At 42.9% G+C, this 60,948-nt stretch overlaps 2 protein-coding genes across 2 annotated transcripts; one reads left to right on the top strand and one right to left on the bottom strand.

The window, feature by feature from the left end:
* Nucleotides 1-24,914: 24,914 nt before the first annotated feature.
* On the bottom strand, nt 24,915-38,430 carry DNASE2B (deoxyribonuclease 2 beta). The gene is given in 6 exon segments (XM_044432240.1): nt 24,915-25,279; nt 27,097-27,297; nt 27,550-27,711; nt 28,788-28,869; nt 31,645-31,825; nt 38,321-38,430. Coding segments are annotated over 6 exon segments (1,101 nt in total).
* Nucleotides 38,431-44,196: 5,766 nt separating this feature from the next.
* On the top strand, nt 44,197-58,817 carry LOC123024487 (uricase-like). The gene is made up of 8 exons (XM_044432239.1): nt 44,197-44,259; nt 44,773-44,991; nt 46,972-47,088; nt 47,587-47,665; nt 49,487-49,676; nt 50,763-50,886; nt 52,910-52,993; nt 58,665-58,817. The coding sequence occupies exons 1-8, from the start codon at nt 44,197-44,199 to the stop codon at nt 58,815-58,817; spliced, it is 1,029 nt and encodes a 342-aa protein (XP_044288174.1).
* The last annotated feature ends 2,131 nt before the right edge of the window (nt 58,818-60,948 follow it).

The raw sequence follows: 60,948 nt of genomic DNA, 5'->3' as shown, positions 1-60,948 counted from the left end.
AACATCATCCATCTGTAATTCTCCCATCACTTTCTCCATCTTTTTGCTTGCCACAGAAAATCAGCCAAGGGGAAAAGATGGAATATCTGCAGAATCTATCTGGACTTGTAGTGTTGGAAGGTTTCCATCAGGAAGCACCAAGAAAGAGAGGGAGAGGGAGAGGGAGAGAATGAGTATATGTTATTTCTAGGGTGTCTGTCTGTCTACCATGATCATGAAGGCTAGGCAGCTGAAAGTTGGAAGGTACATTAAGGGTATCCTGGGAACATGTACATCAGTGCTCTTTCATTTTTAAAATGCATTAATTTACTGTTAATATGCCCATGTGGTTGCAGCTTGCAGTAGCATCTTCAGTCAGCAGGGGCAGACTTCTTTAACTAACCTGTAGCTTTAGAGTCTCTACAGTCTGACACCAGGGGAGATTAGAAAACAGGCACACAGTTGTGCAGCTGTCCCCTTTCCCACGTTTAGGAAACTGCTGTTTCAGGGGAATGCAATGGATAGACTGTCCCCCCTCAAGAGATCACACGAATTGTGCCTTGGAGTGCCAACAGGTATAGCTTTGATCAGATGCACCTGGCACAATGCTTCCAGTTCTGACAGCCGTGTAAATTTACTTGAAAGCTTCCCTATATCAAACAAAGAGCTATCCCAACCTGTGCAAAGGCAATTCTGTTTTCTCGAGCAAAATAAAAGAAATAAGAAAGAACCCCCGGATCAAAGGTTCCTAGATTTCTGGTGACTCAGGTGCACGTCACCCTTCTATCTAGTAAGCTTAACATATAAAACAGGAGTGGGCAGCTCATGGCCCTTCATGCTCTGGTGTACAATTCCCATCATCCCGCACAATTGGCTATGTTGGCTCAGGCTGATGGGAGTGATAGCCAAACTGCTCGGAGGGCCACAAGTTGCTCAGTCCTGATGTAGAGCCCAGGGCCAGTGCTGAAGGCTGAAATGGCTAGTGAAGTACCGTGGGCCCATGTCCCAGCAGAAGTTCAGAGGCAAGAGCTCCATGGCCTTGTTCCACTTTATCACTGAAAGCTTGCGCACTGGCCTGCACAGTGGCAGTGGTGAGCAGAAGGAGCAGTAGGCGGTATCACTGCTTACGTGCTCACCAACGCCCTCCCTGTCAACAGAGCAGTGGTAGCAATGCTGAGAAGAAGGCTGAGGAGCAAGAGCAGCTGGTGGCGAAGGTGCATTCATGGAAGTATTTCTGATGTACCCTCAGAAGCTGGAACCAGGCTTGGAAGGGCCTAAACCCAACTGCTTTCCCTTTTTCCCTTCACAACGTTTAGCAGAACTCATTCCCTAACACCATCCCATTCTGCGCGCTTACGGAGGACAGGAGCAGGGACACACCGTCATTCCCAGAACTTCAGAATCAGCCCCAGAAGCATGTTTTTTGCATACACGGTTGTTCCCTATTCAGAGTTTCAAGTTTTGAATCCAGTGCTTTGGGACATTTTGAATGTTCTACTTAGGGCCTTGACGTCAAAGACAGAGTTGAGTGATTAGTGGACACAGCAATCCTTTCATTTAATTCTTTTTTCAGGTAATTACCTATTAAAATAGGTTACCCAACTGGGATAGCTTTGCTTTTCTTAGGCCACACTTATTTCTGTCTTCTTTCCTTGTGATGAAGATCCTTTTGTCCATCCATTCATGTGTCATCAAATTATGTCCAAGAGATTGCAGTGCTTTCACATGAGTGGTTTCATGTGTTTCTTGAACAAAGATTAAGACTGAAAATTAATAGCAGATCCTTAGGGGTTTGTCAAAAGGTATCACCCAAGCCCACAACCTAGTACATTCAAGAGAGATCTCAGTTTGACACAGTACATGCTCTGTACAAATTTCTTCTCTGCAAGGAACCACAAACAGGGATTAGTTTCTGTTGTTGTTGTTTCATTTTTTGTTTTTTTTACTTTTCATAAGATGGCATTTGGAAGGATTTATAGATATTGGTACTGAAGTTAAATTCAAGAACTTATGCCTCATATGTATCAGAAACAGTGCAAAGTAGATCTGGATTCACTCATAGGTCTCTGGGTGATTTGCAGTAGATCAACAAGGATCTCTGATTCCCAATTGTTCAACTGAAACATTGAGTCTAGTTGCTTCCAAGGGTAGATCTAGATCTACTGGTAAATCTGTGAAGAATCTGCAATAGGTCAACAAAGACAGAAGTAACAGAATGACTCCCACTGTTTCCCACCTTAAATTATAGGGCTGATATGAGGAACTGGTGTAACCAAGGCAGGATGAGTATATGCTTGTGTGGAAAGAGTACAACTTCTGTTCAGCTACAGTACAAAATATAAATCCTCAGTTCGGAATCCTTTAACTGATGTGTGTGTGTGTTGTGCACCAGGCTCCTGTTGGTGGATCTCAGGTTTCCGAGTAAGACAAAGAGGATCCCACAAACCTGATGCCTGCCCTCCTCTTGTGTGTACTAACTGCAATCTTTACATAGCCAAAGAGTACCATCTGTGCACAAGAGGAAGATAGCAGAGTTGGTGGATCTCCAGAATGTGAAAAATGCAAGACTTCTTTAAGAAAATCCTTGGGGGACTGCCCAAAAGCCCAAATATTACATTGCATTTATATCTTACCTTTCTTCCTTTTGTGAGGAACCCAAGGCAGCTTACATTGCTCTAGCTTATCCACGCAAGAACAGTCCTGTAAGGTAGGTTAGGCTAAGAGTGAGGGACTAGCTCAAGGTCACCCAGCGAGCTTCATGGAACCTGCATCTCCCAGGTCCCCAGGCCAACACACACCACACAGACTCATCAGTGATTGTGCTCTATTTGCAGAATAGTGAGAGAGTACTGGGGGTGGAGGAATGGACAATCATAGATTCATAGAAGAGTAGGGTTGGCAGGGGCTAAGTAGACCATCAGGTCCAACCCCCTGCTGGTGCAGGATATCAAGTTATAGCATCTCAGATGACTGTCTGGTTCTGCCTTGAATATCTCTAATGTGGGAGAGCCCACAACTTCTCTAGGCAACTGGTTCCACTGCCATATTGCTCTGACAGTGAGGAAGTTTTTCCTGGTGTCCAGCCTGAATCTGGTGTGCTGTACTATAAGTTTGTTATTCTGTATCTTTTCCTTCCTCTTTGTGACAGCCTTTGAGGTCCTTGTAGAAAGCTATCTCAGTCTTCTCTTCTCAAGGCTGAACATGCCTAGTTCTTTCAATCTCTCATCATAGGATTTAGCTTCCAGACCCTGGATCATCTTTGTTGCCTCCTCTGAACCGTTCTAGTTTTTCTGCATCATTTTAAAACTTGGGTGCCCAGAACCAAACACAGTATTCTAGGTGAGTTCTGACTAGTGCAGAGTATAGAGGATCTAGTACCTCTCTTGTTCAATCATAAACAAGGGGGAGTAGCATGGAATATCTGGAATTTAAAATAGGATTAGACAGATTCATGGAGGAAAAGGTTGGTTACTAGTAACTAGATATTGCTAGCAGCATGAGAGGCATTACATCTCTATATATCAACTGCTGGGGGTTCATAAACAGAAGAGCATAACTCATGACAAGCTTGTAGGCTTCCTGTGGGAATCTGATAGTGAACAGCACATTGGAGTAGATGTGGCCTCTGGTCTGATCAAAGACAGTTGCTCTTGTGTGTTATTTTCCTAATTATGAGAAGAAAACCTTGCATCTTGCAAGCAATTTAGCTCTTTTTATCTGGCTTAGAAGTGCAGAGGTCAGGTTGGCTTAGAATGCACTTGCACAACTGTATCCAGCCGTTCCGCTACCATCTGCCTGACTAGTGTGAGCCAACAGGGGTTTGGAAGTGGCAAACTGTGCAGCCTGTCACTTCTCAGTTCCATCATAAGGGCACCTCCCTCTTTGTCCCTGCCATCCTAACCAGAGAAGCAGGGGGTTCGAGTAAAACATTAATCAATGCATTGAGTCTGTTGAAGAGAAGTGGCACATTTCTAGGCTTCTTTGGGGAAGGAATAAAATGTGAGTTGGCTTTTACTAACTACCCAAAAAGTTCTTTGTACAAAGGTGTTACAAAACTTACCTAGATGAATGCTTTGGATAATTGTGCTTTGCAGTGCTTCCATATTGTGAATAGAATCTCTGGGCCTTACTCCGACATACAGAGAATCATGCTTTTCTCTTTTAAAGAAGATGAAAGAATCAAAGCAGGTAAAAATGAAAGCATTTGAGTCATGACTGAGAAAGGCTTGGATCTGAGACACTTGTGGGTTTTCCAACAGGGAGGCTTACCGATCACCGTGGCCACTTAGCAGACCTTCCATTCCTTCTTCATCATAGCCTCCACTCCCTATTTCTTTGTATGCCTGTTGTCTCCTGCATGCCTGAACTCCATCTCAACCACTCCCAGGCTCAGGTGGGAACTACTCTCCTTCCCAGGGTGGATGAACATGTAATGTTCAAGCACCCTAAGGTTCTCCAAATTCTTCCTTGAAGCTCATTTCATCTTGTGTTTCTGAATGTGAACATCTTTTTTTAAGTTGGAAAAATGTGCATCTTTAAGAGTGCGATTTTTTCCAACTGCACATTTTCATCACCCAAAATATGCATTCCCTCCATTGGCCAAAGTGAAAAAATATGGACTGGGGAAGAACTAATCAACTGTAGCAGAATAGTTGTAGAGCTGGAAGGGACCTCTGAGGCCATGAAGTCCAGCCCCGTGCTCTGCTTCCACATGTGATCATCCATCCAGCTACAGGCCTGTGCCTTTCCAGCTTAGCAAGGGTGACTGGACATGCAATGTATTTTGCACAAGCATACCCTCTGAATGCAAAAGCACATTTGAGGAACTGTGTTCTTGTTTGCGTGCGGGGTTGCGAATGGGATCCTGGGTTTGTATGATTTGCACGCAACTACTGGATTCCAGCGCATCCTTCCTTGTACTCTGTTCCCTCTTCTGAGGGTTTGCAGGGTTGGGAGAAGAGAAGGGATCTCACTAATGGAGCCGGGTGCAGAAGTTTGGAAGGGAACAGGATTCAAGGGGTATTGCAACTCAGGAGGAAAGAGTTTGTGCACCCTTCCCACATACTGCAGCAGGCCCTCTCCCAAATTTTTCCTTACATGACGATCAAGCTTAGAAAAAACATTTCCCGTGAATCTGCAGTCAAATTAATTGAAATTGATTTCAATTCAAATTAATTGAATAGTTGATTTTGAGATAATTTGGAAGAAAAATTTATAGTTGTCTTTTCCTCCAGTGAATTTACAGAAATCCTATTTCTCAGTTCTAAATGTACATAGATAAATATCATTGTGCATATGCAGATTTTATTCAGATTTGTGTCCTGTGGGCTTGGGCTGCTGATCTTTTTCACTGCCTAATAAGACCCCTGACCAGCTATGATATCTAGTGACATTTATCTCTCTTCTGGCATTGTCTCACTGTAAATTTCCCCATTGGCTGGCTGGTGCCATGAATTCTGCAGTGTGATGATAACATAAGTTATAGACCGCAGGCCTTGGCAGCGGGTGCAGTGCACAAGGGCTCAGCTTTCATTTTTTATCACTATCGCTCTGCTTATCATTGCATCTAGTCCTGGCTTCCTGAGAATTGCATCCCTTTGAACTCACTGGGAATCCCTTCCAAACAAATGCATAGGAAACTGGGCCTTAAGGCTGCAGTCCCAGATAACATGTGCCAGGAAGCAAGATACACTGATATTAGAAGAACTTAATTCCAAAGAATTATGCTCAGATGAAATGTGCCTAATTGGAAAAGCAAGTTTGCAGTGCCCTGTGTTAATTTGTAAAGCTGGAATCTGTGTGGCCAGCCTGGAAGCTGCAGCATGCCCTCGAGGCCCTGATGAGCTATTAACAGTTCGCTGTGCTGAGCTAATGGGTGTAGCATAGTAATCTTGCCCGCAATGTGTGCGTGCTTGTGCGTGTGTGTGCGCGCCCGTGCGCGTGCACAAACTGGTCTCACAGGATTAGGAGAGCTGTGCTAAGAAAGTAGTAGTTATCACATGAAATTGACGCCAGACTCCTAATTATTTCTTTTAAATGCAACCACAGAACAGCATTGCTAAGGTGTTTTTTTTTTCTAATCTATACAGTAGGCGTTTCTAGCTAAGCCTGCCACATATAAAGGAAACAATGTTCTTCTCCTAATGGAATGGCAGAAATAAGCATTGATTTAATGGAAGACATTTTTGCCTGATTCCCCACCACCACCCTGCTTCCTAACCTTTCTGCCTTTGTTTGCCTTGCTAATTTATCTTGCTATTTATCTTGTATTTATCTTGCTAATACTCCATTCTGCATTTATCTTCTGTTGTATTTATCTTCTGTTTATGAGAGGGTGTTGGCTTAGATATAATGTGACCGGTGATGTGGTGGAACTGCTTTTTGACCCGCATGCAAACAGAAGAAGACCCAAATCCCCACAGTGCCTCCCACAGCCATCCCTGCTTTACCTGCACAAGTCAAGGCCGAGAGGCCAGCAACCATCCTGGGGAGTCCCTGCTGCAAGGGCGAGCTGGCCAATCAGCACAGCTCCTCCTCACTACCTGGCCATCCTCCTCTGAGTCCCCATGACTGATGCAGGAGCTCTGCTCTGTGCCTGCTACTGGGTGACCAGAAGGTCCTACTTTACCAAGGATGGTCCTCTGATTTAGAAAGCTGGCAGAGGCCAGTGCTCTATCTGAAGGTGTCTTGCTTTTAATGGTCTGTGCCGTCCATGGCTGGTTCGAAACCAAAGAACAAAAGGGAGGGAGTGACTGGAGGGGCTTTGAACTTGTCCATTCATAGTTCACACCTGGGTAGGCAACAGCAATGCAGGCCACCCTGTCAGGCCTTCCACTACAAGGAGATGCCTCGTATTTGTTTAAACAAGGTTTGATCATTTGAATATGCACACACAAATGTTTGCACATTTGAATATGCATGCACAAACATATGAGGGGTCTTCATTTCTGCAGTCCTTCTCTGACCTTCTGCGCTCACCATGCATCCCAGCTACCTCTGCAAGCAAATTCCCCTCCTTCAGTGGCTTGTTCCCTATCGACCTCAGCTGCCTTCTTTTGGTGGGTCTGCTGAACTCCTGAGGCAGATTCTTCTCTTTCTCCTCCTGATTGTACCTCCCTCTCTTTACTGCTTCCTAGCCAATCCAGCCCCCCAAAGGGGGGGGTACTTCTTTTTCTGTGCATTTACCTTTATCCCCATTGCAGAAAGTAAACAGCTTGACAGACACAGAGCTCAGCCAATAGGAACAAAGTGAAGGGTGATATGTGTTGCTAGAAAGCTGTGGGAAGTAGAGATCGAGACCTAGGGAAGCCCCCTCCGTTGCTGGTCTTCCTACAGGATTCTATGGTGCTTTATCACCACAAATGGAAAAATGGAGCGACAACACAAGAAGCTGTGCTGAAGCATTGAAAGCATAAAACAGACTTTTTTCTCTCTGTGGTTTCCAGAAATGAAACATACTGTGTTGAAACTCTGGGACTGTGTTTGTATGAAATGACAGGCTAACAAGGGTAAAAAGCCACCATGGCTTTTCGTGGTGGCTCACCTGGTCAGTGTAAAGTGCTTTCCCATGTTTCTATTAAAGTCTGGAAATTTTCCAAACATTTTAGTAATGGAATAATGATTTTAAATTGTATATTAATTTATTGATGGTTTTACTTACTATATCTGTTAATATTTAATTGAGCTATATTTTAATTGTTCATTGCCCAGAGAATCTTATTTAGGATGATTGGTATGGTTTATAAATCGAATGAATGAACAGAATAGGATAGAATATCTGTGACAATTGTGGAATGTCACTCTAAACCTGCCACATACCTTTCATTGTCATTCCTGGCTCCCATCTGCTTAGCTTCTTTGCCCCATGTTTTGCAAAAGAGAATCTGAAATTCAGTTCTGCAAAAGTGGAAGTGGGAAAGAGTTCCAGACACAGTTGTGCCTGCGTTCACCATTCCGTATGGGCTCTCCAGGCTTCCTAGCAACGCAGAAGGTCTTGGGTTCAATTACTGGCATCTTTACCTTTGTCCGAAATTCAGGTGAGGCACTGCCAGTGAGTTCACAGCACCCTTCCCAGATGAGTTGGTCTGTAGCTCCTATCATCTCCACCCAGCAGGGCCTGTGGTGATGGTGGCTGTGATCCATCACATCCAAGGACACCATGTTTCCACTATCCCAGTATGCAACACAGCTCAACATAATCCAGCATCATTCACTACATTTGGGTCTTTTTCATTCCAGGATCCACCTTTAGATCAGCCATGTACTTCTACCTTTTATTTGTATTGTGATGAGTTTGAGATTATGACGTTTTTGCAGTTCCTTACAACTCAGACTCTGGCTGTAAGAAGATTCAGGATCCCTTCCAACTCTGTAATTTTTACTGTAAGTTTTCTGTAACTTGAGCTATCAGTGGGGGTGCTTGAAGAGAACACCCCTCAAGATCTGATAAAGGCTGGTCAAGAGCAGATAACATTCTGGTGAGGTGTTTCAGTGGGTGCTAGGATACCCCCAAAAGACATAGGCGATGAGTAGCAATGACTTATCTTTCATACCCATTCCAGGCCAGAGGAAGAGTTAAGTGTGTATAAGAGGAAGTTACACTGTGCTGGAACTAGATGTGAGTAGGTGACAGAAGGCTGACTCCAGTGATGCTATTGGGTCCTTAGAAATCTGATGGAAAACAGAGATCTGTTGGCTTGCTAATGCTGTCAACCATCATTTTATCCTCAGCCTGAATAAATGGGGAAACAAGCCTTCTGTCACAGAAACCCCATTGAAGTCTCCAGTGAAGTTCTTTTAAGGAAACTGAGCCTTGGATAAGGAACCCCTGTAGCTTCTCACCCTACTCTAGGCAGTGGGGTACATGGACCTAATAGTTTAGTGGTGGTGTTAGTGTAGGACACGTTGCAACTGGGAATTAAGTCCAGTTAAAAGTCAATGCACTAAAGCATCAAACTAAGCAGAAAGTCTTTGGTTTTACTGGGAAGGGAGGCATAGATCGTGAATTTAAGCGGGGAGTGAAACACAGTGCTGAAACTGGCTGCTCCGGATCCGGATCCATACACACACTATCAGCTGTCTGCAGGTAATTTGTTTCCACTGGGACCACAGAGAGCAGCATTCCTGAAAGGCAAGCATTATATATTTCTGTACTCATGACCGTATTCAGTGTGCCCCTCCAAAATTGTGTGGCAGCACTTTCTTAATGGAGCATCTGATAAAATGCGCAGCTGCCTCTCCTCGGTTTGTGATAAATATTCAGTCCAAAAGAAATCTGCTGCATGATGGAATCAACCTACAGTCAATGGATACTGGTTCCCAGAACTATGTACATCTTGTCCAGATCATTGACTTCCTCCCCAAAGATATTTTCAACACAAATAGTAGCCACCAGGATCAGTGCACAGCACATTTTAAAAATACCACTCCAGAGACATTTTGATTACTGACTTAGATTACAACCAATTAATAGAAGTGGCATTTGCTTTTAAACTGAATCTGTGAATTGAGTTTTTGCAGCAGGAGCCTCAGTCTTTAGGCCTGTGGGTCAAATCCAGCACACCTGGGATTCCAAGGTGGCTGACAGGGATTCCTTTGGCCTCACTGCCTTCTTCCAAGAGCCAGTCCATGTTCTCCCCCACCTGTATTCCAAATGGTTGCAATGCTTCTCCTGGCCTTAGCTGCTGGGCAACTAGGGATTTAAGATAAAAAAAGAGAAAGTTTATTTATTTATTTCATTTCTATACCACCTGATAGCTGAGGCTCTCTAGGTAGTTAACAAAAGTTTAAAAGGCACACATGCAGCAATTAAGTTAGAAGAGCAAAACTCTTAGTATTATTCAGCACAGAAGCATTGCAGAAATAAAATGGGATACATAAAAACGAAGTTTAAAAGTTAGATGGTTAAAATACTAGAAAAAGAAAAAGAAAAAGGTCTTCACTTTTGTACAAAAAGAGTGCAGAGTAGGTGCCAGGCACACCTCTTTGGGGGGCTCATTGCACAACTAGTGTGCTGCAACTGAAAATACCTTCCTCCTAGTACCTACTCACCTCACTTCCTTTGGAAGGGGCTCCTGGAGAAGGACCCCTAAAGATGATCCCAGGTTCCAGGTAGGTATACATGGAAGGAGGCAATTCTTCAGAGAAACCCTCCCCCCACATCCCTGGAATGCAACACCTGAGAGCTTCTTTGCAATTGAATTTGACTCTTAGGCCAAATTCTAGGGGAATCACAAAAATACACAGATAAATAGATGTTTGCCAGTGCAAATTTATTTCATTTTTAATCAGTGGAGTCAGAGATGGCTGGCCACAACCATTCCCACCACCAAAAAGGTAGCCATTTTAAAGCAGCTAACAATTTTTTCCAAGTAAATTGGGTTCACAGCCTTATTCACACTTATTCTGGAGTAAGTTTCATGGAGCCCAATGGGGCTTAGTTCTGAGTAAACCTGCAGATTTTCGCTGTTATTGTGTGTTGGGGGGGTGGGCGGGCGGGCTGGGTGTGTTAGTTGGTTGGTTTTTACGCTCCCTGAAAGGTGAGGCTAGCGACACCAAACCAAACCAAACCAAACCAAACCAAACCACGAGAGAGAGGGTGGGGAGGGTAAAGCTAATATTACAGCCTCTCAAACTTCTAAAACTGAGGGAAATCCTGTACTTGGTTATAATCCTTTCTTATAATTAAGGACATAGCTGTATCCTTTTTTTTTTTTTTTTGGTAAGGCAAGCTCTGGGAATACATTTACTGGAAACAGTAGCTCAACTGGAAAAGAAATACAGGAATCTCTGGTTTAGTCAGCTGTATTTTTTTCCATTTCACTGTGCCATAGAGGGTTGAACACAGCACAAATGGATGCAGCATTCCTAGGCAAAGTACCTGTTCATGCCAGGTTGTTTGCTTGAGTACGGAAATGAAATGGAATAGGCTGCTATTCCAAAGGAACTTTATGGTATGGTATAGTTTTCCTTAGGAATCCTTTCTCTCTTCAAAATATTTATGATTCTTACAAAAACCAAGGTGTAATTCATGAAAAATGTCCCTGAAAACCCACCAGGAACACAGTCCTATTCACAGCTTGCTGAATGGCGCTGACACCCACATTGTAGCCTAAAGCCATTAAAAAGCAAATCAAAGGCAAATCAGCTGCTCCTGCGCTGTCAAAGCCCTGTCCACACAGATGGTTATTTCAAGTCTTATGGAAGACCATCAGGGGAAAAGTACCAATTAATCTCATGGTCCCAAATGAAAGGGTCCTCCTTCTGTCCATAGCAGTTTAATGTTGTCTTCCACGGCAGACAGAATTCAGAACTAACCCCTTCCTGCCAGAGCCAGCCAAGCCGTTTTGCTGCCTGAGGCAAAGAACAAGGGCACACCACCTCTCGACTTTCCAGGTACAGAAGACAGCAAGGGAAGCGTCCTGCACTGCAGTTGATGGTAGCATTGGCTGAGGGGTTGCAGGTCAGGTAACACGGCACACACAGCTTTGTCCTTCAATATCCAGTAAGAGCAACAACCAACCAAATGGCTGCTAATGATGGAAAGGTGCCAAGGCATTCTGATACCTGAAAAAAAGCAAGAAAGATGATGAAAGCCTGCAATAAGTAGACCAGAGCAGGATTGCAAACTAGCTGCTGCGATACTTGGCCTAGCCAATAAAGCTATTTTCTGGCTCCAAACCAGTCTTTGGATTTGGAAAGTCAGCAAACATCAGTGCCAGTTTGAGAAAGTTGTTGTGTTGCACTGCAGGGGGCCTCAGTCTTTTTGAGTTCATTGGCACACTTGGAATTTTGAGAGACTGATATGGGCATTCTGACAAAATAGCTGCCATAGGAGGGGGTTGGCCATTCCAAAAAGGCTACTTGGTGGACATGGCCCACAGCAAAGCATCCATTCGGGAAGGGAAGGGAAGGGAAGGGAAGGGAAGGGAAGGGAAGGGAAGGGAAGGTTACCCAAGGAGCAATATGAGGCAGAGGAGAGGTCTGAGCTCCAAAACATAAAACCACTTTTTTGAACCCCCAGTGTTCTGTAGCAAAATGTGGATAGGTAACTTGATCAAAAATGTTACATGGTGCCCCAAAGCAGTCCTGAAAAAAAGATAGAGCTGGTGGCCAGTGCCTTGTTTGTAGCAGGTCAGCTCCTCAGCTAAAACTAAATTTGATTGACAAGAAAAAAACACCTCCCCTCTCCCCTCCCCTCCCCTTCCCTCCCCCTGTCCCCTCAGCAGGAGGAGCTTGGCAGGTGCCAAGGGAGAGAGATGCGCGCAGGCATGGTGCTGCCCGTGGGTCCTGTGCTGAGAACCCCGTTCTACTGGGTGCTTTTGAGGCCTTCATTGCTCGACTGCTGTGCCTCGTTCGTGGAACGTTTCAGGGAGAGGTCAGGAAAATCTTGCCATATACTTGCAATCCTCATGTTTTCCAGTCCCCCCTTCTGCATTTTTCCATACCCCTGAATCTCCATTAAGAAGGAACACAGTGAACAGATGTATAATGTACTTTGCTGTCAGTGCTAGGATTCCTTCATCTGGAAGCACCCAGTTACACAGCTTTATTATAAACAAGACAGATGTCAAAAGTGCCTAGAAAAATGTTCACGAAGATTATTTATCAATCACAAGTGGGACCTGAAACAAAAAGTAGCAATAGAGGCACCTGTTGTTCCAGCCATGTCCTTCTCCAGGATGCTCCATTCCATTCCCCCTCCTACCCAATTTCCTGTTTTCCCAACTTCTCCAAACTCAATCACCATTCCATGCCCACTAAACATGCTCGGTCCTCATTGGGCAGTTTTTTGGGTGCTCCCCACCCTTTTTTCCCATTTTGTTTCAGGAACACCATTTCCTCCAAGCCTGCTGATGCTTCCTTACTGTGGATGAATGTTCTGGCCACACAAATGCAGAAATGAATTTTCTGTTAGCATATATAATAGCTTTTAATCCCACATTAATTAGCCTGGAAGCCTTAAAGTGAACTGTTCTATCTTTGAAACTCTCTTGAAAGAATTTAATGATAATGCCTATATTGCAGGAAAAAGTATTCCACTAGAGGCTGGTAGTTGTAACACAAAGGTCCGGAGTATTTCCATTATGAAGGTTAAAAAAAAAAGAACATGCATATAGAAACTCCAGTTGCATCATAATTTTTTTAATGAAAATGGCTTCATTATCCCAATGGAGACATGCCAATATATTATAAAGCCAATTAAAAAAACCTGAGTATGTTCTTTTAACCTTTTATTGCACATGTTTTGGTCAGCAAAGCTATACTCCATTGCAATTTTAATGGTGAAATTAGGTAGGCCGATGGCAAGCCTGGTTGCCAGGTTAGTCTCCCTCTCATTTTACCTCCTCCACTCCACTTTCCTTTTGCTTTTAGAGTTATAATGCAACACCATTTAATTTACACAAAATGCCCGACCACATGCCTTTCAAGACATTGTTATGCAACTCAAGAACTTTGTCTGTGTTAGCATAAAGCTTAGCATAAAGTGTCAAGGTATCTTCAGGTAATACTCTCAGAACTGATTTGCTCTTCCTTGACTGCTGCACATAAACTTGGTATTGATCTCGCAGGAATGGATGTTACCAGGGTGCTGGGAAGGGGAAGGCATCCAGGGCAGAGCAGATTCTGCTGGCTGCTTACTGCTCAGTATATGATAAAAACCAAAATAAGTTTACTTTCTAGAAAGCCTTCAAAAGTGGGTTGAGAGAGAACAGGGACAGTCAACTTGAAAACACACTGGGGAATACACAAAATAGTTCCACTGTGCCCACAACAGGAACTCATAGTGCTTTCACTGGGTACCACCATGTTACTAAAATGTTGCACTAACTGGAACACAGTCTAACTCAGAGATACTTAGCTGGCAGCTAGATTGCAGGACAAATCCCATCCCCAAAATATTTTATCTGAGCCCTAGTGGTGTAAAGGTGTTCCATAGCTGCACTTATAAGGGAAGATTCAAAGTTTTGAATCTCTCTCTGCTGTGATTTTCATCTAAATCATACTAAGTTATGATTTAATGTTCGGGAGCAAACTGTAGTGATTATCTGGCATGCACTGTCCCCCTCCCTCCACCAGCATGGCTCTAAGGAAATTTTCATAGGCTAACGTTTTAAACTAACCATAGTTTAGCATAGCATCTGTATCCTAGCCCTGGTGGTTGATCTTAACAGTGGCTAATGAAAACAAGTTCAGTAAACTATGATTTTAAGTTGGCGTGGTTCCACTAACTATAATGAAGACTAACCACAGTTTGTCTGGGTTCAAAATCATGACTAGCTGCCATTGCTTTAAATGGAAGCCAAGCCTTCTCTGGGCTGTGCTTGAGGAGAAGAGAGAGGTGGCTCTGAAGCAGCTTGCAGCTCCTATTGCTAACACCAAAGCAGGAGTGTTAAATATATTTTGGCCTACAGACAGAAATCCATTTTGGAGAGGCTCATGAGGGTCCTGTTCTCCTAGGGCTGGGCTGAAGGCAAACAGTGCAGGCCAAAGGTAAAGCTGCTGGCCCAAACACAGAAAGTGCAAGGATATTTTCATTTCATTTTTCATTTATTAGTTACTAAGCCACAGGAAAGCTATTGTACCCTATTATTATTTATTTATTATTTATTTATTAATTAAAACATTTCTATGCCTCCCCTTGCTGTAGCCTCGGGGTGGCTCACAACATAATAAAATACACAATAAATTAAAACAATAACAATTAAAATATATACATTGGAATAAAATAAGCCGCCCTGGCCAAATAAAATTCAATGATATTAACATTTAAAATGCTGCTTAATTAAAAAGGTCTTCGCCTGGCGCCGAAAAACAAATAACGACGGCGCCAGGCGGACCTCTCTGGGGAGCGCATTCCATAACTTAGGCGCCACCGCTGAGAAAGCCCTCCTCCGAGTAACCACCCTCCTAATTTCCTTCACTGAGGGCTCCCGGAGGAGGGCCTCTCCCGCTGATCTCAGGGGGCGACTGGGCATATATGGACGTAAGCGCTCCTTCAGGTAACCAGGACCCAAGCCATTTAGGGCTTTATAGGTCATCACCAACACCTTGAATTGGGCCCGGACTTCAATGGGGAGCCAGTGAAGCTGACGGAGAACTGGAGTCATGCGAACATAACGTCCAGTCCCCGTCAGCAGCTTGGCAGCTCTATTTTGAACCAGTTGAAGTATCCGGACCATCTTCAAGGGTAGCCCCACGTAGAGCGCGTTACAGAAGTCAAGACGGGAAGTCACCAGTGCATGAGTCACTGTTGCGAGGCAGTCGCACTCCAGATAGGGGCGCAGCTGATGAATTAGCCGAAGCTGAAGGAAAGCGCTCCTCGCCGCTGCTGTTACCTGAGCTTCAAGTGAAAGCCCCGGGTCGAGGAGCACTCCCAGGCTGCGAACCTTATCCCTAGGAGGGAGTGCAACCCCGTTCAGGACAAGGTTCAATTCACCTTCTCCGAAGCCTGAACCGCCTACCAACAGGACCTCCGTCTTGTCTGGATTGAGCTTCAGTTTATTGGCCCTCATCCAGCCCATTACCTCGGCCAGGCACCAGTTCAGTACAGCCACTGCCTCACCTGGATTGGTGGAAAACGAGAGGTAGAGCTGGGTATCGTCAGCGTACTGATGATTCCGCAGCCCACACCTCCTGATGACCTCTCCCAGCAGTTTCATGTAATGTTGAACAGCAAGGGGACAAAATGGACCCCTGTGGTACTCCATGGCATAGCTGCCATGGCGCAGAGCCATAGTCCCCCAGCACCACCTTCTGGAACCGGCCGTTGAGATAGGAGCGGAACCACTGCAAAGCAGTGCCTCCGACCCCCAGTCCCGCAAGCCTATCCAGAAGGATACCATGGTCGATGGTATCGAAAGCCGCTGAGAGGTCCAGGAGAACCAACAGGGACGCACTCCCCCTGTCCTTCTCCCTGCACAGGTCATCGTACAGGGCGACCAAGGCAGATTCAGTACTGTACCCGGGTCTGAAGCCGGACTGAAATGGGTCCAGATAATCAGTTTCATCCAAGAGTGCTTGGAGTTGTCCCGCCACCACTCGCTCTAACATCTTGCCCAGAAACGGGATGTTGGCCGCTGGTCTATAATTAGTGGCCATCACTATTATGGGGGGGAAAGACACATAAACCAGGAAACCAACAAATTATTTGTTGTTGGGGGAAAGGGGTGGGTATGCCTGGAGGGAGGAGAGGTGGCCTTATGGGGAAACCTGGCAGCCTGGATGTGGCCCCTTGGCCTGAGGTGAGGTGTTACACCCCTGTGGTAAACCATGGTTTGACATCACATTGAACACAGCTCATTTCCCGCTCCCTCCCTCCTCTCTCTCTCTCTCTTTCTGAGAGTCTACATACTTAAATATAATACCTTTTTGGATTTTCTACATAAGATGATGTCTCTTGCTCCATCTAATAACCCTTTCCTGCTTCCTCACTGCCCCTCATGCCCCCCCCCCCCCAGAATACCTGAAGGGTGTTGACTCTCTTCTTCCCTTCAGATCCTTTCTCAAAGCCCATCTTTTCCATGGAAACTTCAGTACCCCTTTTAGCCCCAATATCCTACAGTAACGAAGCCCAAAAAGGCCAGCAAGTGAAACAAATTCAAGTTCTTTTCCTTTTTAGCCCTGTTTTCACCCCCTCCCTCCCTCCCTCCCTTTCCTTTGTGGCATTTGTGAAATTTCAGATTGTAAGCTTGTCAGGGCAGGGACTTCTTGTATAGCTTGTAAAGCACCATGCACATGGACAGCAGAATAATAATTTCAGACTGCACATGCTGCATTACTGCAGATAATCCCCCCTTTGCTAGTTTTTTAATGGAGTCTAGCCACTTGCAAGGAGGTAATTGATGATGCAAAATACACTTCCAAGATGTGAGCCACTGTGGAGAGAAGTGGGTCACTCCGGTACTATTAAAATTGGCCACCCAGGTCTAGGGGTCTTCTGCCAGTCTATGTTAAATTAGTATTGCACCTTTGGTATTATTTTTATAAGAGAGTGTTTTCTCTTTGCAATCCCATTACCATTAGCACTGATGGTGAACATCCTTTGTTTTAACTATGAGCAGGACTGATCCCTTTGCCTCTTCCCTTTATTATTGCCCTTCATTAACACTTGTGCCTAAGGCAGAAAAAAATGCAGTGCTATTGAATAGTGTAAATAATGCACTATTTATGTCTGCCAGGCCAATCCCTCAATCGCTGCTCCACCTTACACATTAAGAAGATGACACCTTTTTATAAGGCAGCAGCAGCAGCAACTGCTACAGCTGGCAGTCATTGTGAGTCGCAGTTGCTTTTCTGTGCCATCTTCAGGAGGGGAAGAAAATGCAGAGACCTTTAGAGCAGCACCTTACTGTAAGTCTGAACTCATACAAATGTTTTACTTGGAGAAGTGGGAGGGATGAGTGCTTATACTAGAAATCCAGAGGTGTTTTTCTCTTATTCCAAAAAAGAATGCTGTTCTAGGCAGGTTTTCCAGTCAGTGCTTGGCTGAGTATGCATGTATGTATGTCAAAGTGTGTGCTTAAGGCACTGTACAAGATGCACACTTAAAATTCTATATAAAGATGCTACTACTTCATGTGACTGAAGTTTAAAATATATGTGGCATCAAACTTAAAGAATCACTGGTGATATTTTTTTTTTTCAGTGGAACAAGACATTCTCTAGAGCAGATAGAGTTTCCAGTTTAGGTCAATTTTACCTGTTTCATATTCTGTCCCATTAACCACCATTAAAAAACATGCATTTAAACATATTTTCTCACAAAATACAGGTTTCTAAATGTGCTGAATTTTTTTGTCTCCCTGTTTTAGAGTTTGGCTGTTTTGTTTTTGCCAAGTATGTATTTTTGCAGTTTTTTAAAATCAGAAAATACGCATTGTTATATGCATTTGGGTGTGCATTTTTTATTGAGAAGGGCAAATCTGAATAAGAGCATAGAAGTCCAGGTATTGCTGTTTAAATCAGATCACAGTTCACTTCAAAATATGGACCAAATGAAGCTCTTGATCATATGAATTCCTTGTAGCATATGAAACGAATCCCTTTTGCCTTCTGAAATAAAAGTTGTGAGTCTGGTTTGAAGACATTGGGATGGACACATTTGCTGTGTTAAATCAACCAAACAACAAACCAAAACAAAAGCTGCCAGACATGCTGGCATTAAGATTATCTATTTCTTGATGGAACAGATGCCAATGGCAGGAAGTTTATCAGTAGGAAGGCAAGACTTTTTTTTAAAGAAAAAATGTAGGAGGATCTTTCTTTTCATCAAATATAATAAAGGAAACACTGTGGATTCAGGATGCCTGACTTGGCTCATGTTCTTAGACAGTCCTGAGTAAACTTTCCATCCAGCACTGTGCCTTTTACTTTTATCCACATCAAGGTGGAGGTATTATTTAAATATAATACCATTTGAATGGCAGTAAGTACAAGGGTGAATGAGTGTTAAGGTATTTAATTTAACTTTCCCTGAAATAAAGATTTATAGTAATTTAATATAGTAATAACTTTTGCCATTTTTTGTCTAATTTTTGCCAGTTCTCCCCCTACTTCTACACACATAAACACATCAGCTTAATGCTTTTTGGGCAATAATGTGCATGGAACATTTTGATGTGTGTGCGTGTATGTCTGTGAGAATAATAAATTTTGAACACAAGGGGCATAGCAGAGGTTTATAAAATTGTTAATTCTCTGGTGGGAGGAGTGGCCAGAAAAATGGGTTCTTTTGCTTTCATGGCTCTAGAAGTTGGTCTCACCCAATGAACTTGGGTGGCAGTAGACTTAGGGTGCATTCACAGCTGGGGCATGTTGTGAATTGTAGGTCTTTTTTCTGTCTAAATATGCATACATTTATATGCCTAGAATGCTTCATTAACTCACTGTCTTAGTGTGTGATGGCCACTAGCTGAGACAGTTTTCAAAACAATTTAGATCAAGGATCCCCAGCCTTTGTAGTCCTATGGGCACATGTGAGAATCTGAGAAACTGCTGTGGGCATCTAATACCCAGAAGTCCTTGAAGGAGATGTGGATGAAAATGTAATGAATCAGCTAACTTAGCAAAAATTCTGTATTTTCCAAATTTCTAGAACAGGTTCCTCAGTATTGTCACACATCTGAGAAGGGAATGGAATTCCTATTCATGATTCAGACCTGGGCATCTTGTGAAATTTGCTCTATCTTTATTTCCTATTATTATGTTGGAGGCTTAAATTCACTTATTTATACAATATTCTAGGATTTCCCTTTTGTGACAGGAGGAAAGTACAAGTGGAGAAGAAAACAAACAGGCAAGAAAATTGCAGCTTGTGCTGCTTTAAGGTGTTTCTTTAAACTCCAGGGTGGCCTTCCCCAAACTGTCATCCTTCAGATACTTTTGAGAAATATTTGCCAGGGAGGGTACAACTCTGGGGCTCCTGGAAATCATATGACTTTTTCTGTCCAAACATGCATTGGCTTGGACCTTTAGAGAACAAGCACCCTATGGAACCAGGGGAGGGCAGAAGATAGCTGTTCTGGACTTCAATTTCCAGAAGCCCCTGCGAGCATGGGCAATGCTTAGGAATGGGAGCTGAATCGAAAATGTCCGGAAAACTACTTTTACCACACTCTTGGTCTAATCTAAGAGCATGTTTTGTCAGTAGCCCACCAGATACCTCAGAGAAACTGCCAAACAGAGGATGAAGGCAACCCAAAAATCCTTTATTGGAGTGTCCAATAGACATGAAACAAAAGAATAAGACACACCCAAGATCCACAGCCACAAAGCTGGAATCCACTGATTAGGTATTTTGTGTGCCAACAGCAGTGAGCCCAACAAGCAAAAAGCTTGGGAACCCATGTTGTATTGGGTCTTTCGCATGTTAGGTTAGAGACAGTGCCTCATCTGCCCCTGAATTGTCAGTTGTGGCTCTTCATATGCTTGCCTGTGGTAGTAATTTTGAGAAAGGTTGGTATTGCTTGGATGGTTTAAAAGAGGCAGACAACTGATGGGAGATTTCTTCCCAATCCGGAATTCTTTTCACTTCCACAGACACTGCTTGAACTTCATTTGTAATAGATCCTTAAAGCAGATACTCTTTGAGTTGTAGAAAAGGACACAGTAGAGTTCAGATGTGACTTTGGTGTTCAGTTCTCTTTCAGGCTGAGCACAGATTCATCTGGCAGCAGGAAGAAGGGTTTTGCCAGATTTCTCCCCTTTCCCAGCACTTATTATGGAAAGCAGCTGCTTGCTCCAAAAGGTGTTGCACAATAAGCTCAGCGCTGCCTTCAGATCTTCAGTAATTACTAGTGTCTCTCTTTTATGGCGAAGGTCTGCTGCGTCATTGCTGTGATTTGGTTGAGGCTGGGGTTGCCGAGTTGACGCTAGAGAACGTGAGCTGCTTACCTGCCAGTGAACTGATCCAGTGGCAGAGGAGGAAGCTATTCTTGTGGTAGACTGAGCATTCCCTTGGTTAATACCAGGCAACCTCAACATAGCCTGTCTAAAGAGCCCGTTTCCTGCAGTAAAAAGCTGAGTATTTCCTGTCTGTGTCAGTTTCTAATACTTTCACACAGAAGTCTGGTTCATTCTGCTTCCATGTCAGTATGTATTTTGTAAAATGCATGGAATATATTTTCATATGCAATTTCCATTAAAATATCCATTTTCATACGCAATTTTGCCTAATATATCCCCCCAATCCATTAGTTTTGTAGTTTCTTGTGTATTCCTTTTTGTACACATTTAATTTTGAGAGGCAACATTAATCGAATAAAGGCATTTGAAGGAGGAATGTGTTCTGATCTGCATATTAGTCTGAAAATGCAAATTGGGTCACTTTGCTTAGAAGAACAAACCAAATTGCCTTCCCTCCATTCTCACATCCTGGCTCCCTGCTTCCTGATTCCCCATGAGCTCCCCTTCTATGCATAAAATATCCCACTATTTTAAAAGAACAAATAAATGCATGCCAGTTTACATTTTATATACACAAGTGTTCATCCACGTTTATATTTTTACCTGATGAACTCTGTGGCTTATAGTCATAGTACTGACCACTGCCTTCCCATCTAGATTCCTTCACTCCTGTATCCCTTTCCCGACCAGATCTGCTTTTTAAAAGAGCTTTTCTCCTCTTGAAGGCTTTTTTTCCTCTTTTGAAAGTGCTCTTTATGGGACCCCTGCTATCCTCCCCTGGCATCTAATGAGGGAAAAAAAGAGACAGGCAGAAAGATGAGAGACACAAGCCATAGAACAGGGGAGGGGAGGGGCGTGCATGCGTGCCTGTGTTTTCATTTCTGCATATGTAGGTATGCTCACACACATGTATGTTGCGGGTGGCCCTGTTCATTAATAATGTGTGTTTCCCAAGGCTCTTCTCTGGAGCCCACTTGCCCCTGGCAGCTGTTGGTGAGTTGGTCGCCAGTGTGCCATTCCTGCAAATAATGCAGCAGTCTAGCTACTACACTCTGTTTACAGCATTGCCTTCTGTGGCAGCCACTTGATCATCCCACACAAGAGTGCAGGAGTCCTCAGCCTTGCTGGCCCCATGGGCACCTTTGGGAATGTGAGCAATTTCAAATTCCACCACTATATGGCTCTCAGGGATGATGTAGCTGGTTATATAAGGCCTGGGTAGTCAAAGGTGACCTAAAAGGGGGTGTTAATGGCTGTGCTGGATGGAGAGAGTCTCAAGGCTTATTGGGAGAGAAGGGGGAGCAGAGAGGCAAAGGGGGAGGGGGAGAGAAAGTGTAGGGTTAAGGGAAAGGGGCAGAAACAGCAAGGTAAAGAGGAGAGGGAGAATGAGCAAAGCTACAGGCTGGGAGGGAGAGAGGAAACTGGAGGGCAAAGGGCTTGAGTAAGAGCGAGGCTACTGGCTAGGTGTGGGTGCATGGTGGTAGGGGGAGTGAGCTAAATTGGTGGTAGGGATAGAAAGGGTGAAGCCAGCGAGAAAAAAGACTGCCCCAACGTCCTATAAAAGCAACAGCAGCAAGATATTTTAAAGGAATGGAAGGTGTTAGTGGATGGGTGGCATGGGGGACCTCTGCTGGGGAGTATTGGGGGCTACACATGGCCACCTGTGGCTGCAGGTCACAAACTGCCCACCTCTGCTGGGCAACACATAAAGAGTTGGTAGTCTGGTTCCACAGTGCAGCTTTTCTACCTAGTCTCTCGGGAGTTTCCATTTGTAATTCTCATAGACACCCCACTTTTTCCCCTTCCAAAAGCAAGTGTTGTAATGTGATCACCCTTTCAGGCTGCAAGCAAATATTGATAAAATAGGTTTGTTTAACAGAATCATAATCAGCTCCTAATAGAAAACCAGCAGGTTTATATTAGATGTAGTTCATGATTCTAGCCTGAGGATGAGTAACTTCCAGATATTTTGGTCTACAGCTCACATTAGAAATTATCTAATTCCCGAAACAAGACAATACCTGCTTTAGGTAAGGGAAATAAAGCTGTACTCAAATAAACTAAGCGGAGTTTTTCTAATGATTGGGCTGAAATAGATGTGCAGCGTGGTTATGAACCACCCAGAGAGCCCCAGCAATTGGGTGGTATAGAAAACGAATAAAGCATCAGTAGCAGTGGCACCATACTTTAACACTGGCAATGCTACCTAGGACTGATGGGAGGTGCAGGACAAAACATCTGAAGGGCCACAAGCTGCTCATCCCTATTCTAGTCCAATGAAAGGGAAGGGGGGAGTCTGATCTGCACTTAAAGGGCCACTGCATGGCTAATTCTCTAGGCCTGGAAGCAGAAATGATACCGCATCCCATGCAATGTGTTTATTTGACTGCCAAGGGGTGCCAATACTGCAGTCAGCAAACCAGCTGTGAGGAGGGGGAGTAAGGGTAGGATTGAGGGCTTTGGTGTTATTTTGCCCAGGGACCCATAGAAAAACTCCCGTATAGCCAGTAGTCATGAGAACTGGCTCAGTGGACTTATAGAATGCTTTCAATGAGTCTACTGTAAGTATCAATATATCTGGATCTAACCCCAGAAGGACACTAGTTTGAGTAATAAGACTGCTTTATATTTCCTGAACTGGCTGATGGAAACTCTTCCAGCTGCCAAGCCTCTGAGTGAGGGAAGGCAAGGCACAGTAGGAAGAGATGCAAACAAACCGGGAGCATTTCTGCCTCTCTGCTGAGAGGCAAGACTGCTGGCATTTGCAGAACTTGCTCAGGATGGAACCTCTAGAGATAGAGGTAAGGTCTCTTCGGGACAGAAGCCCTGGGCTAGGAACATGAGCCTCCACCCTGAGCCTGCTCCTATTTAATTTATTTTATGATCATTGAGACCTCATTTGCATCCTGTGATGCTCAGGGAGAATGTGGCAGCGATCACTTAGCAAACTTGATGATAAGCATTTTTGTTGGAGGAGAAAAGCTTTTCAGAGTCAGCACTAACTTGACTCACTGGCCAATGGCACTTCTGGACATAAGGGTGCATCTCGTCCAGCGTTCTGTTCGCACAGTGATTAACCAGCTCCCAACAGGAAACCTCCATGTAGGGCCTGAGTGCAACAGCAGCCTCCTACCCATGTTCCACAGCAACTGGTGTATGTAGGCATACAGCTTCTGTGTTTGGTGATCGAATGTAGCAGTCAGGACCATTAGCCACTGATAGCTTTATCCTTTCTGAATTTGGCCAAAAGCCACTCAGAGGGGTGGGCATCACTACATCTGGTGGAACCAAGTTCCATAGTTTAACTACATTCTCTGGAAAGAACACCTTCCTTTTTTCTATCCTTAATCTCCCACCAATCAACTTCATGGGGTGACTCTAGATTCTAGGATTAGGCAGGTAGGAGAAAAATAGTACCCTCACCACTCCATGCATAATTTGTATGCCTTTATCATGTCTTGACCCAGGAAACCTGGCTGCCTGTTAAATATCTTTTGCTAGTCAGAAAGTGGCCAAACTAGTAAAACATCACCTCTTGTTCGGCCGGCCAGCCTGCCTGCCTGCCTGCCTGCCTGCCTGCCTGCCTGCCTGCCTGCCTGCCTTCCTTCCCACGCAATACCCAAAGGATTGCACCTATGACATTTTGGTGACTGAGGAATGCCTCAACTGCCTCTCCCACTTATCTGTGCCATTTTAATGCTTTGCTTTTATCAGCATTTTTCCCTTTCACCCCTCCCACTTCCAAGGCTGTACACTCATTTTTTCCTGTTTCTTCAGATCATGTCTCTTACAAATGGAAGGAAGAAGCAAGGCTAGTTCTACACACATTTCCTTTATGACAGGATAGGAAAACAATTGGATAGATGGTTATTTATTTATTATATTTATATTCCACCATTTTTCCTGCAAGGAACCTATGGCATAATCCTTTCCTAACATAATCCCTTTTTTGTATTATCACAGCAATCCTGTGAAATAGGTTAGGGTTAGAGTCTACGGCTTCATGGCTTAGTGCAGACTAACACTGAATTTGCCAAGTCTCAGCTGAACAGTCATTGTAACCACTACACCATGTGTTTGAAGGGAGTTTCTACAGACTGTTTTAAGTATTTGAGATCATAGGATCATAAACAAGGGCTGTGTGTATAGTTACCTCAAATAGGATATGCTCTAAGATTAAAAGCAAATCAAAATTATATAACAAGGAGTCCCACATTCTGTATGAATGCAACCTTCCAATTTTGTACTAAGAACCAGTTATTGCATCTAAATCTCTTCTAATGTTAAGGATTTTATGGAATACAACTTCTTTAGAAAGGACTGGAGTCTATAGGAGTAAGAAAGACAACAGGAATGACCTGTTAGGGAAATAGAAGGAGGTGGACAGAAATAAAAGTTTCTGCCTGCAATTTGGCTTCTGAAAATAATGCCTAACACTATCTAGTTTTTAAATATAATCATAACTGGAAGCCTCTTAATTAAAATAAAGCTGAAATTGTCAGGAATGACTTACAGGTCAGATGTCTTTTCTATGTAATTTCTGTGTAAGCTTGTGAAGGATGGCCGTCATAATAGCGAAGAACCAGTGACCTGAATGCTTTGTAAATATACTGATTCTGGATGCAGAGAAAACCACCACTTTTCTTAGCCTGCTCAGCTGTATGATTGAGGTCTCCAAAGCATGTCCATTGGTCTTGAAGGTGCTGAGAAACACACCACTTAGCATTATCATGATAGGAGGAGAAGGAGGAATTCCATGGTGTCTGGATTAGTTTTATATTATAGACGTGATAAGGAAGAGAGCAATTTGAGAAAAGTGCATGACCCATATGTTGCCAGGACTCCACTAGAAAATCTGTTTGCAGTTTCTGAGCCATCCAGGTGACGTAGATATCTGGAAAATTAGGGGAAGAAGCAGTGAGAAATTATCAGTGGCTTAGCTTCTTAAAATTTACTGCATCTCCATTTTGTAGGGGTAATATTAAGACATTTCTTTTGAAATGTCTTCTTTGAAAACTTTTAAGTGAAAAGATAATGGGGTAAATTAAGATGGCTTTGTGGAAGGTGAATGGCTTTTTGTACTTGTGTTGAAATAGTAAAAATAGCATGTTGGAATAATAGCATGAGCTTCTATTGCTAGGAATTGCAGTTTAACACATTGGAGGGCCCCATGACGGAGAGGACTATATTAGGGGAACATGTTCCCTCGTGAGGCCTGAATCACATTTTGCTCCATTTCTGCAACTTACCATGATACTTAGTTCTTGGCTGCCTTCCTACGCTTGGAATATGGGAGATGGTGATGCAAACACCTGTGTTCGGTTTTTGACAGCTCACTGAAAGCAAAAATACCTCAGCTTGTTTTTCCAGAAGGGTTTGAATGGAATTGTCTTGGCTTCTGCCCTCTTCACACCATCCCCTGGGCTGAGATGAAAGCAGGGGCTGACAGAGGGGTACTTATGCCCTGGCTGGATTAGTTAGTATGAGAAGCTATGGCCTTGGCTTCCCATTCAAACATTCCCTGTAGTCTTCCCTATTCCAATTTCCCTGACAGAATCCCTGACTATACTGCTCTGGGGTTTCTGGGAACATAAGATACTACATCAGGGGAGGTGGTCCAGATCCCTACTTGTCTCTACCACAGGGTCTCTACTCTAGGTAGTAGTGTGCACAGGAGGACATGGCAAACTGCCTCCAGTAGTTGCCTCCTGATGCAACTGGTCAGAAGGCATCACACAGTCATTGTGCCTTTGCCTTCTTAATTAAAAAAGCAAAACCACAACATAGAAGAATCGGTGGAAAATATTATAATTTGGACCTTCTGTAAAATTTTGTGAGTGAGGCAGAGCAATGACATGATAAAACCTTTGTCTGGAAGCACCTTTATATGGAAGAAGGAAAATTGAAAGTTATAATTATGCTTCTTGCGGAAGGCTGCTATTAAAGTATGTCTTTTTTGCCTCATATGGAAGCTCCCTATTTATTTTAGCCAAAAACAGAAGGGCCTCCATATGTGTCATCCTTCATTTTCATACATAGGAAAAACACAAAATGCATGTTCCACCAAAATGTTAATATAACTGAGGAGCTAAATAGCAAATTAAACCAAAATGGTATTACAGTACACTCTCTCTTTCAGTGTCAATACTGCAAAGGTACATTGCTAAGGTGTCATATTTTTCAGACCACAGCTCTCTGAAGAGTGCTTCAGTCCAGAGTTAAATTCAAGGAAAAACAGAGAGGACAGGAAGACATTGGCTATCAAGGACAGCAGGCCAAGCAAAACACAGGTCACCTTTAGACTGAGCTGTTTAGAGAGGATTTTTTAAAAAATTGTGGCAAACCTCTAAGTTTCCCTGCACATCCTGGCATGGTGTCTGTTTCTCAACGGCCATCTTAGGGTGTCATTCCTATCAACGTGGGGACAATGAATTCATTTTTAGAACAAGAATACTGTCTGCTAAGGCTTCTGAGTGTTTAAGACACCATACATACTTTTATTGCTATAATCTGCTTGGTGTTGCGCTCCAGCTCCATTCCAGTTAATGCATTTCTCTCCTCCTTAGTCTGAGGTGAATGAATTGCCCACTTTATTCCTATAGGCAGGGGATGACTAGTAGTTGAAGCATCATTTTTTCTGCCGTCCGCCCTTTCAGTAGAGCCTTGTCCCAGCTCCAGAAAGGCGATTACTTTCACAAGGGATTCTCCTACCTTCGTGATCCTTGCGTGTTTTAGCAAAGCTGAGGACAGTTTGTTCCTGAGCGGAGTAAAGCTCAGTGAGGTGTTGTTTCCAAGGGCCCGGAGGCAGCTTCGATCCGCTACATAGCAGTTGCAGATTGAACAGCCTGGCGTGAAAGATCTCTGCGATGGAGCAAGTGTAGATATTTGGATTGTAGCACAACAGTTGTTTGTCTGAACAGAACAAAAAGAGATTAACAGAGGCTCCCACAGAGAAATAGTCAATCCTGTTCGAATTTTGAAGAAGGTCTATCAGAGGGCTTTTTACAGGAAATTTATTGTGAGGGGATGGGAGGGATCTGTTATTCACAAACATAAAGAATATTGTAGATGGCCATAATAAACAGCTATGCGAAGCACTGAATCAATTAGGATCCAATCTGGAAATGTAGAAAAAGCCTCTTCCGAACAGTAAACTATAGTTACCTATTTCCAGAAACTGATCATATTGGAATGTTAGGCAGATCACAGACTGTCCATAGGTTTTTCCAGTGGGTAGATATCCATAACCATCTTTAGGAAATGGAGGGAATTTAGGAATACTATGTATAACCTAGAAACCTTGGTATTGGTCCAAAAGTAGAAACCCTGTTGTGAACAGGAGAAAAGAAAATGGAAAGCAAAGGGAGTACAAGCCTACCTGCAGGATGATATAATACCTTCCTTAATACCAAGCATTTGCCTTGTGAATACATAATTTACAGCATTCTGTAAAGTTCTCCACCCTTTTATTCCTGAACTTTTGGGGACTATTCATGAATTAACTTGTATGATATGGATAGTTTACTAGGCCCATTATGCAGGTAAAAAAATAAGGGTATAGAGTTTAAATTGCCCAGTGAGGAAACCATGATAAAGCTAAGAACACAATCTCACAGTTCCTGATGTTTATAGCTTTCCTTTTATGTTCTACATTTTGCCTGCCAATGATCCCAAAAACAAGTGACATTTATCTGACCTTCAGAGCAACTGTATGGGGGCTGCTAACTGATAAATGACTACCACAAATTAATAAACCAAAATCTATGGGTCATTCCAGTCATGTATCTCTAGCTGTCATTTCTAATTTGTCCTAGAGGTACCTAGATTCCCAGTTGCATTTCTGTAGGAAGTTGATCAGCCCTTTCCTCTTCCCAAAAGTGATATATTATACATTCTTTCTCAATGCAAAATGAATTTCAACATGTGCCTTAAGGAGAAAATCTGCTCAACCGTTTAAATATGGTGAAATACAGCTTGCTGAACATATAGCACCTAGATGGCATAGCCAACACTGAACCTACGTGGAAGTAGCCATATGCTTGCTCCAGTGCACGTCAAGCTTGCATCAAACTACCTATCTTACACTGTAAGGCTACCAGTGACTACTAGACATGATAGTTAGGGTTAGAGTTAGGCTAGTTGAGCAGGGTATACAGAAGGCCGTGTGTGCCACACAGGTCTGCCTTGCAACATTGCCGTTGCTTTCTTTCCCCTAGAATCTGCTGCCTGAAGCAGTTACCTCACTCAGCCCACTGGAAGACTCAGCCCTGAAGCAGATCTGGATTAGCAGCTGTAGATACATGAAGTGATCTGCAATGTTAGTCATTCATATAAATTTAAATAATGAGAATAACAATATTTATCTGTAGATGGAAGAAAAACCAGTTCAGCATTGTTACTACCTTTAGAATGGCCATGTGTCCAGCTGTAGTTCATTTTGTTAGGTGGTTCATCATTGTATATCACAAAAGCAGTGGTGTTCTTCTAAAAATAGAATAAAACACAAATGTATTGCATATTTTATTGAGATAAGAGAATAGGAAAGCCCCTCACTCTCAGCATATTATGAAAAACCGTGGAAGCTTTTGTCAGAAGGTTGAGGTTAAGATCATCAGTATAATATCAGGCAACAGTATAATATCAGTGCAGCTAGAGGTAAGTGTGCTAAAAATGATGGAGGGAAAATCAGTGTTGGAGTTTTATATCTTATTTCAGCTCATATATAGTAAAAGCTAAAGCACAGATTCTTCAGTAAGGAATATTCAACTGTGTTACAGGAAATTTTGAGGCTCCTTGGAAACTTTTTTTGGAATTTCTCAGTGAGAAGACTAGTAGATACTCTGTCAGGTTGCCTGCCACTATCAGTCATCCAATGCGATGCTTGAGGATATTAGGCCAAGGGTAATAACAAGGCACAGCACTAGAACTTTGTTGTTATGTGTTGCCAGGTTATCTCCAATTTATGGTGACCCTATGAATGAAAGCTCTCCAAAATGTCCTGTTCGTGACAGCCCTGCTCAGCTCTTGTAATTTCAAGGGTTCCTTTATGGTCCTCTAGAATAGGAAGAGTCCAAAGACATACCAGCAGCCAATTTCTGTAGGGTCATCAAATGTTTCCTGAAGTAAATTGACTGTGACCTGATTCAGTAAGACATTGCTTATGTTCTTGTGTAGGTGTACATAGTAAGCACCTCTTAACACAGCTTAGTTATGCCATAATACATGAGATCTTGAGTGTGCACTCTTGCTTCCTGCATTTAAAACACATTGGTTGATCCTCTGAGTAGTCACAGAAGTCTAAAGTCAGTCCATTTCTGGTCAAAAATGTGTTCCGGAATACCCTGAAGGAGGAATGGAGTTTGAGGGACAAATTCCAGTTTGAAGAAGCTTTCATGAACAGCATTCCATTGGCAGGCAAATGGAATGTGTGGCCAAATATCCCAACATACTAGAATAATTTAGCTTAAAGGTCTTACTATCCATAAGTAAACCTTAGGAGAGGCATTCCAACCTCTTACAATGTGGGAAATGCACAAGAGCCAGGAAACCACGCAACAGTTGGTGGTTGGGGCAAATGGTATGGCAGATTGGGACCCCAGAAAGGCCAGATTAGGCCTCTGGGTTTCAGGTTCTACACCAGTGTTCTTTGTGGTCAAATTTTATCCAATGATCCAGTTGGTGACACATCCTAGGACTGTATTATACCCCAAGATGAGCAATCTTGCTCAGGTGAGCAGTGTTTTCATTCTAGAGGGACAACTGTAAATTATCTCTGCTGCTTTGTCTGTGGCCTGTGCCATATCATCTTATCTTTCTACTGGGTTTGATTAAAAGCAAGACTCCAGGTTGATCACTCAAGGTATTGGAGGGCTCTTGGGCAAGATGCCCTCAGTGAGTCTCCTATATGAGATGGTCCACCTTCTCCTTGTGGCCCAGTCTTGTGCAGTCTCCCAGCCTGCACAGCTAGTCACAGGAATTGCATGAGCCAAATGATGCTGCTTCCGCTGGAGAGGGGAGTGACTGCAAGAAGAAGGGGGGGTGGGCAGGGCCTGGAGTTCCCTGAGCTTGACACTTGAACCCTTTGTAGACAGTGCAGCCATTGGCAAGTGCCCAACAGAACCTACCCCAATGCCAGCTCTAAAATAATGAATTCTCTGCTAAGTCTTTTCACTGTTATTGTGTTTGGCATTGTGTGATGCATAATATTAGCTTAAACACCTTCTTTGTGTTTTAATGTGACTGCGTGAAAGATTACCAGAAAAATATTTATTTACAATAAACATCAGTGATTATTAAAACAAACTAAATGTAAGCCTTATTCAGAAAATTGCTATTAAAAGAGAAATAAATAATGTAAAAGAGTGATTAATGCCTAAAAATAAATTATGCAAACGAGTGATTAATGCCAAATTAGTTTGGCCCTGAGAATCAGCATAGTCACTACATTCTAAATTGGTAGTTAGGAGTCTTCTCAAATTTTCATTTGCAGAATCCTTGCTTGTGATTAAACATGACATAATTTCCTCAGGATGGGTGAATTCTCTCTCTCTCATATACCTGCATATCAGGTGGGGTGGGAACACCAGGGCTTAGCATCTCTCACAGATTTGAGATAAAACAATGGGAAAGTTAACTATGATGCTAATCCTTCCTGTATTTTTAAATGATCAAAAAGAAGCTTTTAATATGCTCATATACACTGCCTCAGCCTATGTCTGCAGACCTGGAGGTATTGCTATGTAATTTAAACAAACAAACATCTACAGAGAGAGACTGAGCTACATACAGCACTTTCTTGATTCTCCGCAGAGCAGACCCTGCTTTGTCTCTTGAATGTTTCTCCTTAGCAGAGTTTAATCATTTCAGAATGCAGAAGGTGTCAGGACTCACATGGGTGGTGGTGACCCACACTGGCTGAATTTCCCTTTGAGGCGTGGAACCAAGGGTGGGCTTTGAGGGCTTGACCCTCTCTAACTATTATTTGCCCTCTTAAGCTGTTTTAAATAAATAATTAAAAACCCAAAATTTTGTCCCTGAAAGTCCTGCAAACCAGATGAACTGCCCGCCACCCCTTGCCCCAGAACATTTAGACTGATTACGAGTCTGCTGTTGTCCTTGCCAGTAAATTCACCTCAGAACGAGCCGTCTGCTGTATCACATACCATTCCTGTCGCTGTCTCCCTGGTTTCTTGCTGCGATTTGATTATGGATTTTACACCCCTTTCTTAGCTTGGCTCATTTGTATTTGTTATCACTTGCCTTGGCCTTCTAAGTTTCATAGAGCTGCTGTAATGTTTGCCCCAGAGCACATGCTGTCATATTGATGAAATATTTACTTAGTTTCCAGGCTGGAGTCACAGAATCCATAAACATGTATTCTAGCCCACTTCCAGCATCACCATCACGCCTCATATGCTTTGGAAATTTGTAAAGAATATACCTGGAGGGGAAATGCAAACAAGCAAACAAAAATAAGGGGCAATCAGCTTGTCTTATTTAGAAGAGATTGGAAGAGCTTCAAGAAAAGAAGCTAAGTAATGCAGGGCAATTTCTATCTTAACAACAAATGTCTAGTAGTGGAGATGTAAATGTGTGGTTAAATGGAAGGGGATGAACAGCTTTTCAGATACACTTAGCTCAAGCTTTAGATTTTTCCACTGCCTGCATTCAAATAGCAGAGTGGCAGCTGCGTGTGGATCTGCACCTTAGCTGCTTGGCTGCAGTTTTACTTAGGCATGAAGGGAGATTTCAAGGAAGAAAGGCTGTCATTTTTATGGATTGTTTGATGAGGGTGCTTACAATTCAAAGATGCCTATCATATCTCCAATTTCTTAGGAAAGAGGGATTCTACTAAGCTCAAGCTCCTGTCCCCCATGAAACCTTCCAATTTCCCATTTCTCTGTCATGATCTCACATAGTCCAGTGGGCCCTAGATGGTGTTTAGGATCCTTAGGAAAAGGGTTCAAGACCTTCTGTAGTACTAGTGTGCATGATACCACACACGTCATGTTGCTATCGGTGTCAATGTAAGGCAACATTTTTCAGGGGAACCATGTGGTTAAAAAGTCATATGAAGGAAGAAGGGATGCTATATCAAGGTCACAGGAAGCAGTCCAGGGCCTACATCAAAGGCCGAGCACCTAAAGAGGGCCTGCGCAACAGCAGGTCCTACTGACAAGTACCCCCTGGAAATCCTCTTCTTGTTCACCATGGCAGCCTGCTCCTTTATCTGCTTCTTGCTCTGACCATCGCAGTGATGGTGGGGCTGATGCCAAGAAGTAAATGCCGCTGCCTCCTCGCTCACCAGGTTGCCAAATAAGCAAGCGGTAGCAATGATGAGAGAGAGGGTGACAGTAGCAGTCGGTGACAATTATGGCAAGAGGGTAGGTTCACTGAGGGCATCTTGCACCAGGGCCCTTCAAACCCTATTGGTGGAACTGAAGACGTCCTTTGAGTTGGGTCGCAGCTCAGCAGGAACATGTAATGCAGTGGACAAAGTTAGGCTGAGGAACAGGCACAGTACATACACAAACCAGAAATGTAGAGAGGGACACCTGCTAGTCTCCTCAGTCATAATTTTTGTTGCCCTGGAAATTCTAATGGAGAGCCTCCTTTCCTCTTCAGGAAGTTACCCTCCACATGCAGAGGGTGACAAAAGCAATGATGGGAGAGGAAGACAGTTCCAGAGCGCTTGGCTTGAGCTGGGACAGTAGCATCTTTGTTTGGAAGGTTATGGAAATAGTATTTTAATTATGCATTATTCATTGTGCAATACAAAAACCCCTGCCACATCATAAAAAGAAACAAAAGAAAAAAGTAAAAATTCCGTATTTGAACAGTATTTAAGAAAAGAAAAAGATCTGTAGCACTTGTTATGGTTATATTGTATATCCTTATATGTTAATATATAACAGAACATACTATTGTCATTAAAAACAATTATGTCAGCAAAGGCATACCATATATTGATATATTTATCCATCTGCAATTTACACTTGAAAGTTACCCATGCAAAAATCAAAAGTTTCATGACAATCTCCACCTATTGTATTGTTACAGATGGATATTTATCCTTCCAATGTTGTAATATTTGTCTTTTAGCTGTGTGCAGAAAAATCATTCACATTGACCTTGCTTTAAATGGGCCTGAATTGTGTGACTCTCACCATTGCTAGCCCCTTAGGGGCTGGCATATTCCTGTCCTGTCCAGTCCTGCCCTGCCCTGCCCTGCCCTGCCCTGTAATATCTCACTGGCCCCCACCCAGCCTGTAATCACATAATTATGCTCAATGTCAAACAGTTTGCTCAAACATTAAGGAAACATGACTGAAGAATGACTGTTAGCCCTATACATATGAATAAGAGCCATAACGTTCTCATTGTGTTTTCCAAATCAAATCAAACATATCAATAATTGTTTGCTAAAATGAATAACAATTGTTATGAATTAAGATTGCTATCCCTTTAAACTGGTCAAAGTATCAGTTGCAGAAATCTCTTCCACCCAGGCTTTCACCAGCTGATATGCATCTGCTGCCATTAGTTGTGTTTCCAGCAAAAGCCACAACAGTTCCATATTCCTTTTTTATTTATTAAAAGCTTTTCTATTTTCTTTTCTTCCATCATGTCCCCTACAAACATCTCGGGACAGCTTACAATAAGTATGAAAAATACAATAATTTAGAAAGCACCTTTCTTTTATTTAACGGGATTCTGGAGCCCTTCTGCATTTCAATAAGTTACTTTAAAATTCAAGATATTAGGAATATATTATTTGCCTTTGTACACGTACAAACCTAGCCCTTTCTACAAAAATATTTATTTCAAAATAATTTGAGATATAGGCTACGGATACAGTGCATTTTATAATGTCATCATTGTTCCTTACACTCTTATAAGGAAAAGAAACCCATAAAAATTCAGAGTAAAAAGAAAAGTTATTAACTGAAACCTGTTTGAAAGGGGCAAAAAATCAATATCCAGAAAACAAAACAAAACAAAACAAAACAAAACAGTTTTCTGTTTCCAGTAAGATAATATTGCATTCTGTCACACTCTGTCAGTATTCATTCATCCATTAGATCACTATTAGTTAGACGAGTGAGAAGGGGGAAATCAATCAAAACATAGCAAAGGAAGAAGGAAAATGGTAAAATTCCCAGAATGTTATTTGTTCAACATATGTAAGACTGGCTATTTCCAATCAGTTTCTGAAAAGTGAAGAGTGAAACTAAACAGGAGCTGTAACAGTAGCTAGAAGATCTGAGGGAAGTTTCCGAGTAGGACAGGTAGCTTGAATCCCCATAAAGAAAGATTATGAAACCTCTGGGGACTGGAGCTTCTTGAGTTTATCCTGGACTTCCACTGCAAGTATGGAAGGAAAAATCATATGAAATTTCATATTAAGGGATCTGGCTATGCTTTGTGGTTCTTCTTCTCCAATTCTTCTTTGAGGAGATATTTCTTTGGTGAGATCTAGTTAAAGCATGATTTTATCTTCATTTGGACCCCTTCTCCTGGCCACATGAAGGAAGAATTCTTTGGTTGATAGGAAGAAAATTGACAATAATGGGTGTCACTAGCATGGGTGTCTCTTTGGGTTTCCCTGTAGGTTTCCCCAGGTAGGATATTCACACAATAAGCATATTAAGTATTTTATTTATTTATTTATTTATTTTTCGATTTATATCCTGCCTTTTTCCTAAGGGCTCAAAGCAGCTTACATCTCCTCCTCCATCTTATCCCCACAACAACAACCCTGTGAGGTACGTTGGGCTGAGAGTCTGTGACTGGCCCAAAGTCACCCAGTTGGCTCCATGGCTGAGTGGGGACTCGAACCCAGATCGTCTGAGTCCCAGTCCCATGCTCTTAGCCACTACACCACACTGGCTCTCAAGTATCAAGATGAAAATTTTCTTAAAGTTCCAAAAGTTGATGAAGGACCAAATCCACATGGTTTATCAGCTGTACTCCTTGGGGCTCCTCATATAAACAAAGCACTCTCAATTGGCTGTCTAAGAAGTTTCCAAAAGCAAAGCACAAACAGAGATTGTGCTGTGGGAGGCAGATGCTACATACTCATGAGCAATAGCTCTATCTGAGAAATGTATGTCTCTGGTCTCCATCATCTTGAGATGACCATCAATAAAATCACAGATCTTTGTAAGAGTTTAATTAAATCTTGGAGCTGTTCCATAAAATCCACTGTTCTTTGCAATAGTTTAATTAAATTTTGGAGCTGTTCCATCTTCTTGGATTGCTTAGATATCTTCAACAACATTTTCTTCTGCAAAGCAACAATCTCATCCCCTTCACCACACTCTACCCTGGTTTTAGAGACCTTGGCAGGAGGTAACTGAGGTTGGGTTTGTGGGAACCTGATGCCTTTCTTAGATTTACTAGCTGCCCTGGTTAAACACTCCTTAGTCTCTCAAACACATCTGAATATACAATACCCCACTGGCTTCAAGCAATAAAAAAACCCAATATATAGCACTACAGTCTAGAGAATAAAAAAAAAAAACAGACACAGATAGGTAGGAAAGAAAAATGCTCTTAGTAACTTTTTAAAACTGAAAATTAAGGTGTGTACAATTGTTGAATAGGCATTTCCCCTTTTTTCTGCTTTCACCCACTGAGAATTAGAAGATATCTGCACATTATGATGCATTTGGTAATCCAACTAATAGCAGTTGTTGTTACTATAAATTACAAATTTGGAAGATTTTGAAATGTCCGTTCCTTCTGCTAAAATGTGGTATTGCACAGGTTATACCAAGTTTCTTAACATTAACTGGCCTGAGCATCTACAGCAGATAAGAATTGCATCCAAACAACCAATAAGAATTCTGTAAAATGGAAGATAGTTATTCTATTCTGTTTTCTTCTTTACCACAGATGTGCCAGAAATGACTCATACACATGTATTCATCTAGACTACAACAGGCCTGTCAATATTCACGTTTTTGGTTTCCTATGGTGATTAAATGTTGACTCCAGCAGATCAGATATGAAATCTGTGCAACAGTTGATTTGTGTTTGTTTTACACACAACTCAGAAGAAGCTATGATCACATAGCACAGTACATAATGCTCCCTTTATTCCAATAGCTAATCCTTTCCTTGCTGTTTTGAGAATGCACTGCTTGATACTTATTTCACTGTTCCGTTAAGCTTTGTCACTAGAAAGAAATGCACCCTGCTAAGCCAGGGTACATCACAGCCTTTTCCAACCCAGTGCCCTCCAAATGCGTCAAATTGCAGCTCCCGTCACTGGCCATGCTTGCTTGGGGTGGTTGGAGTTGCAGTCTGACACATCTGGAGCGCACCAGATTGGAGAAGGCTAGCATGTTCATTGTGTGCAAGGAGAAGTGGTTCTTATGGAGCAGTCTCACTTCTGCTCTGTATTTCCTGCCAAACAAATGCTGAAACGGGTAACACTGAAGGGTTCTCACAGGGTTATGAAGGGGGTGCTTTTTGCTTGTTTTTACACAAGCAATACTCACATTGAAAGAAAACACAACCATTTCTTCTTCCAGCACTTATTTTTTTCCAGTTAGCAAATATGTACACACAGTTTAGTTGTATTTGAAAATAGTTCATTGTGTGTGTGGCTATAACAAGCAACCCCTCCCACCCTGCTCAAGGATTCTGTAAGCCAAGTGGGCCCCAAAACCATGCATTTAAGTTAATGTTAGAGAGTGAATTTCAAGAGCACTAGCTTGCAATGCACCAAAAAAGGTGGAGAGTGATTTGCATGACATTGGCATATTCTAATTTACATCCAGGTGAAACCTTGGGAAAGGTAATGCTAACTTCGATAGAAGCCCCATACTTCTCACCTTACTCTGTGCCTGCCCAGACTGCTGTCCAGATTGGAAGCTCAGGAGCTGCTTTCCACTGAGTCCATTCCTAGCTCCATCCAATCCAGTGTTGTGGACATCAACTGGCAGCAGTGGCTCTCCAGCGTTTCTCAGCCCTCCTACCTGGAGAAGCTGGGGACGGAGGCTGAGACCTGCTACTCACAAAGCAGGTGCTGTGCCACCAAGCTGTGGCTCCTCAGATGGTCAGCTTCAGGGCCTGGGCTCGCTGTTCTTTATGCTTTTTGATCTTTAAACCAGACTTGGACTGGGCAGTCCTTCAAATAAAAGAGGACCTCAGACAGAGGATTACCCTGCCAGGATGGCTAGCTTGTGTTACATGCTATGAAAGCATGTGTGAAAAGTATGTCTGCCTGGCCAAAAATAGAAAATTCAAAGGGGGAATTATTCTTGAAGTGTTTCACATGAAATGGGGTGCAATTATAGAAGCTGCTGTCACAGTGGGAAGTTTGGGCTCCTGAACATAGAATAAGCTACCTATTGCCTCCCCCTATCAGCTGCCCCATTAGTGTCAAAGAGCAAAAGGAACTTGAAGAATGAAGCAGCTAATTTGCTTGTGATGTTTGTATTACTATACTAGGATTGCCAAGAGGAAGGCAGCTAATTCCAAATATAGTTATGCTGCCTACTTGTTTGTAAACCTAAAATTTAAGGGAAAAGCTACCCACCTGCTCTCCAATCAGCTCCACTGCAGAAGTGCAGGACCACTTCTATGAGATGTAATTCAACCTACGTGCTGTTCTGAATGCTTCTGCTTCCTGAGGCTTGACATTATAAGGGTTTTCCCTTTGATCAAAAGAAACAAGCCCTTTGTAAATCTATGACTGTTTTGCAATTAGTCATAATGCAACTATGTGTCTAAATTGCTGAGTCCTAATCAGATTTCAGTAACCTACTTTTCATTTTCTTGAGGTATAGTTCAAAAGCTACTGTAATAGCCTCTGATATTAATCCTCTTATTATTTTTCTTCAAGTGTTCAAGCTTCATAATGTTATTTCTAATACAAGTGACCAGTTTAGCTTTAATTTCTCCCAAAACTGCCTGCTTTACTTACCAGTCCACTGGCTTGCCATCTTCATTTAAGCAGGAAATTTGAGTTCCCCACAGGGGCAGGATAGGACCTAATAATAGCAAAGATAGGCTCCATAAAGACCTGGCAGTCATCTTGGCTCCATCAACAAATCACAAAAGGTAAAGTTTAAAAATATTGATTTTCAACAAACCCTGTTAAAACAAAAGCAGTTTGGAAGAGGTGTAAAAAAGAAATCTTAAAAAGGAATGGTATAGATGGGTTGGCATGTTTATTGTGGTATGGAAAGGCTAAGGTATATGATTTTAACTGTGGAAGCTTTTCTACATTTAAATGTGTTGAATTATGAAGAGATTGTAAAATAAGATTTAAGCTGAACTAAGGAGAAGAATAGGAGTGGAGTCCCCCCCCCTTTTTTTTCTCTCTCCTTTGTAGGTGATATAAGGGAAAATGAGAGATTCTTTTCTTTTTCTTTCTTTTTTTCCTTTTTTGTCTTAAAAATGAATGACCAAAAGCTAAGTTGTATGACTCTTTTGTCTTTGAATTTCTATACTAGAAAATGACTATTATGGGAGTAGGAGGAGCTGTACTAAATAGATTTCTTTTTACAAGCGAGATATATTAAAGATTGTAAGGAGCTGGACTGTTATAAAGAGTTAATTGTATGTGATTAAGTGAAGTATAAGCTAGATGAAACTTTAATAAATTAGCTTAAAGAAAATTTGTTTAAAAGATATCATAGATAATTGTTGTCCTTAAATAGATTAGATAACATGTCCTTAAAGATGCTAAATGGGTGTTAGACATGTGAACATAAATTGGGTTAAAAGTCTTTAGTTCTTTTTTAAGCTTGGAACTTTTCTTCTCTTTCACTTTCCTTTTTAGTGGATATTAGACTGGAATACTAGTAAGCAAAAAATGTATTTGATCGTATTTGTAACTATTATGAGGAGTTTATCTGTTTAATATTGGAAAAATGAAAAGATCTGGAATTGTGTAGAGCTGGTTAGATTGAAGCTACTATCGAAGAAGAAAGAAGATATTGACTTTTATCAAATTTGGAGAGTCTTTCTTTTAATATTGGTTAAGGAAAACGGGACTCTGTAAGAAATGGATGGACTGCTCTTACCGCAGAAGGAGAAAGAAGATAGTGACTTCTATCAAATTCGAAACCTTTTTTTTTTTAATTGGCTGGAGAAACGGGACTTGGTTTAGATCTAAAAATGTTTTTTAAGATTCCATAAATGGATCTGAATATGATTACAGAATTTAAAAGATATGTAGTAAGGGACTGACTCAGTAGTTCCGATGTTTGTGATGATTGATGTTTTTAGTACTGTTTTAAAATTTAATTTAAAAGTACTGCAAAAACAAGCAAACAAACAAATCACAAAAGGAAAGCCTCAGTATGGTTAGCCTTATCTTAAGTTTGTCGGTCTCTTGTCATTCAAATCGGTTTCATTTTCCAGTCTGCTGTCAGCAGAATGCAATGAAACCACAGCTAACCATAGCTGGGAAAACCTAGCATGTCGTCCCAGCAGAAAAGTTGTATGGTTAGAGCAGAGAAAGACACACAACATTATAAACTATTCTCTCTCTCTCTCTCTCTCTCTCTCTCTCTCTCTCTCTCTCTCTCTTGGGTTGGTTCCATGAGAGAAGAAGGTTTCTACTTGTGGAAGGTTCCTTCACCCAAATTTGAAGGATCCCCATCTCACACCACAGCTCACACCTTTCATCAGGACTTGCTGACTGTGTAGCATTTTCAGGGGGATGAAGGGACTGACCTGGGAAGAAGACAGGATATAAATTAATTAAAGTATAAGGGAGGGGGATCTACTTCTACCTGCAAAGTTGATCCAGTGTGAATCTGAGTCTGACCCTACTTTTATATCCAGTTTTTGCTCAAAGGGCTCAACATAAGAGTATCACTGTTTTCCTTCCCAGCACAGTCATGCCATTCTAGCTGCAGAGTAACCATGTGTGGTAGGTTAGGGGGAGAGATGGTAGTGGCCCAACATCAGCCATTGAGCTTGGCGGTGAAGCACATGAAAAGGCACTAAGATGACACATTTGATTAGCCCAACTTTTGCTGACAAAAAGAAATGCAAACACTTGACATTCCTCGGTGTACATAAACTGACATGCCGAATAGGTGTATTTAACAATGTTAGTAGCAGTGGAGATCTGCATTGCTTAACAAACCACACATCAACGCATCACTGTGGACAAAGCATGACATTATTGGTTGTTAGGGGCATGTTCATCACTTGATTTCTCATAACTTTGTTACTGAATGTTGGTGAGTCATAGCCAAATATGTAAACATATTTTATGATCAGACATTATATGGTAGGGGGTATTAGGTGCTACTAGATCTGTGACGATGACTCCTTCACACATTCACCAGTCAAGTTATGAACTTGTATTTATGAACCAGCCACCCATCTTTCTCTCACCTGGTACTTTTGCAAATCAAACAGCTTTTGTACAGTTTTATATCTGAGCTTTCAAGCGGACCTTTAGTGGTATTATACGGGCTTCCTTAAAGGATGTGTTGCTGGACCAACAGAAAAGTGAACGTAGAAGGTAGGGTCATCATAAGAGAAGTCAAATGTAGTTCTCTTCCAGACAAATTTTACTTTACTTCACAAGTGCTTTTGCATCTTTGTTGTAGCACATTTGGCACTTGTGATTATAAGCTATGGCATGCATGTGTCACTGTCATGCATTTTAAATTGTTGGATGTTTATGCATTTAATAACTATTGTGGAGATGATGTGTTGGCAGGCATTGCACCTGCTATTCTGGTAAGATCCTATTCTGCACTTGATGGTTGCGTCCTAGTTCTGAAATTAACTCTTAGGAGCTTCCAGAAATAGCAGTGGTAGTTTTGTTGTAACAGTAGCAGTAATTGATGTAATAATCACTACTTAATGGAAAGACCCATCTTTTACTCACCCCTACTAGTATTTCAGGGTAGCTAAGGATCAGCAGTCCATATGTGCTCCTGTATTTAGTTCTCAGAACTAGCAAGAAATCATCCCATTCCTCATTTCTAGGGCTATGGCTGGGTCACCAATGTGTGGTGTGTGCATTTATCAATCCTTTCCAAATATAACAGGAAAAGTATGGTATGTTAAAGTCATCTGTCTCTGTGTGTGATGTTTTCTGCATTTTGTGATCCAAGCATCATATGTACTAAGCCTTCAATCAGCCTTGCTTCATAAAGGGGTACGGAGCAAGCCCCAGTCTGTCTGTCTGTCTGTCTCCCCCCCCCGACACACAATTTATGCATGTATGAGAAATGTGATAGATAAATATTTATAAATTATATTTTATACTGTCCAATAGCCAAATCTCTGTGATTTGTAAAGATTGTAATGTGAATGGGCTAATAGCTCTGAGAAGCAGAGATGGGTTAACTGCTTTATGCGGTAAAATGCTGGAGACCAGCCTTGTGAGAAGCTGGCTTGGCTCTTGTTATATATAAGGAAGACATATCATAAATTATGCGCCAAAGACACAGGAGAGAGCTGCAATGAGGAGCAAAGTGTCTACACCTGGAGTCGGTAAGTGACCATCCCCTCATGGGTCAGCTGACCTGGGTTGCAAGGGGTGGGGGATAAAGCCCTGGCATACAAAGGCTGGTGTTTCTCTTTGAGGAGAGGTTCTGCTTTTGCTGCCGTTGCTCCATGCCGAAGAATGCTGGACTACCATCTGCTGCCTGGGCCTGAAGCCTGGGTAGTGCTTGAGTGAGGCTAGGCTGAGTTTTGTTATTTTCTGTGTCCAAGTGGGCCAACAAGGCCTGAAAGTTGAGGATTCTTGGTTGGCTGTAAACTTGCTGTTGCTACTCTCCACTCCCCTCCTTTCCCCTCCCCCTCCCCCCTTTTACCCTTTTAAGCTGTATTTTAATACCTCCCACCCCTATATTTTATCCTTTTAATAAAGCTATTTTCTCCAAAGCTTGGGTTTGTTGGGTGCTGAATCTGGTCCAGGGAGATTCTGGGTGGGAGTTCAGCTCAGGTGACTGTGTGGGGGGGGGGGCGGGGGTGGATGAATCCTGGTTGGCTTTCCACTACATCTGTCCGGGTGGATCCATGCTAGCTATAAGGGCCATCAATGGCAGGAATTAGAGCTTTGGCCTTGAACCATATTTCCATGGTTGGAGCTGGGAAGCTGTCCTATCCTATGGCCATCGAGACAGTGCCTTAAACTAAGACAAAAGAACAATATGGTCAAATTTGGCCCACTTAGAATAATAACAAAGGGGGACTATAGCCTTGGAGATTTCTTTTGCCATCTTACAAACAAAGACATGATGCCAATATTTCTGCCATTTTTGTTATTCTTCAGGCTATTCAGTGGCAATTGTGTGTGGCGGGGGCAGTGTCCCCATTTGCTCCCAACTCTGTTTGGATTAAGTTAAATAATGAGGGGAATGCTATGGGGAATTCTTAGGTAGTCAGCCTGTGTCCAGGCTGTTCTGCTTCTGACTGCAGCTGAGTTCTCATGCTGGGATGCTCCTTCATACAAAACAACCACCCCACCCCAGAAACCCAGGTGGAGGTTTTCTGCATGCACAAATCTTATGTTGGGCCAACACATTCAGTCTTGTGAGGTCCCTCCTACTTATGGAGGTGGTGCAGCCCAATCATAGATTATCACGTCAGGAAGAACCAGGACGCTGTCAAAGGAGCAAGATGTGAAATTTCACACCACCTCCAAAAAATCAGCCGCGGAAATACCGCTTCCATGTACCCAGTCCCACAAATGGCTTGCCTGAAGGCAAGGTGTCACCTTCCCCCAGAGAGAAATAATCTCCAGGAAGCAGCTAAACTGGCAGGGGAGGTGGAGTGTAATTTTCACATTGAAACCTGAACTGCAAGAGACAACTTTAACCTTGAAACTTTTATGCACATAGTCAGCACTTTATGGGGATTTCAGCTGACATATGTAGGACTAATTGAAAGCCCTCATGTAACCACATTAGAAGTCAAAGAATGACACCAACAAATGTGGCTAATTATGTAAACAAACACATGCATAGTTAATGTGTGTTTGCCATTGTTCAGTAACCATTTGCCATGGGCATTCAGGCAGAAAATGTAAACTTATGCTAAAGCTTGGACTTAAGCTGACTCAAGCAGAAATGTTGCAGGATGATGTAGTAACGTTGCCCTTTTGTTGATGTTTCATTTATACAAAGGCTTTAGTTAAATATAAAGCAGGTAGTTATTTCTTAGTCAGTATTCTTAGTAATGGAATCCACAGTTGTGTAGGTCAGTTGTGCCAATATTAGGAGTAACCCAAATGTCACCAGATAGTGGACATTCTCACTTAAAAAGCCAAGAAGCAACTCTTCTTGGCTTTTTACAAAGCTGGCCCCAAGGAAGAATGGGCCTCCTCATTTTTGGGATGGTGGCTGATGCCCAAGGTCATTCCTCACCCACTGATGCTGCACTTTAAAAGCGGTTCCTTGGGTGGTGTGGGGGTGTCGGGGAACTGATGGTGCAAAAGCATGAGCAGGCAGCTGAGAGCGGCTTCTGTGCCATCTAATACATTAATGATGTTAATTGTGTTGCTGTTGTCAGGTCAGCATTTATCTGATGATTGCCTTCTTGAGTGTTGGAACTGAAAACTAATTAATACTTTTGAAGAAATAGTAATGAACTACAGAAACTCCTGATGGGGAAATGATTAATATCCCTGATAAGTGCTCCGTTTCCTGAGGGGGAAATTATTGCTGTCCCTGATAGGTGCTCCGTTTCCTCCAGAACTCGCAAACATAATGAAATCTTTCATCTGGATGCAACTTTGGTGAGGTATTTAGGCAAATTGCCTCGGCAGAGAAGAACCCTTCTGGCATGCTATTAAGAGTTTGAGCCAGGCGTGCATCACTCATGATTCCGGATGTGCGAGGGCAGAGCTGGGCCCTGCTTGCTGCATCCTTTCTCACTGGTCCTGTACGTAGAAGAGGCCCACTCCTCTCCTGGCAACTCAGGGAAACTGCCCTCACGAAGGTGCTCCTGCTGAGCTAGCCACTACCATCAGATGTGGTGACAGGCGGTGTCTCACTGCTAGTGTTGAAGTAACATGTAGCTTTCAGTCCTGCCAGCATCTGTACATGGAATGGGAGGGGCTGCATCTTGCTCTTTGCCTCAGGCAGGAAAATGTCTTGCACCAGCCCTCAGAGTCAGCTTCCAAATCCTTCCTATTTCTCCATAAGCATGGTGGAAGGTGTAGATATGGGGGGGGGGGCAGTGGGCAAAATGCACTCAAGGGGGTGGTATATATGATTCTGTGTTCCACATGTCTAGAGGCCTAGTATGTTCACAATTTGGACATCCGGGGAAACATAATGAGCTGATTCCAGTCATGCATGGGTACAGATTCAGAAATGTATACCTGCTGTTCTGTTCTTCAGTCTTATGACTCTAACCTATTCTGAGTAAAATTGTGTTTTTATCTAATTACAGTGCAAGGATGTAGAATATGTGAATTCTGAATATGGAAAGAATGCTGTGAGACTACTGTACATTAGAAGAGAAGGCAAGACGCACTCCATTAAAGAACTGGAAATCTCTGTCCATATAAGACTGAACAGTGTGAATGAATACTTGCATGCTGACAATTCCTGTGTCATCCCAACGGACACCATAAAGAATACAATTCAAGCTTTGGCCAAATGCCGAGGGGTAGGTTTTAAAATAATTATTTTATTATTTTATTGTTCAGCTAGATATTGTCTCAGTGTATTATATTTTCCTGTTTTCTGTCAATTACAAGATCAATCCCCCAAGCAAAAAGTAGTGGGGTACAGGGTAGGGAAAGCACTTTTGATTACAGATGGATAACAACACCTGTATCATACCAGCAGCAACTGGTAGGTTTGCTCTGATGTGAGCGTCAATATCAACCCTTTTCAAGAAGAACAGAATGGCTTTTCTTAAGACTTAGCAAACTGGGCTGGTCGACAAGAAAAAGTTCAAATCGACAGTCAGGGCAGTACTTTTATTTGAAATAACTAAATATGTAACAGTTGTGGGTGAACTCTCAAGATCTCCAGATCGCTTCAAAGGAGGAAAGCAAGGGTCAGACTGCAAACTTTGTTAATGATGTAACAAAGTTGTAGCTGACTGTGTGTGTGTGTGTGTGCGTGTAATTCTAGTGTAAGCATGTGCAGTGTTAAGTTGGATCAGGAACACAGTATACTAGGAAGAAGGTAGTAAACTCCCTCCAAACTCACACACCACATTTGCTTCCTGAACTCTTTCCTCACAGGGAGTTTTTTGGTTTTTTACATGCGGAGCTGTTGCGGGGGGGGGGGGGGGGGGGGGGCAGAGTCCATTACAGGGTTGGAGGATTTTTCAGGAAGCAAATAGTGGCAGGAAAATTCTTTCCTTCTGTGCTGTTCTCCCTGTGCAAATAGGCACTATCCACACTGAAAGTGGAGTAAAAAGAAAGGGACATTGCAATGATTGGCTCACTAATGAATGTGTACTTGGACTACTAAACTGGTGGTATATTACTGTTTTTCACCTGAAGAGCTTCCAGACAAAGACCACCCCGTGTGACTCATCAAATGGCATCATGCACGAATTCCATTTCTTTCCTTTAATGGATTTCTCATTGTAAGGGAAAAGATGGAAGAAAGAGTGTAAAAACTCTTACAAGAAGAGAACAACATTGTCTGGCTCCTTCTATTCAAATCCAGTAGACAAGGCAGGGTGATGGTGCTAGAAAAGCCTCTTTGGAAAACACCCTTGTAGAGGAGAAAGGGATAAGTCATACCCATTTTCAGCTCAAACTTGGAAAATTGAACTTGGCCCAGCTCCACTTTGTTTACCATGAAGCAAGCAAGCAAGAACAAATTCCTGGATCTTACCTGTCTGAAGTAAAGAAACTGCTCTTAAATTCTGGAATATTGTTATCTTTGAATACAATTGGGAAGATGATTTTGGACTGATAAGAGCTCAAGGATATATCTCCTAAAATTGAGACTTTAAAAATGGTATTTTGGTTTGTGACAAACTATACTTGATTTAGAGTTTTTAAATGGATTTTCATGAATATGCACATGAAAACGCATATTTCCATTACAACAATATAAACTCCCAGTGAGATGTTTGATTATCCAAAATGCTGTAAGCATACTGCACAGGAGAAAAAGTTAGCAGTCCATCTCTCTTCTTCATGAGGCAAGACCTATAGGAAAATTATTAAAATGAAAGGGGTAAATAAATTACAGCCAAGGGCCTGGATTTGAACAGCCACATGGGGCCTAGTTTTAGGAGCTCATTGGATCTTTAGATATTTAAAATAAATCCAGCACACCTGGGCCTTTATTCTTTTAACTGAGAATTTCAGTAGTTATTTATGACAAAAGATGATGGTCAAAGATAAAGCCAGAAATTCCACTGGCCTGCCTTGTACAAGAGTAAGGAGATTGTGTGTGTATGTGTGTGTGTATTACACTGCTTGTTATAATCCATAGATCTGATTATAATTAACTGGCTCAATAAGGATGCCATTTGTAGTGAGAAGTGTTTGACTGCCCTATCCAGTTTATCAAAACATTTGTAGTGAGCTGAATGTAAAATGAGATACAATGTCTTTCGCAACATTTATCTGAAGACTGAAGCTGATTGCATCTAATCTATTGTCTGTTTCACTAGATAAGAACAATAGAGGAATTTGGCCTTAATATCTGTGAACACTTCATTACATCATTTAACCATGTGGTATATTGCAATGCCTTTATCCAAGAAGTTCCATGGCAGCGCCTAGAAAAGGTACAGAAAACTGATATGCAAGGACTAGCCTGGCCTCGTAGTACCTCAGTGCAGCTCCTTGCACGCAGTGGGAAGCCAGTAAGTGAGTCAGTGGGAGGGGGTACAACAGAGACCAGTGTGGGATAGTGGTTAGGGCATTGGAATGGGACTGGGGAGAGCTGGGTTCTAGTCCCTACTTAGCCACTGGGTGACCTGGAGCAAGTCATGGACTCTCAGACAAACCTAATTCACAGCATTGTTGTGAGGATAAAATGGAGAGGAAGAGAAAGGCCATGTGAGCTGTCCTGCGTTCTGTGCAGGAGGAAATAAGGTGAGATATACATGTAATAGATAAAAGTAAAAAACGGGAGGAAGAGAGACAAGGAGTGTCTCAGTAGGCATATTACTCATATTACAGATCTTCATGATCGTCACATTACTTCCTGTGTTATTTTAATAAGTCCAAGGTAAGGCAGAACAGTTCTGTTTGCAAACTTATGTCTCATTCTTCATCTCCAGGATGGTATTCCCCATGTTCATGCTTTTCTCTATAGCTCTGAAGGAGTTCGATTTTGTGAAGTGGAACGGACTGCAGAGAGTAAGATCATATATTTTGTTTTTTCAGTAATATGTTTATTTTCAATTCCTGGTTGAAGAGATTAAACCATGGGCAATATCCAGTCTAACACAGGCGTGAATGTATAATACGTTGTGCTAATACAATGTCAATAGCATCAGTTGACACAACAGGCTTTCCAGGCGGTCCTGTTGCACCGCTAGTGCTGCTGGTATCGTGCTAGAGGTCTCTTGTTCTGGGTGGCATGACTGGGAAATCATAGAGTCATACAGTTGGAAAGGGCCTAGAAGGCCATTAGGTCCAACCCCGGCATACCCATTTATTTCTTCATTTTAAAAACTGTCAATTAAGTCAGGCTAACAAAGAGAGACTGGCACAAGGTCTCCCACTGAGTTGCATGGATGATGGCAGGAACCTGAACACAGATCTCTTCAGTCACTCCCCACCCCTGACACAACCCACCCTACTGGCATGCATGCCAGTATTTTTTCTCCCATTGAAGTCCTGCTATATTGCCTGACTGATTCTCTCTTCCACTGGGAATTAGGAATATGCATACTTCAGGCTGCAATAATAAACCTATTCATCCGGGTCTTCAAGCAGGACTTGCTTTTGAATAGACATATAGTGCTGCACTACCAGTTCCTTCTCTTGCAACTGTTAAGGGTAGATGCTACAATTTATCGGATTAGGTCCCGACAGGGGAGGCTCTGTCATTCCATGGTGGATCACATGCTCTGCAAGGTCTTAGGCTCAATGCCCAGCTCCTCCTGGTGGGGCTCGAAATGGACCCCGTGCAACCCTGGAGAGCCACTGGGAGCCACAACCAAGAATGCTGGACTGGGTGGATCCAGGATCTGGCTCAGGACGAGGCAGTCTCGTGGCTTCCTACACCTGGCTGATCCACATTCTCTGCATCTCCAGATGTTAACAAATGCAGTGTGGCTTCCACTAAAAATGAAGAAAAAAGAAAAAAGTTTGCATGGGGCCAGGTCTGTGTTAGAGCCTCAATGTTTCTAAGCCATAATAGAATAGGCTGCAGTATGGATTGTGTGGCAAGTCCTTACTCCAGTGGTAGAACTCCCTGGAAATTGGCAACTCTGGTGAGGGTACTGTGTTACACACCTAATCTGGTAATGTCATTACAGTGCTTTAAGAATTTAACGTTGCCATTGTTATGATTTTTATTTTAAAATAGTGTGAACCACTGTGATCCTCCAGGACAAACAGAGCAGGCCATAAATAAATATATATGAAGGATAAAATTCATGGGGGTGTAGAATGCAGCTGCAGCTGCAGGAATCCTTGTTGAGGGAAACAGTCACAGTTCTAGGGTGAAATTGACTCAAGTTTACCATTCAGATGAAGGCAAGGCACATGTCAGGGTGGAATGAATGCTTTTGACTTGTCTATGTCCTGCTCGTGGACTCCCCAAAGGCATCTTATTGGTCACAGTCAAAAGGATGCTGGACCACAAAGGCTGAGCCTGATCCAGCAGTGCTTCTGTATCCTTGTAATAAACTTGCCAATATCTGAGTGACTAAGTCAAAAGAAAGTTGCTTTCAAGACCTCAGCAATATAATCTTGCAAAATAACCTTGTTAAATCTGACAAGCAGTCTTCTGTATAAATTTACATTGCAACCAGGTTTATTCAAAATGAGTTCCTAATTATGATCTCTTTTTAAATGAAGTGGCTTATCTCACTTGGAATATATTACTGCACCTTCAGGAGAAAGCTTTATGGCTGTGGAATAGTCATCACACCTTTTACCTGTTTTAAATGATTTGTAAAAAGAGCCAGCCTTTTCTTTGTCTCACATATTATTGTCTTTGAATTGCAGGTGCTCCAATTGTTTTTTCTGGCATAAAGGATCTAAAACTGATGAAAACCACCCAGTCTGGATTTCAAGGCTTCTTCAAAGATAAATATACCACACTCCCAGAAAGGGGAGATCGGGTGCTCTCAGTAGAAACATTGGTCAAGTGGTGTTATAATGATTGTTCAAAAGACCTAGACTACGACTGCATATGGTAAACTGAAAACCTTCTACTTCTATGGGGTTTACATCTGAGAATGCATGGATTTGTTCACCATGGTGGAGATGTCTGATAAATAGCAGGACTGAAAGCATACTGATGCATACTGATGGATAGAATTAGAATTTGATCAGAGATGTCTTGGTTTTGCAAAATGGCCCATTATGAAGGTCACAATGACCTTACCTGCTGCCTTTAGGAGTGGTGCCTAGTTTTGCCTTTTTCGTCATTTATTTTGAATTTCAGCCTCACTACTGATGAAAGGATCTTTTCTAAGTGTGTATCCATTCAAAAGACTTACCTCATACACTGGGTCTTTTCTCCACAGTTAGAAAAATAGAAGTCCTAAGCATGAGGAAAGTACTTCTTCACTCTAACCCTCACCTTTCACCATGGACCTTAAATACAATCGGTGTATTTGTTTCATCTTTGTTGTCCATACTCTGCATACCTTCACATGTGGCACAATAAAAGTCTTGCTTATGCTTTTATTCTTCTCTAACTTTGGGCTCCCACCAATTTTCCACTGATCAATTTCATATCTTCTCAGCTTCAACAGTTGCTGCACCATCACACACTCCCTGACCATTTACTGAGCTTCAACTGGGACATGGTTCATGTGGAAAGTCTCTCATTCGCGTGTATATATACCACACCAGAACTGTCACGGTCCCTTGCTTTCTTGATGCACCTTGCCCAGTTAGTAAACCTATATGCAGCGTGGAATGCATTTGTATGCAAAAATCCACACTTTTCAGAATTTTGTAGCACAACTTTAATGTTGCAAGAAGTTCACACCAACAGATATGTGTACAGGAAAAGTGTGCATTTGCACATTTTTGTGCAGAGGCTTTTGGTCACATTGGCAAACTGGAATTGATAACTTTACCCATCTCTAGCATTAATGCTATTATGATCACTAGCACAAAACTGAGGAGAGAAACAAAGGAATGGAGCCAAATGAGCAAGCCCTGTGAGTGTCTGAAGTTGCACAATTCACAATTTCACATCTGAGTCAATTCATGGCAAAATGACATCTGTTGCATAGATTAATTCTAACTATTACACATTGCTTTGAAGGAGAACTGCCCATACATGTGTCCTTGATGCCTTTGCTGGACCGCCTGAAACAGGCCATTACTCACCGTCTTATCAGAAAACGGTCAACTGTATTCAGATAAGCCTATTCGAAGGAGTTCCACAGGTTGGTGTCTTGACGATTATGATAAGCATTGTGTGTAAACTGTATTCTTATACAATAAAGGCCAGCTTCACAGATGCAGGCAGAAAGGTTTCTTCATCTACCATCCTTACACAGATTATAACAAGATCATGAATCGAAAGCTTTTTGAGCACTTTACAGTACTTTATGTTTGTTCTTTTTGATTATTCATTTTCTGAATATATTTCTGAGTTGTCCTGCTAACTTACAATACACCATAAGCATAAGCATGCCACAGTTCCAAAACCAAACCTAAAACAAAACAGAGAGAATGATCAGAACTTGCTTTCTTTCTTTTCTTTTTTTTAGAATTGAGTAATATTTGCAGGCCTGTTGGCCGCTTTGGAAGGGATCAAGCCCACCAAATTCTACTCAGGCAGGTTCTGGTGTTGTCTCTCTCTCTCCCCCCTTCTCTCTCTTGCTCTCTGCTGTTAATTCAGCACCATTTCACCATCCATAGTATGAGTATGGTAATGCCGATCTAGTTCTCCTTTAGCAATTCCTCTTGTAAGCAGGCCCTCAGCTGCTGCAAGGCCATTTATGGTGAGAAAAAGAAAATGCCTGTACAAATGACCCTTGAGGCCTACTCCAAGATTCACTAGCACCAGTTCCTTCTCTATTTATTTATTTATTATTTATTAAAACATTTCTATGTCGCCCCATTCACTGAAGCCTCGGGGCGGCTCACAAAAGCCTCGGGGCGGCTCACATCATTAGTTAATGTTAGGCTTGATGTTACCTCTTGAATTAGGAAGTTATGAATAAAAACAGGACTTCAAGCTTTAAAACAACAGCAGAATAGGGAAGAGTCATCTGGGCACCTCTACTTCTGCCCTTCCCAAAAACTGTTTTGCTGTGGTTCTGCTTCCTCCTTGAGGCCCTATACGAGCCCCAAAACACACTGGCTTGCGTACACTCGAGGCAACATTGACGAATGAAAAGCCTTGAATATCTCTAGGGAACTGTGTGCCCACTGATGACATGTTGCCAAATCAATCCATAGTTCCCCAGGGATATCAACAGCTTTTTGATAGAGATATTCATATAGGGTTTATAGCAGTCCATGCTTTCATAAGTTCATAACTCAGGGATTACCTATATCACAACCCCCCTGCCCCCACATCCCCCCTCCCACCATCTCCCTTGTGCCAAAAAGTTACTCCTTGTAAGAGCAATAGAAATCTTGGGTTAAGTCGCTTGCTTGTTGCTCCCAAGGGAAGTCTGAGCTGAGTTGTTAACATTACTTGGGAACAGATTTGGGAACAAGTTGCTTGACTTGAGTCCCCAACACTGCTAAATCCTATGATGAGAGGCTGAGAGGCTGGGCATGGCCTTGAGAAGAGAAGACTATGAGGGGGTATGATAGCACCTCAGAGGCTGTCACAAAGAGGAAGGAAAAGACTTCTCACTCATCCCTGAGTGTAGGACACCGAACAACAAACTTAAACTGTAGTACATCAGATTCAAGAATAGGCACCAGGAAATACTTCCTAACTGTCAGAGAATTATGACAGTGGAATCAGTGGCCAAGAGAGGTTGTGGGCTCTGTCACACTAGAAACATTCAAGGCAGAACCAGACAATCATCTGAGTGGGATGGTGTGACTTGACATCCTGCAGCAGCAGGTGGTTGAACCCAATGTCCTACTTGGCCCCTTCCAACCCTCCTGTTCTATGCATCTATGAATTAAATGGTTCTTTGCTTTCATTTCCTCACAGAAGCAAGGTAAACAGAGCATAAGCTTGCCGTCACCAGGAAGCACCTTTCTCTGCCCTTGTAGCTGGTAGCCAGTGCTGCCAATGGTCAGAGGCTAGTCCTGCACTGTTTATCTAGTCACTATGAGGGAGAGAAGAAAGAAAGCTATGGCAGGACAGGAGCACCATGTTTTTTGTAATGTCCTTGACTGATATTACCAGGAAAGGAGGCAGGAGTGAAGGTGGTTGTGCTGCAAAAGATGATCGTGTTTTCTAACAACTTGTAATGGTGCATGTTTCTACATTTTCAGATTGAGGAGGTGGAAGTGATCTTGTCCAACATCCACTATACAGCAGTGGATCTAAGCAAACTGGGATTGTGCAATGACAATGAGGTAAGGGAATTAATTTCTCTACTACCCAGAGGGCTGGACAATTCGGGATCTATTGCTGTGAGGATGTAGAGGGAAGAGGAAGGAATATTTAACAAAACATCTCTGCACTTGAAACTGAAATTTAAGAAGTCATTCTGTCTTCATGGAAAGAGGAAGGATAAAGATCTGATTGGAAGTTTCTCAGTATTTTAACAAACTACAATTACCCTCCATTGTAGCCTCCCTTTTTGCAATACCTTTTAAGTGGGGCTGACCATCAAAACGGTTCAGAAATTGTAGTTTGTCCAACATAGGGTTGCTGGATTACTAATTGGAATTGGGCAGCTTGTATGGCTGCATTTTGTCAGCTGTATTGACTTAGGCAAATTTGGAATGCTGGTTTTAGCATTTAAAGCCCTTGGGCTGGCGGCCAAAGGGCGTCGGCCTAAGGGCAGTGACACCGTTTGGGGCCGTTTGGGGCTGGGCTGGCCCAGGGATTTTGCTGTTGGTCAGCGGGTGGGATTGGTTAAATTGGGCTGCAGGGATTGTGGAGGTATTTTTAAGTGTTTTAATGTGTTTTTAGTTTCTTTTAATGGTTTCATCTTCGGCGTTGACTATGGGGTTGCCTGGGGAGCGCGTGGGTGCCACCACTGGGGTGGTTAGGGCCAATGGACGTTATGGCGGTGGGGGTTTAACGAGTCCGTGTAGAAGAAGGAGGGACAGATGGTTAACACCTGTTCCTCTTTCTGGTTATTCCCCCAGCCGGTGGGTGCCAGGTAGGCTTGTCAACCGCCCCACGGGCCTGTCGGTGCTGTTGCTTAATGCCAAGTTGGTTCATAATAAGTCATCCCTCATCCACGACTTGATCGTGGATGAGGGGGCCAACCTGGCTTGCATTGCAGAGACCTGGGCGGGAGGGGTGGGATGTCTCCCTCTCTCAACTATGCCCGCTCGGGTACCTGGTCCAGCACTGACCAGGCCTGGAGGGGAGGGGGTCGCTTTGGTTTACCAAGCCTCTATTTCCCTCACGGGGCTTCCTGTTCTCTCGAGGCCGGGTCTAGGGTGCCTCTACTTGGTGTTGGGTGACCGAGACAGATTGGGGATTCTGTTGGTATACCGTGCACCCTTCTGCCCAACAGACTTCCTGCCTGAGCTGACGGAGATCATCTTGGATTTGGTGTTGAAGACTCCCAGGATGCTGGTCCTGGGGGACTTCAATCTCCACGCCGAGACTGGTCTGACTGGGGCAGCTCAGGACTTCATGGCCTCCATGATGGCCATGGGGCTGTCTCAACATGTCACTGGCCCGACCCATGAACGTGGACACACTCTGGACCTGGTTTTCTCAATGGGACAGGAAGAGGGGGATCTGAGGGTGAGGAACTTGTGTCTGACACCTCTGTCATGGTCAGATCACTTCCTTGTGAGGTTTGAGCTCGAGAGCAACCTTTCCCTCTGTAAGGGTGAGGACCCGATTGTGTTGGTCCGCCCCCGGAGCGGGATGGATCCAGATGTATTCCTGAAGGCCCTGGGGGAATTCCCGGTTGATAAGGCTGGTGCTCCTGTTGATGCCTTGGTCGAACTGTGGAATGGGGACATGACCAGGGATATTGACACGATCGCTCCTAAGCGTCCTCTCCTGCCTGGCAGAGCCCGTTCATCCCCTTGGTATACACCTGAATTACGGGCGATGAAGCGGGTTGGGAGACGTCTAGAGTGTAGGTGGAGGAAATCATGGGATGAATCTGACCAAACACACTTAAGAGCCCATTATCGGGCCTATGCTGTGACAGTGAGGGCAGCGAAAAAGAAATTCTTCTCTGCTTCCATTGCCTCCTCACAATGCCGTCCGGTGGAGCTCTTTCGGGTGGTACAGGGGCTGGTTCACCCAGGCCCCAAGAAAGATCTAGTGTCACCCTCGACGGCCTGCTGTGATGACTTTGCCAAGCATTTCAAGGAGAAAATTGCTCAGATTCGTCACGAGCTGGACTCCACTAGTGACTCAGAACCTTCTGGGGAGGTGCCAATGTTGCCGTCTGGTCCAAAATTGATGGATGAGTTTCAGTTGTTACGGCCTGATGATGTGGACAAGGTGCTTGGACATGTACGTCCTATCACCTGCCTACTGGACCCTTGCCCATCTTGGCTACTTAACAAAGCCAAGCATGGGATAGGGGCCTGGATCCTGGAGGTTGTCAACGCCTCTCTAAGGGAAGGCCAGGTACCTGCCCCTTTAAAGGAGGCAGTAGTCTGGCCAGTCCTAAAGAAGGCATCCCTGGATCCAGAGGTGGCCGCCAATTATAGACCGGTGGCCAACATCCCATTCCTGGGCAAGGTGTTAGAGCGGGTGGTGGTGGGACAACTCCAAGCACTCTTGGATGAGACTGATTATCTGGACCCATTTCAGTCTGGCTTCAGACACGGGTATGGTACTGAATGTGCCTTGGTCGCCCTGTACAATGACCTGTGCAGGGAGAGAGACAGGAGGAGTGCGTCCCTGTTGGTTCTCCTGGACCTCTCAGCAGCTTTCGATACCATCAACCATGGTATTCTTCTTGATAGGCTAGCGGGATTGGGAGTTGGAGGCACTGCTTTGAGTGGTTCCGCTCCTATCTCAATGGCCGATTCCAGAAGGTGGTGCTGGGGGACTATGGCTCTGCGCCATGGCAGTTATGCCATGGAGTTCCGCAGGGGTCCATTTTGTCCCCCTTGCTATTTAACATCTACATGAAACTGCTGGGAGAGGTCATTAGGAGGTGTGGGCTGCGAAATCATCAGTACACTGATGATACCCAGCTCTACCTCTCGTTTTCAACCAATCCAGGTGAGGCAGTGGCTGTACTGAACTGGTGCCTGGCCGAGGTAATGGGCTGGATGAGGGCCAATAAACTGAAGCTCAATCCAGACAAGATGGAGGTCCTGTTGGTAGGTGGTTCGGGCTTCGGAGTGAGGGACTTGGGCCTTGTCCTGAATGGGGTTGCACTCCCTCTTAGGGAAAGGTTCACAGCTTGGGAGTGCTCCTTGACCCAGAGCTGTCATTAGACGCTCAGGTGACGATGGTGGTGAGGAGCGCTTTCCATCAACTTCGGCTGATCCATCAGCTGAGTCCCTATCTGGAGAACGATTCCCTAGCAACAGTGACACATGCATTGGTAACTTCCCGATTAGACTTCTGTAACGTGCTCTACGTGGGGCTGACCTTGAAGATGGTCTGGATAGTTCAATTGGTGCAAAATAGAGCTGCCAGACTGCTGACGGGAACTGGGCGTTGTTCTCATATAACCCCAGTCCTCCGTCAGCTTCACTGGCTCCCCATTGAAGTCTGGGCCCAATTCAAGGTGTTGATTATCACCTATAGAGCCGTCAACGGCTTGGGACCTGGTTATCTAAAGGAGCGCTTGCGTCCATATTTGCCCTTCCGCCCCTTGAGATCGGCGGCAGAGGCCCTTCTCCGGGAACCCTCCGTGAAAGATATTAGGAGGGCGAGTACCCGAAGGAGGGCCTTCTCTGTGGTGGCGCCCCACCTATGGAATGCGCTCCCCAGAGAGGTCTGCCGTTATTTGTTTTTCGGCGCCAGGCCAAGACCTTTTTATTTAAAAGTTATTTTAATTGTTAATTATTGATTGTATTTATTGGGGTTTTATGCTTGCGCCGAGATGTTTCCGGATTTTTATTGGCTAATTTGTGATTGTTTATTTATTTTGTAAGCCGCCCCGAGCCTTTTTGCGAATGGGGCGGCATAGAAATGGTCTAAATAAATAAATAACTTGGCACCTGAAAGATCGCTGTCTCCCATATGTACCTATTAAAACGTTAGGTAACTCTTAGGGAAAGGGTCTTTCAGGTTATAGAAAAGTCTCCCCCAAGAGTGTTGCCCAGGACCATCCCTCTAGTGCCCTCTCTCTTTATTTATATGGTGCCTATGACTGCTGAAAGGCCTTCCTAGGCAGCTTAGACTCACATACTATACATATTAAAACAACCTATTAAACACACACACACGCACACACTGTATATATAATGTTAAAAACCTATTGAAACAAAAGATTAAAATATCACTATAAGAATAATATAAAAAGGCCTACATTATTCCTGTAGACTACGCCTTTCAGTTTGAAAATATGCATTTTTAACTTTGGGATTGCTGTTAATTCTGTTCCTTTTTCCTTTTACATTGCTTTTGATTTCACGGCAATATGTCCTATTTTTCTATCTAAATTGTTTTAAAACTTACTCACTGTAAGCCATCCAGGGAACTTTATGTTAACAGGTAGCATAACATAATGACTATTTAGTCATACATGACAGCATAAGCTTGCAGAAGTCTTTGGAGAAAGCCATGTAAGTTTATACTGAACATAGGCCTCTTTTGTAAAAAAAAAAAAAAAAGAGAGAGAGAGAGAGAGAGAAGAAAAAGAAAAAAAACTTCAAGGCTAGAGAGTGACTGTTTTTAAGAGTAGACAAACTTACATTGCCAGCACAGCATGGTGTACACACACGTTTCTTTGTTCTGCTGTCCCACCGCATTCTCTCAAGCCACTTCCACTTTCCTGAGGAGAAAAAAGGCCCTCCTGAAGTGTGCAGGTGCATGAGACAGCAGGGGGGCGACTGGGCCAACCACACTGTCTCTGCCCACCCTTGTCACCATTTTTGTCCCAAGGCTGACTGACCCCTTTATCCTCCTATGGTCGGAGGCTGGACATCTGCAGTGAGCGACCTGCTCTCCATGTGGCGGTTCCCTGCCTGGTTTAAGCCTCTGGAAGGTCAGAGCTGCAGGCCATGCAGGGAACCGCTGCCAGCAGCGCAAACGCCTTGCTGCAGACGCTCTTGCACGCACTGCCAAAAGGGCAATGAAAGCAGAGAGGACAGAACTAGCACAGGGCGTTGACTCGGAGGCTGCATACAAATTCGGGAAATGTGTCAAGTCCAAAGTATTTTCCCATTGTGAAAGAGATGAAGTGAAATGACACTGATCTAGGATTTTGAGGAACTCTATACGATAGGCTTAAGAATCCTTAGTCCTGTCAAGAAAACCCATGCAGAGGCATGATAAAGCTGCACGTGTGAAGAGTCTGCAGGTGAAGAGTCTAGCCTTTGATTGAGACAGCAAATTGATTGAAACGGAGTCTCTATGATCTTGTGTATCAAGTTGCTTATGCTCCCATATTTAGTGTTCATGATAGTACAGAGCAGCTTTCCCTAACCTGGCATTGTCCTGATGTTTTGGGACTGTATTTCCCAACTGCCACAGTCAGCATGGTCAGTCATGATGGGGGTTGTCCAAACTTAACTGGAGAGCACTGGGCTGGGGAAAGCTGACACAGAGTAATGGTTTTTGAGCAACAACCAAATTAACTAAGGCCCTGCCTCTGCGGGAAACCTGTTTATATGAGGCACCTATAACACTGAAGCTGCTGTGACTCGGACAGAATCCTGGAAATTACCATTTGATGGAGAACTAGCAATTGGTTGCTAGAGATGTTTTGCCATTCCCATGGCAAAAAATCCCCAAAGCTAATCCAGAGGAGAAGTTAATTGTAAAACAAACAAACAAACAAACAAACAAACAAACAAACAGTTTAAATCAGTGCTGTGGCTATGCTTGCAGAAACGTAAGTAGACTTTCTTTTACATTAATAGTTGATCCTCAGGCTGGAGATAAACCTTTTACACACATGTCTTTCATGTACAGATCCTGACACCTCAGGATACACCCTTTGGTGCGTGTGCATCTACGCTGCGTAGGAAGAAGTGTGAAGGAGCACAGTCTCAAGCTCCTGGTGCCAAGCTAGAATGCAAACCTTCATACCGTGTTGGATGGAAGTCTGGCCGTTGGGTGAAGTAAACAGCAAGCATCCTCACCACAGTGTACTGTTTAGCAAGACTGATCTCCTATCAGCCTGAATTATTTACTCTTTGCTTCCCATTACTGTATTGCCACATGTAGTTGCAAATGATATTTTCAAAGGTTTCCTAAAGGCACTCATATGCTGATACCACAATTATTTCCTTTTGTTCCTTTCAAAAATGCAAAACAGAAATGTGCAAACTGGGTTAATGGGCAAATTGTAGCCTATTAACGACATAGTTTGGATCCAGATTTGACCACGCTTAGAGCAGACCCTTCTGACTAGCTTAAAGTACCATTGGGTTTGATTCAAAATCATCCTTCTGCAGACAGAAAGGCTCCTTCTGTTCCCAGGCTACTTCCCCTACAGTGGGAATCCTGCTTGCAGAAAGCAGGAGAAATGATCCCCCTCTTTCTACTGCCACCATGTCCCTCCAATTTGTTTCAGAGCATGCAGACCCCAGAGGAATGGGTCATCAGCAAAGATCACCTGCCTGTCTCTGCTGCAGGGAACTTTCTAAGTGGAATTCTGCTCAGGGAATGCTCCAGCTACATGAAAAAGCTAGATCCACCCAAATTATTTCAATGGGTCTTCTTTAAGTATGATTACATCTGGATTCAACCCAATGCTTTTGAATGTTTCCTATTGGAATTGGTCAGCCAGGACATGGATTTCTTCATTTTTTCACATTTGTGAAACCTCTCCAAAGATTCTCTGACACAATCACTATTTAAAGATGCTCTTTTCATTGAGAAGATTAATACAAAACCGCCTGACAGATTCCTTGATTTCCAGTGTGGCAATATGATATTGAGCTGCGCTAGCTGAGGATCTGGACTTCTTTTTGCAACTGAACAAATGCCACTTGAACAAATGTGTTAATTTTACGTAGTCCATATAGATTTTAATTAGATTGGGTCAGCTGTGAATGGGTAGATGAAAATGTAGCTTTACATTCTTCATATATTATAGCTTAGTTATCTATGGTGTCAGTTTTGACTAAAGGATATTTATTGGTGAGAGTACCTTACCTCTGAACTTTACTCCTTTCATTGGGCCTCTGTGCAGGAAAAGAACAGTATTTATATAATCAGTCATGAGACATGCCAAATTTACCTTTGTAGAGTTATGTAACTTTTCTTTAACCTCAAGATCTTAAGAGTTTCTGTGACTAATAGTGTTCTAATTTCTAAGCAAGTAGATCAAAGGCAATGCTGACACATGCTTTTTAGTGATTAAGAATTTAAATTTTATGCATGTTTAGACAGAAAAAATCCTACAATTCCTATCATTCCCCAGCCCGTTTCTCAGTCTAAACATGCATAGAATTGCTCCCTAAATCACTAAAGCATGTATCAGTTTTGCCAGTTAAACCATGATGGAACTGAGAACTTAAGAACCGCCTTCCTAGAGTGGATGCAAATTTCATCTGAGTCAGCATTCTGTTCCTCAAACAACTCAGCTGTATAGTTTGGGAAATGCACAAGTGTGTCATGGATGTAATCTACCATCCCTTGTTTGTTCCATCATTTATCATTCAGAGCTACATTGCTGCTGTAAATGAAGACTGTAGTTAATTGTCATGGGCTAAAAGCGGCTGCCAAGAAGAGAAAGCATATACATTTTCTATTTACTGTTTATTTATGTAAAGTGTTCAGCAGGAACCTATATGACCAAGTGGTTCTCCTTTGGAAAAAACCTGTTGTGGGGTCTTAAACATTTTATCAAAGAAATGCATGCATAGGATTTGGTTGCAGCCAGAAGTTCAATCCCACTTCCCAACCAAATGTCACAGATTTACTCCCGAATGGCCAATATTCTCAAGCACTCATATATACCATCTGAAAACAAATTTCTTGAGGAAGTCAATTTAAAAATATTGTTCAGTGTTCACAATGCAAGGCTGAAGGATGTTACAGGAGAATCACAAAGCCACAGCTGGCCCTTTCATAGTCTTCCCTATTTTATTTCATGTGCTTTCCCAGGACCATTTACACCAGCATTACAAGCTTTTTAGTCTACTTGCAAAAGGTGCTTTTAGAAGCATTTCTGTATAAATCTCACTCTCAGCTACAGAACAAGTTGGAAAGGGGATTTCCCCTAAATAGTAATAGCTTTCCTCATCAT

Source organism: Varanus komodoensis, unplaced genomic scaffold (assembly GCF_004798865.1).
Source record: "Varanus komodoensis strain SLA01 unplaced genomic scaffold, ASM479886v1 scaffold24, whole genome shotgun sequence".
Lineage (NCBI taxonomy): Eukaryota > Metazoa > Chordata > Lepidosauria > Squamata > Varanidae > Varanus > Varanus komodoensis.
Note: the sequence above shows the minus strand (reverse complement) of the source record. Positions and strands in the feature narration are given on the sequence as shown.

Excerpts from the sequence above, each read along its gene's own strand:
- LOC123024487 (XM_044432239.1), top strand. The coding sequence starts at position 44,197 with ATGATTCCGGATGTGCGAGGGCAGAGCTGGGCCCTGCTTGCTGCATCC. Across the intron at positions 44,260-44,772 it reads CATCCTTTCTCACTGGTCCT|TGCAAGGATGTAGAATATGT; the intron begins GTACGTAGAAGA and ends ATCTAATTACAG. Across the intron at positions 47,666-49,486 it reads AGTGGAACGGACTGCAGAGA|GTGCTCCAATTGTTTTTTCT; the intron begins GTAAGATCATAT and ends TTTGAATTGCAG.